The sequence below is a fragment of the Magnolia sinica genome, chromosome 2 (assembly GCF_029962835.1).
Source record: "Magnolia sinica isolate HGM2019 chromosome 2, MsV1, whole genome shotgun sequence".
Taxonomy (NCBI): Eukaryota; Viridiplantae; Streptophyta; class Magnoliopsida; order Magnoliales; family Magnoliaceae; genus Magnolia; species Magnolia sinica.
This window is the reverse complement of record NC_080574.1, coordinates 69,760,862-69,832,950: the sequence shown is the minus strand read 5'-3', so window position 1 is coordinate 69,832,950 and position 72,089 is coordinate 69,760,862. Positions and strand designations below refer to the sequence as shown.

Genomic DNA, 72,089 nt, shown 5'->3' with positions numbered 1-72,089 from the left:
AATTTAAAACTCAAGTGTGTCTCACCACACAAAACAGCAAGTTTTGAACATACACCATTGAAACATTTGTTGGGCCACAACAGTTTTGAATTGGGCTAATATTTTTTTGTGTTTTCAATTCATTCTAAGTAGGAATGATCTTATGAATGGCATATAAACATAGGTTTCAACGGTAGGCATTTCCTACCTACTATTTTCTTGTGATGCAACCCACTTAAAATTTTGATATGCTTCATTTTTTCTTAATCTCATGTCCTATAATGATTGGAGAAATGGATGGACGTGACGGATTACTCACAAACATCACTTTGGGCCCAACCTAGCTTAACCATAACATGACATCTATGTTGTTACCATGTGGATGTACAACAAAGTTCTATGGGCCTCACCATGATGTATGTATTAGATCTATACTGTTCACACATTTTGTCATATTATTTTAGGTCATAAGCTAAAGTGGACCACACCACAAAAATCAGAAACTTCTTGGGCGCCACAAAGGTTCTGGATCAAGTTTGCATTTGTGTTTTCCCTTCATCTAGGTTTATGTGACCTTATGAGCATGTTAGATGGCAAGAAAACATCATGGCAGGCCCTAGGAGTGTTTCAATGGTAGGCGTCATTATTCCCACAACTTTTTGTGGTGTGGTCCACCTGGGCTTTGGGTCTGCCTCATTTTTTGGCTCATGCTCTAAAATAATGTGGCAAAATGGATGGACATAGTGGATATAACACATATCACATGATGGCCCAAAGAACTTTGCCATGTCCACACAAAAACTATGCAATTATTTCTAAAAGCTTTCAGGGAGAGTTAATTACTTTGAAAAGGATATAATTGTTATTTAGAAAAAATGTTTTAACTTAAAATCACTTACTGCATTATGTCAAAATTACTGGGGGTCTTCGTCAAGGAGATCCCCTCTCCTCTTTCCTCTTCCCAATCGTGGGAGAAGCTTTCTCCAAAATGCTTCATAAAGGAATCGATACTGGCTTAATAGGGTCCTTACTCTTGCTCCAATGGTAGACTCTTAGAAGTTTCAACACCGGGTCAAGGGTTGGAGTACCCATAAGTGGTGAAATCCCACCAAGGCGTGAGTGTGTGGAGGTGTGTGTGCGTGTTCAAAAAAAGAAAAAAGAAAAAAGAAAAAGGTGGCTGCTCCATTAGAGGCATGTCTCCTATCTCTGAAATTCAATTTGCATATGACACTCTCCTCTTCTGCAAAGCCAATTAGGAAAAGGCGAGCAATCTAAGAACCATCATTCGTTGCTTCGAGACAACATCGGGCCTAAAAGTTAATCTAGTAAAGTCCACCCTCATCGGTGTCAACATGGAAGATGCAACGATCTCCAAGTTCGCCGAGCTCTTCAACTGCCCGATAGGTTCGCTTCCGACCACATTCGTAGGCCTCCCACTGTGTGTGGGTAAGCCTCGAAAATTTCTATAGGAAAAAGTTATAGACAGTTTTGAAAGGCACCTTGCCTCTTGGAAATGCAAATATCTTTCTATAGGGGGACGTCTTACAATGATAAAAGCGGTTCTCTCGAGCCTCCCATTATACTTTATGTCTCTATTCAAATGCCCTCAAGCAGTGCTGGACAAACTTGAAAGACTAAGACAGGACTTCCTCTGGTATGGCAAGGGGGATAAGAAAAATCTCCACCTAGTTAAATGGAATCAGGTGTGCCAACACATTCGCGGTGGCGGAGCAGGCGTTAGAAACCTCAAAATCATGAACTGCGCTCTTCTCGGCAAATGGATTTGGAGACTCACGACAGAATTCCGAACTCTATGGAACACCCTGGTAAAATGCAAATATGGTCAATCAGCTGGAGGTTGGTGGACCAGAGAATCCATTGCCTATAAAGCTTCATCCTTATGGAAAGGAGTGCTCGAGACAAAACAGGAAGTTCTAAAGGGTATTCGCTTCGCTGCAGGTAACGGCAACAAGATTCTCTTCTGGGAGAATCTATGGTTGGGAGAATCTTCTTTAAAAGAAGCTTTCCCAAACATATTTCGGCTGGCCCCCAATCGCCTCACCTTGGTAGCTGAAAGCTTCTCTCTCATTGGTACGGAGATTGTTTGGAATATCCCATGTAGAAGAAATCTTCTTGATAATGAAATCAATGAGCTCACGAGCCTCCTATCAGTCCTCACAAACAGTATTCAAGACCATCAGGTCAACGACAGACCCACATGGAGATTCGAGAAAAAAGGTCTCTTCTCAGCCAAGCCATTTTGTAACTGTATCTACAAAAACCCCTATGTTTTAGAAGATCCTACATCAGAAAAGGTTAGGAAATACAGGGTTCCTCCAAAGATCGTTGTATTCAGGTGGTTGGTCAGTATTAGGAAAGTCCTGGCAGTTGATAACTTAAGGAAAAGAGGTATGTGCATCACTATCATATGCTTATGCTGTATGGCGAAGGCAGAAACTGTGGACCACCTCTTTGTCCACTGCCCCTTTATCAGTTAGATTTGGCCAGTCATTTTTTCTTGGTTCAAAATCCTTTGGGTCCACCCGAATTCTCCAGGTAGTCTTCTCAAATCCTGGCATGGAGCAGATCTCAGAAATCATAAGAATCAAATCTGGAGAATATCTTTACCGGCTATCTGGTGGGCAATATTGGAAGAGAGAAATGGGAGATGTTTCAATGGGGAGTCGCATGAAGTGGGGTTTGTCGTGAGAAGAATCCATTATTTGATAGTGGAATGGGCTTCCTCTTCCCCCTTTTCCTCTGTCTATAATCTTTTTTCATTTTCCTAGGTGCCTTGGGCTGCTACCTCAGCGGGCAAGCTCCTCTTTTGTATTTTTTTATTTTATTTAAAAAAAAAAAATTATATAATCTTCTTGTCTCCTTTCAAAAAAAAAAAATTACTGGGCACATACACCATCCCTGAAATAATTCCATGATTTATTTCCTTCTTTTCTTGTTTTTTGGGGTTAGCTTGTTAGTACACACCCATGTCTGTACACACACTCCATGTTAGCCACCCCCGCTAGGGAATGATTAATTTCCATATAAGATTGTATGAAATCTAATTTTTTAAAGATTTTGTTGACATATTAAGTGATAAACAAATAGCCCCTTAGTAACTTATGTAGATTTCTACTTAATCTGTGAAGTTTGTTTTGGCAAGTACTTTTTTAAAACACCTCACTGAAAAGTCTCAGTATTAGATCGTTGAAACACATCAGTCCGGTAATGCTGTAACCGTGGGGCCTAACTTGATGTATGTGTTGTGTATCCACTCCCTCTATCCGTTTCGCCAGCCCATTTTATGATATTAATATAAAAATGAACTAAATTCGAGACTCCGTTTGGACCACTCTAAATTGAAAACAGTGGTGAATAAATGCCTATCATTAAAAACTTCTCAGCGCCCATTGTAATGTTTATTTGCCATCCAACCTTTTGACAAGGTCACATAGACTGGGATGAAGGGAAATCAAAAATATAAGGTCGATCCAAAATTTTTGTCTGTCCTCGAGAAGTTTTTAATGATGGGTATTCAATCACCATGTTTCCTATGGTGTGGTCCACCTGAGATTTAGATTTGCTTCATTTTCTAAATTTCACCTAAAATAAGCCAAAAAAATAGATGGACGGCATGGATATACATATACTAACGTGGCCCACGGTCACGGCCTAACCGAGCACGTTGTTATCCCAATCAAACGAATCTGCTCCCTCTCCTACAAGTTAGGGATTGCTGGGTGAACCCAACGCCACCCACCTAGCTCTCATCATGATGTTTCTTAGCAATCCACCCCATCCATCCGTTTTACCATATCATTTTAGGAGGTCTACTCAAAATTAAGGCAGATCCAAAACTCAAGTGGGCCACACAATATGGAACATTAGGAAGGACAATGCCTACCATTGAAACCTTCTCTAGAAATGGCCATGTAGGTAGGGCCCACCGTGATGCATGTTGAGAATCCACATAGTCCATCCGTTGTTCCAGCTCATGTTAGTAGATGGGCCCAAAATTGAGGTAGATCCAAAGCTTAAGTAGGCCACATTAAAGGAAATAATGGAGACTGAATGACCACCATTGAAATATTTCTTGGCCCACCGTACTGATTATATACCATCGAAGCTGGTCATAATATCATCTCACCCTGTAAGATCATATGACGAAACCGGTGGACAGGGTGGATTTAATTTTATTTTTTATTTTTTAAACAATGTGGGCTTCATGGCTATTTCAATAGTGGACGTTCAATACTACTGTTTTGAGTAGTGTGACCCACATGGGTGTTGGATCAGCCTCATATTTGGGTCCACAACTGATGCAGGGATGAATGTGATGAGTTCAATCACCGTCTTCCTCAAGGATAACTACTCAGAATCCATTGAACTTCTCTGGACTCTTGACAGAGACTTCTTGAATCCATGAGAAAAGAAAGTAAGAAAATAGAAATAAATTATAATAAATTTGAAATTGATTGATTAATAAAATAAATGAGTTCACAACCCTCTAAATAGGGATACCAAACCATGGGAGAGAAATCAGAATCAAACTATAACTAAAACTTCCTAAAATTCGTAACTTACTATAAATAGTAAATTTACTTTTTATGGTAAGTGTCCTCTGTGGCATAACCACGTTATTCTCCTAATTATTCTAAGCACTTTTTATGTTGGACACAACTCCTAAAGCCCAATGGATGAAGAGTTAAAATCAAACTAAAACTTACTATTTATAGTAAAAACGAAATTAAATATGGAATTCGTCCGTCGATATGTTGGAATCTCGCAAATTCAGCATGGGTAACCTGGCACTGCTAGGTTGGTTGGCTAAAGTAAATCGTCCTACCCCAAAATCATATATGGTACATCCTGTAACTCATTCTGATTTGCAAGATATGCTTGTTTTAAGGTTTTGATGGTCTTGATGACTTCTGCCTCTGATCAGTCCTTCTCTGGTCCATCTTGGACATGAAAATGTCGGCGACCCGCTCTACATCAACAACCCAAAATAAGCTGACAAAAACATATTTTTTAAAATATTTCAAAAGATTAATCATTGACATTGATCAAATGTTGCCCAAGTGAGAGAATGTAAGAATTCTTTAAGGTGGGTCTTATTGATCAACGGTCTGGATTGTCCTAAGGGTTGGATAATGTGATCGGGAATACCAGTGGGCCCCACTAAGTTGTGATACATTCAGAAATTCATGTACGGGGTGGAGTGCTACAACTATGATACACACACAGTATTTCAGAGGAACTAGGATTATCAAATTCGTGTGGAGCCATAGGGAGAGGAGTTTTGATGGGTAACTATAAACTTAGGTTGGGTCTCCAATCCAACACCATTGACTGAAGTTACAGCCCCATCACAGCTTCTCTAAAGGGTATAAGGAGAGGAAGACCTTAGCATCCTATCTTCAGCAATGACATCCCAACAAGGTACGCCCTATAGTTTTACAGATCTCCATATCCAATGCACGATAAGGTCCTTTCCATTCCGCATATAGTCTCACAGTTGGTATCAGAGACACTGTGCATCAAGTATGGAGGATTAATTCAGACCATTAGGGATTCCTATTCCCAAACTCAGATATCAGGGACCTTGATTCCAAATTAGTGATTTTTGAATCCCTGAATCCAAAGATTGGGATCTCAGATTTTGAATCCCTGAGTCCAATGATTAGGATTTCAAATTCCCAAAATCATAAGAATTAGGGATTTCAGATTGAAATCCCAAATCCAAACAAATTGGGGATTTCGGATTCCAATCCCCAAATCAGACAGTTAAGTATTTTTTTTTTTTTCGAATTCCCATATCAGGATCAATTGGGGATTTCAAATTCGAATACCAAATCAAGACATTAGGGTTTGAATCCCAAATCAGGTATTAGGGATTTCAATCCTCAAATCAGGAATTAGGATTTTTTTTTCGACTCCCAAATTGGAAATAAAGGGGAAGGATGAATTCGCACCTTAGCCTACTCAAGTCGCGATTTCCTGCCATCCATCTTCTCTTTTTTTTGGTACTGGCATCCAACCGGGATTGTTGCAGCTGTTGTCATCTACCTTTTGGTGGTCAAGACAGACGGCTGGTGCAACATCCGGAGTATAGGGTTTCTTCTGCCTTTGCCTACGTGCAAATCATGGATTCCTCCCGATGCAGCATCACCTTCAATGAATGGGTTCTGCATCAAAGGTGTGCTGACCCTCGATTGGTGAGGTGTGAGACTGCTGTGGTATGTTTCCTCGTATCCCATTGCCGAAATCCATGTCTGCAGCTCCCATGTCCTAAATCGGCGATAGTAACTCTTAGTCTCTCTTCCTCCTTCGTTCTTGGCCAGGACAGCCGCAACAACGCCAATAACCACCCATAGTAATTGCCTGCTCCTTGTTGGGATGGAGATGTTACAAAGAAAGGAGAGGATACTGTTGAGTGTCAAATATTGCATATTTTCCCCATTTATATCTTGATTTTACGAACATGATAAGGCTTCATGGTATATTTTATACATGTTTGTGTTGCAAGGTGAGTTTAAGAGCTTAGATTGAAAAGAATACTAAAAGCATGGATTTAATGCTCAAAAATTACCAAGGCAAAGAATGGATCTTTGGAGACTAAGATTAAAGATTTCAAGACCTCGAGATCCAAGGAAATCAGGTGGAGAAGGAAGGAAGTTCGCAGTGCAAAGTGTAGAAATAGACAACATTGGAACTGATCTTGTCATCGACCGCTGTTCAACGACATCGAAGCCAAAGTTTGATGACATCAAATACAGTTCGATGACATCGAATTTTTACGTGAAAATCAAGTTGGTTGCTGGACACATTAGATGCAATTCTCAAGAACTCAAAGCCTTGCTCGATGACATCAATGAATTTCTCGATGACATTGAAGTATGTTTGATGGCATCAAACTTATTGAAGAATTTTGAAGCAACTTGCTAGATTGTTTTGAACACTTTTTCAATTACTCGAAGACCCTTCGATGCCATCGAAGGAAGGTTTAATGACACAAGAACTAAAGCAGTGCATAAAGGCACGACTTCCGAAATTTAGAGTACGTTCGATGACATCAAAGGTTGTTCGATGTCATCGAACGCATTACGCAGACTTACACGAACTACGTAAATTGAGGCGGTTTTGCGAAACCGACCAGACAAGGCTATAAATATAGGTTTCCTAAACACTTTTTGGGATATCTAAGGTTTTAAGGAGCGGAGCCAAAAAGTGGAGGAGCCTCCTGATTGTTTGCCTCCACGTGCAGAGGTTTGTAAGTAATATCTTATGAATACAGGGTCGATCCCATAGGTAGATGAATTGCAAGAAGGAGAAAATTAAATGCAAAACTAACTAATTAATAAAAACTAAAATGATGATTTGATTTTGAAATTTTTGAATGGACTTAATTCAACTAAATTAAAATAACACCCAAGCTTCAAAGTTCCATAAATAGGTTAATGTTACAAAATCATGATGATTTGAATAACACAACTAGGATCTGAGCACAATGGTTAGCCTAGTCAGAAAATAAAACAATTTAAATATTTTAATAAATGATATAAAAGATTAGAAAATAATGGATTTGCACCATTGATATATATTCTCAAGCGTCAGTGATTTTAAGAATTCAATATCAATGAAAGAATCAAAATCAAAGAAATATAGCAGGTTGAGAACCTCTCCTATCTAGGAAATCTGATTGATTCAGAGTAAGCTTATCCATCAATGTGGATCTCATATGATGGAAACATATGGATCTCACAAGAGGATCAAAAACAAAACCTAAATAATAGATAACATGCATATATCATTCTTCTCATCATTAAAATAATCAATCATCATAACTTAAAGAATTATTAAACCCATGTGCTTCCCTTCTAGCTTAGGCTAGAAGGAACTTAGAAAAACATAATTAAAATAAGAAAAAAATAATAAGAAAAAAAAAATAAATGCAAATAGAAAAGATCTAAAAAAAATAACTTATAGAACTTTAATAAAATTAAAAACTCTTTAAAAACCCTAATTCTTGTTGTGGGATCCCTTGAATGATGCTTAGGAATGCCCTAAGAAGCCCTATTTATAAGTAGGGGACTCTAATTTTCATACAAAGTTGAAAAATCCCTAGAATCTGCCTCAAATATACGCAGTTTTTCAAAATAGACTTCTCGCTGCATAGTTTGGTTAAAATAGATTTTCTGTTGCGCAGTTTTTCAAAATAAACCTTAGAACTTCATAATACACTTTTTCAGGACAATTTCAGGATTCTTCACTTCAAATTTTCAATTTTCTTTATTCTTCACTTGGTTTTCTTTGATCTTTGGTATGTAAATTCTCCAATCTTGGTCTCATAAGATCCATCCCTTACCTTGGTGATTTTTTAGCATCAAATTCATGTTTTTAACACCTTTTTTCAATCCAAGCACTTAAATTCACCTTGCAACACATACATGAGTAAAATAGAATATTAAGCGGATTCATGTTCATAAAACCAAGATATAAATGAGGAAAATTATACAATATTTGAGTCGCAACACACCCCCCAACCAGCATTTTGCTAGTCCCAAGCAAAATAAGTGAAGAAAAATAAAAATAAAAATAAAAATTAATTCTAGAAACATAATTAAAATGAAAACAAAATTCTAACTGCACCACTTTCACAGATAATCTCGATTGCATTACGTATATGCAACAAGCCTTTAAACCCCGAGGTTTCCTCTAGTGGACGAGTTATAGTCTCGTGAGGGTTTCCAGAAATGTTACCCACAAACATTGAAAACATGAAAAATAATTCAACACTCAGAAATTTATACAATTATACCTTTATTCATCATATGAATTTCTAAATAAAATAATACTTACCCTAAGCCTAAAGCTAGTTAGAATTTCAATTTCTTAATCCATTACATCCTTGAGTTCAAAGATCTAATCAAAATTTGGAATAGTTATGATCCAATATACTTCAGTACTCATGACACTAGTCTAACTTTGAGAAATATGTATGTTCCCTATCCTAACTCCTTTCAATCATTCCAAGAATATGAAATCTCTAGTTATCTCATTTTCTTCATGATATTTCTTCTTTTATCATCATATCCTCATTATTATAGACCACCCTTAGATGAAGATTCTCACTAGATTTGCTTCATAACATAAGGTATCGTACTTGTAATGGTAACAGTAATGGATACTTACATATCCTTACTCCGGATTACTGACACGATTGTTATGGTCATTGCATTCATGCTATATAATAAAATTTTCTTTTTCTATCACCCTTTTTTGTCCTTCAATATTCTCTCTTTTAAGCATATATCAATGGTACTAGTTCATTCAACCTTGTTTGAATCAAAAGTTGTTATGCTAGTTCACATATCATACTCCTCACTTGGTTAGCTACGGTGTTTTGTGAATTCATTACATCAAATTACAACTCACTTTAAACTAGTGATTAGATAATTGAACTCAAGTCTATAATTTTCAATTATCATAATTCTAACTACTATCGACCTAGACTAAGTATTAACTTTGCCTTTGGAATTCGCATAATATCATGTTCACATTCTTGTATATATTATTTTGAAAATGTTGAAAAAAAATATCCCCATAAACCAAAAAAAAAAAACTGAAACCTAAAATAAAAAAAAACTGAAACCTAAAAAAAAGAAAAAAAACCCTCACATGGATGACTATACACACCTCCCTACCTAAAATCTACATTGTCTCTAATATAATGATAATGTAATGCAGAGAACAATAAAAATAAAAGAAAGAGTGGATAGTACCTACCATGAAGAACTCACCTACTAGGTGACACTAAAAAAAATTGAATATGATACAAATCCTACACAAATGCTCCGTCAGACTAGGAGCATCAATCTGAATATTCTATCTCATGAAAAGAAAATGACTCCTCTCCCAAATGAAAGTTTTACACATAAGGTTTCAATATCTGACCATTAACCTTATACAAATTGTCATTACATAGATTCTCAATTTCAACAGCCCCATGAGTATAAACATTCTTCACAATGAAGGGACATGTCCATGTTGATCTTAACTTTTTCAGAAAAAACTAGAGACTGAAATTGTACAATAGGACCTTTTGCTGAGGTTCAAAATTCTTCCTCAGGATATTTTTGTCATGAAAAGCTTTGGTCTTTTCGTTGTAGATTTTAGAATTTTCATATGAGTCTCTCTTCAACTCCTCTAATTCATTCAACTCTAATTTTCTTTGTCCACTTGCTTGGTCCATATCAAAGTTTAATTTCTTTATTGCCCAGTAAGCTCTATGTTCTAATTCCACAGGCAAGTGACAAGCCTTCCCATACACCAATCTGTATGGAGACATTCCAATTGTGGTCTTATAAGCAGTCCTATAAGCCCATAAAGCGTCGGATGGTCTAAGGGACCAATCCTTCCTATTTGGCCTTATAGTTTTCTCTAAAATGTGTTTGATTTCCCAATTAGAAATCTCAGCTTGCCCACTTGTTTGTGGGTGGTATGGGGTGCTCACTTTATGCTTGATGCCATATTTTTTCATCAAAGCCTCAAATGTTCTATTGCAAAAGTGAGACCTGTCATCACTAATGATGGCCTTTGGAGTTCTAAATCTAGAAAAAAATATTTTCCTTGAGGAATCATATGACCACTTTGTTATCATTAGTCCTACTTGGAACTGCCTCAATCCACTTTGAAACATAATCCACACCAACCAATATATCAAGAAATCCAAAAGAATATAGAAATGGGCCCATAAATTCAATACCCCAACAATCAAAAATCTCTGATAGTAAAATTGGGGATAAAGGCATCATGTTGCGCCAGGACACTCTTTCTAACCTTTGACATCTATCATAAGCAACACAGAAGCATGGGTGTCTTTAAACATGGTAGGCTAGTAAAAATCACACTACAGGATTTTTACAATGGTTTTCTTAGTAGAAAAATGGCCACCACATGCTTCCATATGGCAAAAAGAAATAGCACTCTGAACTTCATCTTATGGGACACAACGTCTAAAAATTTGATCAGTCCCATATTTATATAAATACAGGTCATCCCAGAAAAAGTTCCTAACCTTGGTTTCAAAACGCTTCCTATCTTGTGACTTCCAATGACATGACATTTTTCCCGTTACAAGATAGTTCACTATATCCGCATACCAAGGCAATTTGGAGATCGCAAATAATTGTTCACTAGAGAAAGTATCCTGGATATGCATCTCCTCAGTGGAATCATTTAACACCAATTTGAAAAGGTGATCGACCACTACATTTTTTACTCATTTCTTATCTTTTATCTCTAAGTCAAATTCTTGGAGTATGAGGATCCATCTCAAAAGTCTCAGCTTTGCATCCTTCTTAGATAACAAATATTTTAAAGCCGAGTGGTCTGTGAAAATGACCACTTTGGATCCCAACAAGTAGGACCTAAACTTATCCAAAGCAAAAACTACTGCAAGTAACTCTTTTTCAGTTGTTGAGTAGTTCACTTGGGCCGAGTTTACAGTTCTACTCGCATATTGAATAACGTAGGGCCGTTTATCTTTTCTTTGGCCCAAAACAACCCCTATGGCATAATCACTTGCATCGCACATTAGTTTAAAAGGAAGTGTCTAATCTGCTGGACGCATAATAGGTGCAGTGGTAAGGGATGATTTAATTTTATTAAAGGCACTTGCATACTCATTTGTCCACTTAAATGGAATATCCTTTTGAAGAAGATTAGTCAAGAGTGCAGTAATGGCATTAAAGTCCTTGATGAATCTTCTATAAAAACCAGCGTACCCTAGAAGTGATCTAATATCTCTAACAGTTCGGGGGATAAGTAGATTAGTAATAATGTCGAGTTTTGAGTGATCTACCTCGATTCTATTTTTGGAGATAACATGACCTAAAACAATTCCCTTTTGAACCATGAAATGATATTTCTCCCAATTTAAGATAAGGTGTTTCTCTTCACACGTAGACAAGACAAGAGATAAATTGTTGAGGCATTCCTCAAAACTACTCCCAAATACAGAGAAGTCATCCATGAAAACCTCAAGAAACTTCTCAACCATATTTGAAAAAATACTTAACATACACTGTTGGAAAGTTGCTTAGGCTTTACACAATCTAAATGGCATCCGTTTGAAAGCAAACGTGCCAAATGGAAAAGTGAACGTGCTTTTCTCTTGGTCTTCCAGAGCTATCTCTATTTGGTTATATCCAGAATATCCATCAAGAAAACTATAGGAGTGACTTGTTACCCACTCTAAAACTTGATCAATGAATGGTAGAGGGAAATGGTCATTCTTTGTGACCTAGTTCAATTTTTTATAATCAATGCAAACACGCCAACCAGTGGTGACACGTGTTGGTATGAGTTCATTATTAGAATTCTGTGCAATAGTTATTCCAAATTGATTTGAGACTACTTGAATTGGACTCACCCAAATACTATCGAATATTGGGTAGATAATTCCCACATCTAATAATTTGATCACCTCATTTTTTACAACTTCCATCATATTTGGATCGAGACGCCATTGAAGTTGTCTAATTGGTTTGGCATCCTCATCAAGGTGGATCCGATGAGTGCATATGGAAGGGCTTATACCCTTGATGTCAGAAATGGTCCAGCCCAAGGCTCCTTTATGGTCCCTTAGAACATTCAACAATTTAATCTCTTGATCCTTATCTAAAAATGAAGAGATCACCACGGGATAAGTTTTATTTTCACCTAAGTATACATACTTAAACTCATTTGGTAGTGGTTTTAAATCAAGCTTTAGAACATTGGTTGGTGATAACATAGGTCGTGACTCCTCAATTGATAGGATTTGAGTGCGCGATCTCCATTGGTACATACCAATGTCCAAGGTGGTAGTGCTCTCATTATCATCACAAATTTCAGCAAGCACTTTTTTGAAATCAGAATTTTTTAAGTCCCCAAAGACTTGAATCAATTCCTTAGTCAAACTAAGTTCCAATTCCTCTTCTTTTATCAAGCAGTCCATGAAATTCAGCTCATGGATTTCATTATTATCAATGGGCTGCTTACATATATTGAAAATATTTAGCTCCAGAGTCATATTACCAAAAGACAAGTTCATCATTCCATTCCTGCAATTTATGATTGATTTGAAGTTGTTGAGAATAGGCAGCCTAAAATGATGGGAACTTGAGCGCTAGCGTTTACACATGGCTCGGTGTCTAGTACAATAAAATCCATGAGGAAGTAGAATTTCTTCATTTAGACTAGCACGTCCTCTAAAATTCCCCTTGGTACCTTAATGGAGCGGTCAGCGAGTTGGAGTGTAATTGTGGTTGGTTTAAACTGGTCTAACCCCATTTGTTTATAAATCGAATAAGGTACTAAGTTGACACTTGCACCCAAATCTAGCAAAGCATGCTCAATTTGAAAATTTTCAATAATATAAGGAATAGTGGGACTTCCCGGGTTTTTATATTTGGGTACGGCTCTTTGTTGAATGATAGCATTCACTTTCTCAGTAAGGAAGGCCTTTTGTGCACATTTAATTTCCTCTTTACAGTGCACAAGTCCTTGAGATATTTAACATATGATGAAATTTGTCTAATGGCATCAAGCAAAGGAATATTGACAGTAACCTTTTGGAGCACATCCAACACCTCTTGATATTTCATGGGGACAGTCGGATTTCGAAGTCTACATGGGAACGGAACTGGAGGCTCATATGACTTAGTCTCTTTATCCTTTTGCTGTTGCGGCTCTAGAACCATAACCAGTTCATCATTTTCTTGAGACAGTGGCTCATCCTCCGATATTTCTACCGATTACATTATCTTGTTATCGACCTCTTTTCCACTTCTCAAGGTAATGATGGCCTTAACTTGTTCATGATGTAGCTCACTTGGATTTGAGTCTCCAATGAAATGTGTGTTTTTAGGGTTTGGCACAGGTTGAGAAGGAAGGGTGCCTTTTTCCCTATCATTTAGTTGAGTCTCAATCCTAGCCACAACTGTCTTTATTTCTTAATTTGATTGGATTAGAGACTGATTCATTTGAGCTTGAGAGTTCATGAATGCGGTCAATGCATCCTCCACAGATGATCGCTTTGGTGGGGGCACATATGGTGCATTGTTAGATGCCCCAAAGAAGTTATTTTGTGGAGGCATTTGAGGTGCAGTGGGCACATTAATTTGTGGTCGATTCCTCCAACTAAGATTAAGATGGTTACGCCAACTTGGATTATACGTGTTTTCCATTGTTGCATAACTGACCTTTGGTAATTATTTATAGCATTTGCTTGACCATGCTCATGCGTGATATTTTGTACAACTGAGATTATTAGACAATCCTTTGTGTCATAATCTGTACCAGCACAAATGCTACAAAAATTACCTAAGGAAGTGTTTGCTTTAACCATATCAACCTTTCTAATTTTCAAGGCTTCAACCTTTCTAGCCAATGCAGCGAATTTTGTATTAAGGTCGTCTTTCTCTCTTAGGACATACATCCCCGCTTTCTCTCTAGGAATGGGTCTAGTTTGGTCTGATTTAGCAGAGACATCTCATGTCTGCGTATTCTCTGCTAACATATCTAGAAAATCCTAAGCCTCATTATGATCTTTGTCAAGAAAGGTTCCACCACACATCATCTCTATGAACTGACGGGTATCCAAGGTGAGCCCTTTCGGAACGCATCAATCACATGTCATGGTTCATAACCATGATGTGGACAAGTAATTAGAAGGTCTTTAAAGTGCTCCCAAGCTTGAAAAAAATAGTCCATTCCCCTTTTGGGAGAATGACATGATTTCTTATTTTGTGCTCGGGAAAGAACTTTTTCAAAAATTCTCTACTTAAGGCTTGTCATGTAGTAATGATATTAGGTCTTAGAGAGTTGAGTCATGCTTTGACCTGATCCTTTAGAGAAAATAAGAATAACCTAAGCTTAAGTACATCCCTATTGCCATTGTTTACTTGTAATATTTCAATTACTTCTTCAAAGTCCTTGAGGTGCAAGTAGGGGCTTTCAGAATCTAAGCCATGAAATTTAGGAATCAATTGAATCAAACCTGGTTTAAAATTAATATTCCCTGTGTGAGCAGGGAACACTATACAAGATGGTAAAGTTGATCTCTTAGAGTGTAGATGTTTACGTAAAGTCCGTGGTTAGTTTAACACATTCCTATGAACTTCATTTTCATCCTCAAGAGGAGGATTGGGTTGATTTTCTCTGTTTTGATTTATAGTTGGATCTGGCATATTTGGATTTGGATTATCAACTAGGTCTGCTATGGAATTCAATTGATGTTGAGTGCCTCTTCTAAGTGAATGATCAAGGCCTAGAATTAGTCCACCTTCGGAAGAGAGTTGGTTATTTTGATCCCTACTCCAACAGGACATAAATCATCCACATCACACAACAAATACCACTAATTCAAATAGCAAGTATGATACTTAAAATAAAAATAAAAACTTAACCAATAACCCAGACGGCAGGGCCGACCATGAGGGTTCAGTCCACAAAGTAAAATAAATCAACAACCCAGGCGACAGGGCCGACCATGAGGGTTCAGTCCACAAAGCAAAATAAATTAACAACCCAAGCGGCAGGGCAGACCAAGAGGGTTCAATCCACAAAGCGAAAATAAAAAATAAATCAATAAAAGTAAAACTAATGCAGAAATTAAATTATACTAATCTGAAAAATAGATTCAGCGAATGATCTTTGTGATCAAACAGCAACTGTAGGACAACCATAGCACTTATTTGATAAAATCTCAAGTAGGGTAACTTTATGTCATAGTTAGTGCTTGAAAGACCTAACTAAATTTACTTTCAAAGAAAAAAAAATCTACAAAAAATTTAGAGGGTCTAGAAGAGAACTTACCTTAGAAAAGAATTTACCTTAGCTATCTTGTACAAATCTAATTTATCTCAGTCTCTCCCCAACAACGACGCCAAAAACTTGATTGCTTGCCTCCAAGTGCAGAGGTTCGTAAGTAATATCCTATGAATACAGGGTCAATCCCATAAGGAGATGAATTGCGAGAAGGAGAAAATCAAATGCAAAACTTAAGTAATAAAAACTAAACTGATGATTTGATTTTGGGATTTTTTAATGAATGTAATTCAAATGAATTAAAATAACACCTAAGGAGAATACAGGGTCGATTCCATAAGGAGATGAATGTAGTTCCATACATAGGTTAATGTTCTAAAATCATGATGACTTGAATAACACAACTAGGATCTGAGCACTATGGTCAACCTAGTCGAAAAATAAAACAGTTTAAATATTTTAATAAATGATATAAAAGATTAGAAAATAATGGATTTGCACCATTGATATATATTCTCAAGTGTTAGTGATTTTAAGAATTCAATATCAATGAGATAATGAAAATCAAAGAAATATAACAGGTTGAGAACTTCTCCTATCTAGGAAATCTGATTGATTCAGTGTAAGCCTATCCATCAATGTGGATCTCATATGATGGAAACATATGGATCTCACAAGAGGATCAAAAACAAAACCTAAATAATAGATAACATACATATATCGTTCTTCTTATCATTAAAACAATCAATCATCGTATATAACTTAAAGAATTATTAAACCCATGTGCTTCCCTTCTGGCTTGGGCTAGAAGGAACTTAGAAAAATATAACTAAAATAAGAAAGAAAAAACAAGAACAAAGAAATAAATGCAAATAGAAAAGATCTTTTAAAAAAACAACTTATAGAACTTTAATAAAATTAAAAACTCTTTAAAAATCTTAATTCTTGCTTTGAGATACCTTGAATAATACTTAAGAATGCCCTAGGAAGCACTATTTATAAGTAAGGAACTCCAATTTTCATACAAAGTTGAAAAAACCTAAAAACTGCCTCAAATATATGTAGTTTTTCAAAATAGACTTCTCTCTGCACAATTTGTTTAAAATAGATTTCCTGCTGCGTAGTTTTCCAAAATAGACCTCAGAGCTTTAGAATACACTTTTTCAGGACGATTTCAGGATTCTTCACTTCAAATCTTCGATTTTATACATTCTTCACTTGGTTTTCTTGGATCTTTGGCATGTAAATTCTCCAATCTTGGTCTCATAAGATCCATCCCTTGCTTTGGTGATTTTTGAGCATCAAATTCATGCTTTTAACAATATTTTTCAATCTAAGCATTTAAATTCACCTTGCAACGCATACGTAAGTAAAATAGAATGTTAAGCGGATTCATGTTCATAAAACTAAGATATAAATGGGGAAAATTATGCAATATTTGAGACCCAACACCTCCCAAGAGTTTTTCTTCTTTCCTAGTTTGTTTTTAATGCTTTCTTCTAAGGTTTTAGATTCAATCATGTCTATAGTTGGCTAAATCTCTTAGCTAGGGCTAAGAGGTGAAGCTTGTAGCGTGTTGGGATGTTTTTCTTACTTTGATTATTGTTCTTGTTGAACTTCTTTGATTATAATTTGATATTTAATGAATACTTTCAGTTTTTAATGGTTGTTGTGACTCAAATTACAATGAATCTGTAATAGCTTTGAGTATCTTCTTTTTTTATTTGAGATTGTGGTATTGGTAAATCCTATTGTTCTCCATCATCTCAGGGGCATGGTAAGGTTATTGTGAGACCCGACCCGAGTTCGCATGTGTGCATGTGTGTGTGTGAGTATGCATTCCGTCCATCTTGATCCCGCGGTCCTACCGGTCGAATCCCGGCGACCCGTGACCCTTGGATAGTGTTTGCGGTCATCCGTGAGCCCAGTCATGAAGACCCGACTCGGATCGAGTTGAGACCTATACCATTGTGACCGCATCGTCGTTGCGATTCCAACGACGCGTCTTGTGCATTCATCCGACTTATAGATCAAAAGTTGTGAGCATTTCATCATGTGGCCCACTTTTTGTACAAAAGCATATGGACCACTCTCAGGCACAAGTTCCCATGCACACCACCCACACACACTACAATTCCCATGGAATAAACACTACCCACACCTAACCTACCCTAGCAAGCATTGTTTGTATCACCATAGGTTATGATTTCTTTCTCTAACCAAGGAGGGAGAGTAATGATGACTCCCCTACAACCTTTCCTTTCTCTCTCTCCTCCTTCATTCTCTCATTTTCCTCTTTCATGGAAGAATTTCCAGCCCTCCCTCTCCCAATTTCCAGCAACTTTCCCTTCCTTTCTTCCTCCATCTAGCCATCACAAACTCATCTTGACCATTGAACCTTTAAGCTTGGAGCTTGGAGTACCTAGTGTTGGTGGTAGCTTGAAGATTCAAGGTGGGTGATTATAATTGTTGATCTTATTTTCTAACCTTTGATCTTTTTCTTTCTAGATGGATCATATGGGACCCACCAATCCATGGTGGGGATCCCATTTGATCCCATGGATGTGGCCCTTTGGCCCATCCTACATGCATGTCATGATCCATGATGGGGCCATTCTCCATGGACCCCATCATGATGTATTTTATAATCCACTCCATCTTAAGGTCATCTAGACCTAAGGATCATGTTGGGATGGCATCCCAACCATCCATAACAATTATATATCATGCATGTAGTGATTTTTTGTTGCATGTAAAATCAATGTAGTTGTATGGGTATGATTCACTCTTGGGAGGGCCCACTAGTGGCGGGGCCCTACCCCCATGGCCGGATTACTCTATTTCCTTCTTCTCTTTTCTCTGATGTATGGATGATAGTGTGTGTGTGGCCCATTTATAGTGGGCCTTGGATGTCCCAAAATAAATAAAAATAAAAATCCAGCAAGGTGGGATGCTCTTATCACCTAACTCCATGATCATCGGACACCTTAATCAAATGCATGCAAGTGTCCTAGTTCTAGTATGTGATTTGGACTTATGTGGGGCCCACTGAGGAAGGCCACACACCCTTTTTATGGCTGAGATTATTGAGATATAGGCTGATGTGTCCAGCCATGTATTGCTGTCCAAAAACTTGGACTGTTGCATGGATTGTCATGTTCAATCTTTGGCATGGATTTTTGGATCATGATTGTCATCATTTTCTTTATAAGTATGGAGTGTAATGAGAAGGTGTGGACCCCACCATGAGGTGTGATGGGTCATACCTCAGATGGTCCATGATATGGTACCCAAAAGGAGGCCCATAGGGGTGGGCGGTCCACCTTGTTGGGCTGTCCAACCCACATGTATGGAGGAAAACATACACTTGAGCTTGGTTTCTCTGAAGGATGGGCCACTTTTATGGACCCCACCTTACCTTATTTTATGAAGAAAATACTAAACCTCCATTTTTCCCCTCTTGGATGAAGGTTGGGCCCACCTTATTGGGTAAACAATGCATGGACAGCAACATCCCTTCCTGGACAGATTGAAATTCTTAATTTAATTAAAATATTTATGAGTATCCAAAAATCATAAAATTTTACAGAGAGGTGGTTCACTTATGGTAGGACCCACCTACAAAATTTTGGGGCCAATGGACACCTGTACACACCATGGTGGTGGCTGGACTGGCCCATTACAATACGGTGTCCAGATCAGTCCGATTTTTAGGACAGATTGATTTCTTTAAATAAATTAAAATATTTATATATGTCTAAAAATTTTGAAATTTTGTGGAGATATGTTCCACCCATTCTAGGACCCACTTACCAAATTTCAGGGCCAATGGACCTCTGTGTACACCATGGCAAGGGCCGGACTGGCCCACCACGTTGGGACGTCCAGGTCAGTCCGATTTTCTGGACAGTCTATTTTATTTAAATAAATTAAAATATTTTCAAGTGTCCAAAAATCTTGAAATTTTGTGGGGGTGTAGGTCACCTATGGAAGTATCACTCTGTAAAATTTCAGATCCAAAATACATTTGAGTTGCCCGTGGTGTGGCTGGAAGTGGTCTGCTAGGCAAGGACGCCCAGGCTGGGGCATCTAGCCTGCTTCGTGGGCCCACCTCGATGTGTTGAATGTCCCACCACCCATCCATGTAGGGTCCTTAGGGGATTGATCATACTTGCCCCCTTTTTATTCAATTAGAACACATTAGGTGGATTTTTGGGCCATATACCCCAGGCCCATAGGACTGCCTACACATGGGACATCCCTGCCTTAGGCTACTACTGGGCTTGCATTCTAACAGTCTGGCCCATTTCATATATGTATTGTATATCCTCTCTCATCTGGTGGGGCCCACAGTGATGTGTGTGAGCCATCCAGAATTAATTATACTAAGAAATACTTCTAATACTGAACTCCAACCAACCCAGAAATTTGGGTGGGCTGGAATTTGGCATTGAGCCCAATAATTGTTGCCTATAGATGTTCTTTGGGGCAATATGGCTCACTAGATTTGAGGAGGATTTATGTCAGTATCTTATCATCTTAATTTTTATTTTTGGGCTTAATTAGTGTATGATTAAAGGCCCATCCCAAATAGGATTCTTCTTGGGCTAGTCTCTTAGTCAAGTAAGGGCCTTATAGCCTTGGTTGGGCTAGAACTTTTGATAGGCCCATTGAACCCTTGGGTCCTATATTTACCATGTCATTGTGATGGGCCTTATGGGCCAAATACTCAAGTAGTTGGGCCCTTGTTTGCCCACTATAATAAATTCATACTTGGGCCGAGATGTGAGGCCCAACTTACATGTGTTAAAAATTTAAGAATTTCCCATATGTTGGGATAATGGGCTGCCCATTAGGCCTACTACAATGAATGAACCTATGACCCTTATGGTTGGGCCCTAACCTTGCTTAAGGGCCCACTAGGTTGCCTTTGTTTTTGGGCTTAGTGTATGGCCCACTAGGCCATGGGTTGATTGTGCCTTGGACCTTTCTTTACATATATAGTAGGCTACCTTTTGGGACCCAGTTGAGGTTGGATGTCCTCCTTGGTGGCCCTAAGGTAGGCCCATAGAGGCCCTTATAGGTGGTTAAAGGCCCACCTTGGGCCTGGCTAGGACCATTCCTCCTTAGGATTTTGACTCTCTTAGTTTGTGGGTCATCCCAAAGTACTGGGCTCCCACTAGAGGGCTTCTCTTCTTCTTAGAATACCTGTCGATGTGCCTAGATCTTGACCCTCTTGGGACAGACGATTTCATATTCCTCAGGTAGCACACTTACATCATTGCGACCCATATGCATCATCTGTATGAATTGATTGCATTGTATAGTGGTCATTCAGGGATGGAGTTTCTCCCCTTTTGCACATTGAGTGCCTGAAACTTGTGCATGATTTGTGTGTGCGACTCATGCATTGGCATTGCATTTCATGAGGATACCGCCCTTGCTTCATCAGGGGCCTTGCCTCCAAAGGGACATTTATGGATGGCCGCATGTGTGGACACCGGAAATATTACTTGAGCATACGGGTGCGTAGGATGCCCATGGGTGAGATTCCCAAAACTTCCATGGTACCAAGGATCTGCTCCAACGCCGTGACCGGTGGAATACATGAGCGCACGAGGGCCTTATACCGTTAGGCCGCGACTCCCATCGTGTAGTCGGTTGGATAGGGGTGTGGCCTTACACTGGTGTGAGGAGGCATTGCTAGGTTGATCTGACCGGCTCGTAAATGGGTCCGCTACCTTCGAGCCTTGTTGGTGATTAGTTGTCCACAGCGGGTAGTGAGGTCTCTTACGCTCGTTTGGTGTGCGGGATCTGCAGAGCGGCAATCATTTGGAGTGTAATGGACCCGGTGATTTCCTTATGATTGAAAATGTACTTGACTTATGGTTATGAGCATTGACATCACTTACATCGCATTAGCATTGGCAAGCCCCCCTTTCATACATTGCCTTGGTAAGACACTCATTACTTATTGCATCGCATTCATGGTAAGCCTTGGTAAGACTAGTGATATGTTCATTGATTATGCTTCTCTCCTTATACCTCCTACTATTCTTACGTGCACCATTGTCACACACTTACACCACCCTCTAAGCTTCTATAAGCTTATGCACGATTGATACGTGCAGGAGACTCTAGGTAGGCGCCGTAGCAGAGCATGGAGTAGAGTTGAGCAGTGAGGACTCCAGTGTTGTTGATTTCTCTCTCTTTTCCTTTTATTCTCATGTATGTCCTTTTGGACCTTTTGGATGATTGTAAAAGTTTAAATTTTTAGTGGATTTTGTGATGTGTGCCTTTGTTATTCTCAGGATGTACTTGCTGTGATCTTGAGTATGCTCGCATTGGAAGTGATTATATTGTTATGAAAATCCTCCTTGTAGGATCCCAGGATCGGAACCTACCTCAGGAGCCGAGAATGGGGTACTACGGAGGCTGTTGCGGCCAGAACCGGCCATCGGGTTCCTTGTGAGTCCGGATACCGAGTCTGGGGCGTGACAGGAGTTGGTATCAGAGCATAGCAGGTAATTCTGGAAAGACTAAGGATGACATCGCAGGTCTGCTAAGAACATGGGACAAGTAGTGTCCCGAGATCCTTCATTTCGCTCCGTATTGAGCCTGTAATTGTCTTGATTCCTTGAGTCATCATTATTTTGTAGACGATGCCGCGTGGACGTGGCTCCCGTGGTCGTGGCACCCGTGGTCGTGGTGCACGTGGACGAGGTGCCCGAGTTACCCCTTCTACTCGAGCACATCCGGCTCCGTTGTTGAGGATCCGATTCATGAGGTCCCGATCGGCCTGTTCCTCCAATTGAGCCCGTAGCGCCCATACCTCCGATTGCTCGGTTCCCCACCTATTCCCCTACTCACTGCTATTCCGATTCGAGGCTCTGCTCCGTCGGCCACCCCGTGCCTCCACGAGGCGAGTGCCCCCTGCCTTTCGAGCGGTACCTATAGGAGCCGAGCATTTCCAGCATTGATGCAACTTGTTGCCACCGCATTGCAGACTCGTCACAGGTTTCCGAGCAGTCTGACTTACCGCGTGCTAGTGCGATAGCTCGAGAGTTCCGACATGATCCCCAGGGTTTAGTGGTGACCCCGACCCTTCTGCTGCCGAGGCTTGGCGCCGAGGTTGCGAGGATTTTTGACACTATTCGGTGTCCTGCGGTCAAAGAGTATCCCTTGCGACATATCTTCTTCGAGGTGAGGCCCGTCACGGTGGTCATCCGTATCTAGGATGGTCGGGCCTCGGTTGCTTGGACATGGGAGGAGTTCGTGGTCCGTTTCGACCAGAAATTCTTCTCCGAGCATGTTTAAATTTAGAAGGTGATTGAGTTTGAGACCCTAATATAGGGTGATATGTCGGTACCTCAGTATGAGGCCCGTTTCTTAACCTTGTATAGATTTTCTCCTCATCTCACCAGTGATGAGAAGATGAGGGCTTGTCGTTTTGTGGCTGGTTTACGTCCTGCCCTTCGCAATCGTGTGGTAGGGCATTGTTTAGAGACGTTTGACCGGGTCGTTCATCGAACCTTTGGTTTATGAGGAGGAGGCTATGACCCGGAGGTCGAGAGCGAGTTCGGTGGAGGACTGGAAGAGGAGGGCACCAGCCAGCAACTCCAGGCAGCTCCGTCAGTAGAGGCGAATGGGAAGATCAGGGTTTCGGTAGCATGTGGCTCAAATAATAGCTCCATCATCATCAGCAGCACCACCAACCGCTCCATCTTCTGGCCCCTTTTTCGATGTTTGCTTCGGTTATGGACAGGTCGGGCATTGGAGGCGTGAGTGCCCTCTCCCCATACAGCAGCAGAGGTCACCGCAGTTGCTTCCTCGTTGTCCTCCTTAGCAGCAGCAGTGAGCGTAGCTTCCAGCCACTACTCCTAGGGCTCCTCCTCGGCGCGAGCGGCCGAGCGAACCTCCTCGGCGGCGGCAGCAAACAGCAGCGAGACGGCGGCGCAGCACCAGCGAGAGGATATCCGCATGTCCGGTCCACAGGTCAGTATGTATCGCGGCCAGCACGGACTCGGGACCCTCGGTCTTAGGTTGCTTCCCCTACCGGCTCGGGGCCGCTTCCGGGCGTACCGCGATCATCGACCGGTGGAGTTGTCGAGGGTATTCTTCTTGTCTCTTCCTGCATTGCTCATGTTTTATTTGATTTTGGTGCCTCCCATTCTTTTATGGATGAGCAGTTTTGTCGATTGACCGATATTCCATCGGAGTCCATGTCTGAGGCTTTGACCGTTTCGATTCCCATGGGGAAGTCTATTATGTTGACCCATCGTTGTCCTTCTTGCCCGGTGTTAGTAGGCGAGATATTCCTTCTTGCCGATCTGTTCGTGATGCCGATGTCAGGTTTTGATGTTATTTTGGGTATGGATTGGCTTGCGGAGTATCGTTTAGACTGTGCCGCGAGGAAGGTTACGTTTCACATTCCGAGCTTGCTAGTATTCAGTTCGTCGCCGAGCCCGGAGAAGAGCCATTATCTAGTTTCTTGGGCTCGGTCATTGAGGATTCTGTGGCAGAGAATTTTGAGCATTGTTTATGAGTACCGGATGTGTTTCAGAGATCGGGTTTACCGCGCGTCGGCGGTGGAGTTCAGTTGATTTGGTGCCGTCTGCGCCCATCTCGAAGGCCCCCTACCGAATGGCACCATTGGAGTTGAGGAAACTGCAGGAGCAGTTGGATGAGCTTCAGGAGTTAGGTTTCATTCGTCTAGTAGTTCACCTTGGGGAGCCCGGTATTGTTTGTGAAGAAGAAGGATGGTTCGTTGCGACTCTGTGTAGATTATCGTGAGCTCAATAGAGTCACCATTAAGAACCGAAACCCGCATCCACGGATTGAAGACAAGTTCGAACAGTTGCAGGGTGCACAGAATTTTTCTAAGATAGACTTGCGTTCTGGTTACCATCAGATTCGGGTCCGAGAGGAGGACATTCCGAAGACGGCTTTCCGGACACGTTATGGTCACTTCGAGTTCCTGGTCATGTCATTTGGACTGACCAATGCGCCCGCTATCTTCATGCAGCTGTTGAACGAGGTCTTCCAACCGTTCCTCGATCAGTTCATGGTGTTATTCATTAATGATATTCTTGTATATTTGAGGACCCGAGAGGACCATGCTGAGCACCTACATATTGTGCTTAAGACCCTCTGTGCCCACCAGCTATATGCGAAGCTGGAGAAGTACGAGTTTTAGCAGGAGGAGATGAAGTTCCTGGGTCACGTGGTAATGAGGGAGGGTGTCGCTATGGACCCCTCGAAGGTTGATGCAGTGCATCAGTGGTGCCAGCCCACGAACACGTCCGAGATCCGTAGCTTCCTTAGTCTAACGGGATATTATTGACGGTTTATCGAGGGTTTCTCCTGTATTTCTGCACCGCTGACTTGGTTGACGCGGAAGGGCGTCGAGTTCATCTGTAGTGACGCTTGCGAGAAGGCATTTGCCGGAGTTGAAGGACCGCCTCACGTCCGCTCTTGTTCTCACTATTTCTGATGGGAGTGAGGGTTTTGTTGTTTTTACCGATGCCTCCGAGTTGGCTTGGGTCTTGTGATGCGGCATGGGAAGCCGTGGCGTATGCCTCGCGCCACTCAAGGTCCATGAGTGAACTACCCCACTCATGATTTGGAGCTCGCGGCAGTCGTTTCGCACCGAAGGTGTGGAGGCATTATCTATATGGGTCAAGTTCGAGCTCTTTACGGATCATAAGAGCTTGAAGTATCTATTTTCACGGTCTGAGTTGAACTTGCTTGAGAGGTTGGATGGAGCTTTGAAAGATTATGATTTTGACCTTGAGTACACCCGGGCAAGGCAAATGTGGTGGCGGACGCGCTCGGCCGTCAGCCACGAGGCACTGGTGGCACAGATGATGGTGCGTGAGTGGCGGATGCTCGAGGATGTATTAGAGTTTGACTTTGAGTTCGGTCTGCGGTCTTCCATTGTTCAGCTTTCGAGCTTGTCGATTCAACCCTCTTTAGTGGCTAGGGTGATCGAGGCTCGTGAGAGACGAGTCACTTCGGGAGTATCGGCGAAGCCACATCCGTGGAGCGATCGGTGGCGATTGGTTCCGATGGTGGATTACGCTTTAGAGGCGGTTGTGTGTCCCGGATGTGCGAGTTGCGTCATGATTTGATGGCCGAGGCACACCGATCGAGACTTACTATCCACCGGGCTCCACGAAGATGTATCGTGATATGAGGAGCTAATTAGGCGGGGATGAAACGCCAGATTGCTAGTTTTGTGGCCGAGTGTGACACATGCCAACGTGTCGAGGCCGATCATCGAGACCCCCTGGTCCCTTGCGGTCGTTGCGTTCCACAGTGGAAGTGGGAGCATGTATCGATGGACTTCATCGCAGTTTGCTGAGGACTCAGCGCGGTCACGATACCATCCGGGTTATCGTCGATCGTCTCGAAGTCGGCTCATTTCATTCGAGTGCGGCTTCCTGGTCTATGGACCGGTTAGCGAGGATATTCATTGAGGAGATAGTGAGGCGCACGGCATCCCGGTTTCGATCGTTTGACGAGACTCGGATTTACGTCTCGATTTTGGAGGAGTTTCCAACAGGCATTGGGGGTCACTTTGCATCTCGGCACCGCTTATCATCCGCAGACAGATGGGCGAGACCGAAAGGGTCAACCAAATCCTTGAGGATATGCTCGGGGCTTGTGTGATCGACTTTGCGGGCGGTTGGGACGAGCATATGCGCCTTGCCGAGTTCGCATACAATAACGGCTATCGGCGACTATTGGCATGGCTCCTTTTGAAGCACTTTATGGCAGACCTGCAGATCTCCTAGTTGTTGGACCGAGGTTGGAGAGCGTCGTCTTGTAGGTCCCGAGCTTGTGCTGCAGACGTCAGAGGTTATTGATGTTATCAGGCACAGGTTAGAGCCGGCAGAAGAGTTTTGCTGATCGTCGGCGTCGACCCCTCGAGTTCGCAGTCAGGGACATGGTGTATCTCAAGGTCTCGCCTATGAAGGGCGTGGTTCGCTTTGGTGTGAAGGGCAAGCTTGCCCCAAGATTCATCGGACCTTTTGAGATTACCGAGCGCGTGGGCGCTGTGGCCTATAGGCTTGCCTTACCTCCTGAGTTGTCTGCAATCCACGACGTGTTTCATGTTTCTATGTTGCGGAGATGTGGGTCGGACACTATTCCTGTGATTGATTGGCAACCACTTGAGGTCTGTGAGGATGCTTCTTATATTGAGCAGCCGATTCGTATCCTTGATCGGAAGGAGCAGGTCCTCAGGACCAAGGTCATTCCCTTAGTGAAGGTGCAATGGGGTCATCATTCTGAGGCCGAGGCGTCTTGGGAACGTGAGGCAGAGATTAGAGAGCGTTATCCCCATTTGTTTGATGATTGATTGATATATGATTGTTTGTATTGCCTTCCTTATATGATGATTGCTATATGATGGTGGTGTTTTGTCTTTTATTTTTTCTAAGATTGTTTAATTTCGAGGACGAAATTTCTTTGTTGGTGGGGAGGGTTGTGAGACCCGACCCGAGTTCGCATGTGTGCATGTGTGTGTGTGAGTATGCATTCCGTCCATCTTGATCCCGCGGTCCTACCGGTCGAATCCCGGCGACCCGTGACCCTTGGATAGTGTTTGCGGTCATCCGTGAGCCCAGTCATGAAGACCCGACTCGGATCGAGTTGAGACCTATACCATTGTGACCGCATCGTCGTTGCGATTCCAACGACGCGTCTTGTGCATTCATCCGACTTATAGATCAAAAGTTGTGAGCATTTCATCATGTGGCCCACTTTTTGTACAAAAGCATATGGACCACTCTCAGGCACAAGTTCCCATGCACACCACCCACACACACTACAATTCCCATGGAATAAACACTACCCACACCTAACCTACCCTAGCAAGCATTGTTTGTATCACCATAGGTTATGATTTCTTTCTCTAACCAAGGAGGGAGAGTAATGATGACTCCCCTACAACCTTTCCTTTCTCTCTCTCCTCCTTCATTCTCTCATTTTCCTCTTTCATGGAAGAATTTCCAGCCCTCCCTCTCCCAATTTCCAGCAACTTTCCCTTCCTTTCTTCCTCCATCTAGCCATCACAAACTCATCTTGACCATTGAACCTTTAAGCTTGGAGCTTGGAGTACCTAGTGTTGGTGGTAGCTTGAAGATTCAAGGTGGGTGATTATAATTGTTGATCTTATTTTCTAACCTTTGATCTTTTTTCTTTCTAGATGGATCATATGGGACCCACCAATCCATGGTGGGGATCCCATTTGATCCCATGGATGTGGCCCTTTGGCCCATCCTACATGCATGTCATGATCCATGATGGGGCCATTCTCCATGGACCCCATCATGATGTATTTTATAATCCACTCCATCTTAAGGTCATCTAGACCCTAAGGATCATGTTGGGATGGCATCCCAACCATCCATAACAATTATATATCATGCATGTAGTGATTTTTTTGTTGCATGTAAAATCAATGTAGTTGTATGGGTATGATTCACTCTTGGGAGGGCCCACTAGTGGCGGGGCCCTACCCCCATGGCCGGATTACTCTATTTCCTTCTTCTCTTTTCTCTGATGTATGGATGATAGTGTGTGTGTGGCCCATTTATAGTGGGCCTTGGATGTCCCAAAATAAATAAAAATAAAAATCCAGCAAGGTGGGATGCTCTTATCACCTAACTCCATGATCATCGGACACCTTAATCAAATGCATGCAAGTGTCCTAGTTCTAGTATGTGATTTGGACTTATGTGGGGCCCACTGAGGAAGGCCACACACCCTTTTTATGGCTGAGATTATTGAGATATAGGCTGATGTGTCCAGCCATGTATTGCTGTCCAAAAACTTGGACTGTTGCATGGATTGTCATGTTCAATCTTTGGCATGGATTTTTGGATCATGATTGTCATCATTTTCTTTATAAGTATGGAGTGTAATGAGAAGGTGTGGACCCCACCATGAGGTGTGATGGGTCATACCTCAGATGGTCCATGATATGGTACCCAAAAAGGAGGCCCATAGGGGTGGGCGGTCCACCTTGTTGGGCTGTCCAACCCACATGTATGGAGGAAAACATACACTTGAGCTTGGTTTCTCTGAAGGATGGGCCACTTTTATGGACCCCACCTTACCTTATTTTATGAAGAAAATACTAAACCTCCATTTTCCCCTCTTGGATGAAGGTTGGGCCCACCTTATTGGGTAAACAATGCATGGACAGCAACATCCCTTCCTGGACAGATTGAAATTCTTAATTTAATTAAAATATTTATGAGTATCCAAAAATCATAAAATTTTACAGAGAGGTGGTTCACTTATGGTAGGACCCACCTACAAAATTTTGGGGCCAATGGACACCTGTACACACCATGGTGGTGGCTGGACTGGCCCATTACAATACGGTGTCCAGATCAGTCCGATTTTTAGGACAGATTGATTTCTTTAAATAAATTAAAATATTTATATATGTCTAAAAATTTTGAAATTTTGTGGAGATATGTTCCACCCATTCTAGGACCCACTTACCAAATTTCAGGGCCAATGGACCTCTGTGTACACCATGGCAAGGGCCGGACTGGCCCACCACGTTGGGACGTCCAGGTCAGTCCGATTTTCTGGACAGTCTATTTTATTTAAATAAATTAAAATATTTTCAAGTGTCCAAAAATCTTGAAATTTTGTGGGGGTGTAGGTCACCTATGGAAGTATCACTCTGTAAAATTTCAGATCCAAAATACATTTGAGTTGCCCGTGGTGTGGCTGGAAGTGGTCTGCTAGGCAGGACGCCCAGGCTGGGGCATCTAGCCTGCTTCGTGGGCCCACCTCGATGTGTTGAATGTCCCACCACCCATCCATGTAGGGTCCTTAGGGGATTGATCATACTTGCCCCCTTTTTATTCAATTAGAACACATTAGGTGGATTTTTGGGCCATATACCCCAGGCCCATAGGACTGCCTACACATGGGACATCCCTGCCTTAGGCTACTGCTGGGCTTGCATTCTAACAGTCTGGCCCATTTCATATATGTATTGTATATCCTCTCTCATCTGGTGGGGCCCACAGTGATGTGTGTGAGCCATCCAGAATTAATTATACTAAGAAATACTTCTAATGCTGAACTCCAACCAACCCAGAAATTTGGGTGGGCTGGAATTTGGCATTGAGCCCAATAATTGTTGCCTATAGATGTTCTTTGGGGCAATATGGCTCACTAGATTTGAGGAGGATTTATGTCAGTATCTTATCATCTTAATTTTTATTTTTGGGCTTAATTAGTGTATGATTAAAGGCCCATCCCAAATGGGATTCTTCTTGGGCTAGTCTCTTAGTTAAGTATGGGCCTTATAGCCTTGGTTGGGCTAGAACTTTTGATAGGCCCGTTGAACCCTTGGGTCTTATATTTACCATGCCATTGTGATGAGTCTTATGGGCTAAATACTCAAGTGGTTGGGCCCTTGTTTGCGCACTATAATAAATTCATACTTGGGCCGAGATGTGAGGCCTAACTTACTTGTGTTAAAAATATAAGAATTTCCCATATGTTGGGATAATGGGCTACCCATTAGGCCCACCACAATGAGTGAATCCATGACCTTTATGGTTGGGCCCTAACCTTTCTTAAGGGCCCACTAGGTTGCCTTTGTTTTGGGCTTAGTGTATGGCCCCTAGGCCATGGATTGATTGTGCCTTGGACTTTTCTTTGCATACGTAGTAGGCTATCTTTTGGGACCCAGTTGAAGTTAGATGTCCTCTTTGGTGGCCCTAAGGTAGGCCCATAGAGGCCCTTATAGGTGGTTGAAGGCCCACCTTGGGCCTGGCTAGGACTGTTCCTCCTTAGGATTTTGACTCTCTTAGTTTGTGGGTCATCCCAAAGTACTGGGCTCCCACTAGAGGGCTTCTCTTCTTCTTAGAATACCTGTCGATGTGCCTAGATCTTGACCCTCTTGGGACAGACGATTTCATATTCCTCAGGTAGCACACTTACATCATTGCGACCCATATGCATCATCTGTATGAATTGATTGCATTGTATAGTGGTCATTCAGGGATGGAGTTTCTCCCCTTTTGCACATTGAGTGCCTGAAACTTGTGCATGATCTGTGTGTGCGACTCATGCATTGGCATTGCATTTCATGAGGATACTGCCCTTGCTTCATCAGGGCCTTGCCTCCAAAGGGACATTTATGGATGGCCGCATGTGTGGACACCGGAAATATTACTTGAGCATACTGGGTGCGTAGGATGCCCATGGGTGAGATTCCCAAAACTTCCATGGTACCAAGGATCTGCTCCAACGCCGTGACCGGGTGGAATACATGAGCGCACGAGGGCCTTATACCGTTAGGCCGCGACTCCCACCATCGTGTAGTCGGTTGAATAGGGGTGTGGCCTTACCTGCCTGGTGTGAGGAGGCATTGCTAGGCTGAGTCTGACCAGCTCGTAAATGGGTCCGCTACCTTCAGGCCTTGTTGGTGATTAGTTGTCCACAGGCGGGTAGTGAGGTCTCTTACGCTCGTTTGACTGTGCGGGATCTGCAGAGCGGCAGTCATTCAGCAGTGTAATGGACCCCGGTGATTTCCCTATGATTGAAAATGTACTTGACTTATGGTTATGAGCATTGACATCACTTACATCGCATTAGCATTGGCTGTACAAGCCCCCCTTTCATACATTGCCTTGGTATGACACTCATTACTTATTGCATCGCATTCATGGTAAGCCTTGGTAAGACTAGTGATATGTTCATTGATTATGCTTCTCTCCTTATACCTCCTACTATTCTTCTGTGCACCATTGTCACACACTTACACCACCCTCTAAGCTTCTATAAGCTTATGCACGATTGATACGTGCAGGAGACTCTAGGTCGGCGCCGTAGCAGCAGAGCATGGAGTAGAGTTGAGCAGTGAGGACTCCAGTGTTGCTGATTTCTCTCTCTTTTCCTTTTATTCTCATGTATGTCCTTTTGGACCTTTTGGATGATTGTAAAAGTTTAAATTTTTAGTGGATTTTGTGATGTGTGCCTTTGTTATTCTCAGATGTACTTGCTGTGATCTTGAGTATGCTCGCATTGGAAGTGATTATATTGTTATGAAAATCCTCCTTGTAGGATCCCAGGATCGGAACCTACCTCAGGAGCCGAGAATGGGGTACTACGGAGGCTGTTGCGGCCAGAACCGGCCATCGGGTTCCTTGTGAGTCCGGATACCGAGTCTGGGGCGTGACAGTTATGGAATCCCTTCTAACCTTCACAATTCTCCCCCATTGAGAATTAGGTCAATGACAGTTCAAATTTGATCTTATTGATATATAGTCCAATTAAATATGATAAGACTCCAATTCCAATTGTGTTACTTAAATCAAATAAGGAAACATCCTGATAGCTATAAGTGGATCCTTGGCACCCTAATTCCCACTTTTAAATTCATCAGTTTTAATCACAATATTCACAATTACCCCTTCCTATTATTCAGATTTAGATTTGCATCTTCTTCTAGTTCTACTTCTAGTTACTTTCAGAAACGTACAAGTTCAGTCCCTGTGGATTCGACCTCAATCTCACCAAGATTATTACTACTTCACGACCCTACACTTGGGGTTGTGAAGGGATACTTTGCAGCCGATCATTGATTTTGGGGTAGAGTTCTCGTAATCATTGGATAGGGTTAGGGTTTCAGCCCTCTACCTTATTCAATTGCTCTTCCACCACCTATGTGTTATTTTAGTTTTAACTGAGGATGGGATATTGTGTGATTTATTTTTTTTTATCATGGGCCTTTCACGATTTAGTAGTGTGCCCTGTTAGCTGGCCCGCCGAATGAGCCTGGTACCACTCTAGATTTTTATGGTCCATCCATGTGGGCCGAGTGATCCAGTGGGACATCCTTGCGGGCCACAAATTGGCTTTGATATTACTGCGTTAATTATGAATGAGCCAACGCCTAATAGTGTTAGCCATCCAGCGAACCCACTGGCCATAGGCCATGTGTTTGAGGCATTGGTTGGGCCTATCTTTTGGGACTGATTTGGTTCACATTCATTTGATATTTTATGGACACACTGTAGTTAATTTTGGGCACAATTAAGGCCTGGTGGTTGACCAAATGAAGCTTTTATTCTAGACCCATTTGAATGCACATTTAATGTTTGTGCCTTCCCTTTAGGACTAATTTTGGGATCCGTTTCTTAGATCTAAGCCATCCATTTAGTTTAAAATGAGCATATAATCTGGATCATTCACTAGATGGACAATAAATCATATGGACCTTTCATCATGTGGATCTTAATTATTGGATCTAATCTGTCCATCTTTTGGACACTAATGTAAGGATCTAACCATCCATCTGAATCGTTCCATACCAACCGTCTCTCCTGTGAGTGTTAAAGGCTAGACTTGCAATACTCATTGATGATAACAAGATCATACAGAGTCTTGATTTGGACCTATTGCAAGCCCATTACCCATCCTCTAGGAGTTGATATAGACCGTTGGAATAAGGAAGGTGACCTACCCGTCTGTTTTTCTTTAAGGCTCCTTATTTTCCTAAAGATCAATATCAACCGCTTTGTGGGCCAAATCAGATTGATTTACATAGTTAATCCATTGAGGGTAGGATTAAAAATTACAATCCTAGGTCAAATTTTGTGGGATTGAATCCGGTTGTGTTAGCCACCACAGTGACCTCAATCGAGGAAAATTTTCACGAATTAGGACTTGTGATATTGGGAATTCAGTTAAAGGATTGCATTCAGTTGTGTTTATGTCTAATGCAAATGGTAACGAAAACACAGACGATTACCATTTGCCAGGGGCATGAACGAGATGGAGTAAATGGTGCTGATAATGTAAAGCTGAAAGTCTCTTCCTACCCACAGGTGTTAAGTGTCTTAGATTTACATAATTGGCATCGCTTAGCTTCAGGTTCAAGAGAGTCATTACATGTTATGATTACCTCCCACAGGAAGAGTGATAATGATGTAACCGATTCTCGCCAAGATCGAATGTTTCAGCCCATATTCATCCTGGATAATTCAATTGAAAGTCTCAATCAATTGAATTAATTGTTTTATAATATGCTAACGTGAGTATATTTTGCAACCAATTAAATTTTCAACTCAAACACATCAAGTTCTCATCTTAACCGGGTCCTATTATATTCAACAGATAGAGTCCATACAGACAGTCCTGGGATGGTTACATTTAGACATTACTCCAGAAAAATTTAAACCTTCAAAATCCTTTGAAAATAGTTAGAATATTAATCTTGTGACCTCAAGACATGTACCTGGACATAATGGAAATAGAAAAAGAAAACATGATTCTAACGAGGGATCCTCAAGACCTAACGGTCCTCCGAGTTCTCCAGTTGAAAACTGACCTAGGAATGGATCGAGCAGCAAGCGAGCTAAACATAATAATTGCTTCTTTTGCAAGAAGTTGGGCCATCAAATGAAAGACTGCGTAAAGTATAGGCAACGGCTCGTGAAGAAGGGTAATAATTCTGTTCTAGTCTATTTTAAATCTAATCTAACTGATGTGTCGGTGAATTCTTGGTGGATAGATTCGAGAACCATTATTCACATATGTACTTTTATACAAGACTTACTACAGACCAGGCTACTAACTGATGCAGAGCGCCTAGTATACATAGGCAATGGTGTTAAATTCGACGTAGAGGCAAATGGAGTCTATAGGCTTGGGTTAGAATCTGGTTATTTATTGGATTAGGTAGATACATTTTATATGCCTTCTATAAGGTGCAATTAATCTCTATTTCTTGTTTGGATAAATTGGGATATTCATTCCAATTTGAGAATAAAGGATTCAATATTTACCTTAATTCGATTAAAGTTGGCACTGGCTCTATGGCGAATAACCCATACCAGACAGACTTGATTGCTTCACACGTCTATAATGTTAATGGCTTGTATGAAAATAAAACAGGATCTAAACGTAGACTAGACTATGAAAATTTCTCCATGTTGTGGCACATGCAATTATGTCATATATCTCGTGAGATATTGGACAAGCTTGTGCGATAATGAATTCTTCATTCTCTAGACTTTTCCGACTATAAAGTATGCATTGATTGCATAAAAGGAAAACAGACCAAAACCAGCAAGAAAGGTGCAACAATGACTGTAGGATTCTTAGAGGCGATGCATACGGACATTTGTGGACCATTCCCTACGGCATCCTAAAGTGGACACAAATATTTTATTACCTTCATAGATGATTATTCTCGTTTTGGGCACATTTATCTTATCAGTGAAAAATCAGATGCCCTGGATGCTTTTAAAATCTATAAGGCTGAAGTTGAAAATCAACTTGACAAAAGGATTAAAGTTGTCAGATCTAATTGTGGTAGTGAATACTATGGTAGATATGACGAATTAGGTCACAATCAAGGGTCATTCGCTAGATGCCTACAAGATTGTGGCATTGTCGCCCAGTAACTATGCCTGGTACTCCAGAGTAGAATGGTATGGCTGAAAGGCGTAATCGCACCCTTATGGATATGGTGCGAAGCATGGTTAGCAATTCAACATTGCCAAAATCTATGTGTGGTGATGCAATCAAAATCGAAGTTCATATCCTTAACAGGGTCCCTAGCAAGGTTATAAGTAAAATCCCTTTTTTGAGTTGTGGAATGGGAGAAAGCCAAGTCTCCAATATCTGCATGCTTGGGATGTCCTGCTGAAGCTAAAGTTTATAACCCGCATGATAGAAAGCTTGATCCCAGAACCATAAGTTGTTTCTTTATACAATACTCAAAAAAGTCTAAAGACTATCGATTCTACTGTCCTTCCCACTCTATCAGGATCATTGGGACTAGGGAATGTCAGATTCATTGAGGACACTGAAAATAGTGGGAGCACGAAACTGTGACTCCGGTCATAGTCACTCAAGATCATGATGATATAAATGCTGCAAGCGACCAGTCATTGCAAAACACCACGTTAAACCTCATGTACAACCCACTGATGAGGAACATCTAAACCATACCCAACAAGCTGAACCATTGAAAAGATCTGAAAGAGAAAGAAGACCTGTAAATCAAGATGATTATATCGTATACTTATACTTACAGGAGTACGAGTTTGACATTAAAATGAAAAAGGATCCTGAATCCTTTGCACTAGTCCAAAAAAGTACTGATCCTTCTCATTGGTTTAATATCACGAAAGATGAGTTGAAATCCATGAGAGATATTAAAGTATGGGATCATGTTGAGTTACTCTCTGGAATAAGGCTAATTGGTTGTAAATGGATATTTAAAACCAAGCGGGACTCCAAGAGTAATGTCCAAATATATAAAACCAGACTTGTTCCCAAGGGTTTTAATTAGCGTGAGGGCATTGTTTTTATGGAGACTTTCTCACCAATATCTAAAAAAGACTAATTCAAGATCATAATGGCTCTTGTAGCTCATATAGATTTAGAGTTATATCAGATGGATGTAAAGATAGCATTTCTCAATGGGGATCTGAATGAGAATGTATATATGTTACAACCCAAAGGTTTTGTAGCCCATAGTTCAGAACATTTGGTTTGTAAACTACAGAAATTCATCTATAGGTTGAAACAGGCATCACGATAGTGGTATCTAAAGTTTCATAAAGTAATTTCCTCATATGGCTTTGTAGAAAACATTGCAGATGAATGTATCTACATTAAAATCAGTGGGAGTAAGTTCATTATGATGATTTTATATGTTGATAACATTTTATTAGATAGCAGTGAGCGACACTAAGAAATTCTTATCTCAAAGATTTAAAATGAAGGACCTTAGTGACACATCTTATATCATTGGCATTAAGATTTGTCGTGACAGATCTTGTGGACTGCTCAGCTTATCACAGAGAGCCCACATTATTAGAATACTCGAAAGGTATGACATGTAAAATTGTGCTCCTGTACAGTCACCCATTATAAATGGTGATAAATTCGGCCAATTTCAGTGTCCTAAGAATGATTTGGAAAAGAATCGAATGAAGGAATTTCAGTACGCATCAATGGCAGGAAGCATCATGTATGCTCAAGTCTGCACGAGACCGGATATTGCATTTGTTGTTGGAATGTTGGGCAGATATCTATCTAATCCATGACTGCAACATTGGATAGCTGCAAAGATAGTGTTGCAGTATCTATAGAGAACAAAGAACTTCGGACTCATGTACAAGATATTTGATCATTTGGAGTTGATTAGATACTCAGACGCAAATTTTGCAGGATGTGTTGACACTTATAAGTCCATCTCAGGCTACATATTCATGATGGTTGGAGGAATTGTCTTAGAAAAGCGTGAAACAGTCTAGCACAACCTCATCCATCATGGAAGCTGAATTCATTGCCTGTCACAAGGCATCAAATTAGGCGCTATGATTACAACGTTTCTTCTCAGCTTTGCGAGTACTAGAGCATATGCCGAAATCATTAAGAATATTTTGCGATAATTCAGCTACAATTTCCTTCTCTGGTAACAACAAGCATTTATCAAGATCGACGCATATCGACATCAAGTATCTTGTTGTAAATGAAAGAATTCAAAATCATCAAGTGTCTGTGGAATTCATCTGTACTAAGCAGATGATTGTAAATTCGCTCACTAAAGGGCTCCTTATCACTCCATTTCAGGAGCATGTACATCCATGGGAATCATTGATCCCATAGATGTTTTCAATTAGTGGGAGTTGAGCGTATTTTAATTTCACAGACACTGAAGAGATCTCATTTGATAAAGTTATTTGATGATTCTGATATAAAGTTTATTTTTACTTCTCTCTAAATATACGTAATCTATTTTAAGTAAGTAGAACTATAGTCATGTCTCATTGGAGACATTTGAAAACTTCAGGACCTCCTAAGGATAAATATACATCATCACATTACATATGTAATCCTTATATCACACTTCCTAATTCCAGATCTATGTCATTAAGACTATTAGTATTTGTAACTGCGCTTAGCCTCACTTCGCTTAGATTAAATGTTGTAATGACTACCGCGATTCGATACTGACAGTCTTAATAGACCAGATTGACATAGTACTACCCGTATTATCCAACAATGTAATCGGTTAACCATTTAGATGTTTCTTCAAATCAAAACATGTTTTTCAAAATATTTCAAAAGATTAATCATTGACATTGATCAAATGTGGCCCAAGTGGGAGAATGTAAGAAGTCTATAAGGTGGGCCTTATTAATCAACGGTCTGGATTGTCCTAAGGGTTGGATAATGTGATCGGGTATACCAGTGGGCCCCACTAAGTTGCGATACATTCAGAAATTTGTGTAAGGGGTTGAGTGCTACAACTGTGATACACATAGAGTGTTTTAGAGGAACTAGGATTATCAAATTTGTGTGGAGCCATAGGAAGAGGAGTTTTGATGGGTTTCAAACTCCTCTGCCCTCTGTAACTATAAAATTAGGCTAGGTCCCCAATCCAACACCATTGACTGAAGTTAAAACCCCATCACAGCTTCTCTAAAGGGCATAAGGAGAGGAAGACCTCAGTATCCTATCTTCAGCAATGGCGTCCCAATAACGTACGCCCTATAGTTCTACAGATCTCCATATCCGATGCACAGCAAGGTCCTTTCCATTCTGCATATTGTCTCACATTAATCACATAATTTCAAGTTGTGTGGCTCACTTGTGTTTTAAATTTTAGTTATATTTGAGCGTATTGATTAAATGAGTTGGAAAAAATGGTGGAAGGGGTGAATATCTTAGAAATATCATGGTGGCCACCCAACAATCAGTGTTGAAACAATATGGATTTAACACCACTTCGTATGCCCCACTTGTGTGGTGGACCTACCTCATATTTGGGGTCATCACCTAAAACATGCCACAAATAAAGATCCCATTCATTTATAACATAGAGGCTTCGCGTTACATTGGAGCCTACCCTGAGCTCGTTTAAGTTACTTTCGAAAGCTGAAAAGAAAAATAAATATAAGGAAGTTACTTTATCTAATAAGTTATTTATTTAAGTTTAATAACCAAACTAATTAAATTAAGAAAACTAGCTTATTAACTAATTAGTAGTACTTATTGTGGTGAAAACCCACTATAGTGTTAGTGTGTGGGGGTGTGAACGCACGTGTAAAAAAAAATTTAAAATTAAAATTAAAATAGGAAAAAAGATATAAAAATCAGCTTATAAAAAATTCATGTGGGTCACATCACTTTAACTTAGAAGTTTTAGAAGCAATTGTAAATATATCATTGGTATTAATGAGGCTAAGGATTTTTATTGGGATGATCTTTTGAATGCAGGGTGAGCATAATGCTTCTCACCCAATGGACTGAGTGGATTCCACGTATACAACATATGGCCCACAGAGCTTGAGTGTGTAAAAAAGGTTCTGTAGACAATTCCAGTCCCAAATGAACTCACATCGAAGCTTTAATCATGGCTTGAACCTCTACTTAAAAGGAAGTAAATCCATCACCTACCTTCTATTTCAATTCAGCAATAGCCTCAGGTGTTCGGAAACTATGTGGGGCCCACATAGATGTACGTGAAAAATCCACTATGTCCATCAGTTTCTAAAGGCCACAATAGGACAGTAGTAAAAAAAAAATCAGGAAAATCTAAAATCAAGTGGGCCACATTTAAGCCTTATCTTTAAAACATTTGCAATAGAATTCATCTATGAAGGGCCTGTTCATTGAACGTTTCTGTTCTGCAACCATGAGGTTGCGGTTTCAATCCTAACTTACATAGCAAAAAGATAAAATAGAAGAAAATAACATATGGTTAAAAATCTGCAACAATGACAAAACCTGTTATCTTGGTGAATTTTTCTTGCTAAATTGATCTAAAAATATTTTGTATTAATACCAAAAAATTCCTACCATTTGAGAATGCCCTGCAATGTTGAGGACCAAATGTCTTATTTGTTCAAGACATTGCCCGAAGAGTGATTTGAAGAATTAACTGGGTCGTTCCTGTTCAATTAAATAAAAATATAAAATCATCTGGGTTTTTGTCTCATGCTCTTTCCACATTCCCTAACTCAAAGTTATTTTAAATGATGTTAGTGTTGACAAAAGGTTAAAAATTGATTTTGGTGAACCGTATCTGTTACCCCAGAAATCGGGTCATATCTGTCCATTTCTGGCCAATACAGCCACATGAGTGATGGGTGACCGGTCCATATCTGGCAATATGCATCATGTAGAATTCAAATCATCATCATCATCGTCATCGTCGTCATCATCATCATCATCATCCCAATTAATTGGGTCGGCTACATGAATCATATTCTGCCATCCCACTCTATCAAGGGCTAGACTTTTAGTTAGACCACAAGTTGTCAAGTCTTTTCTTAATACCTCTATCCACGTCCTTTTGAGGCCTTCCCTTGCCCTTTAGAGCCTTCAACTTGTACCAACTCATTCCTAACTGGTGCAATTCTTGGTCTTTATTGCACACGACCAAACCATCTAAGTCTACTTTCCTTCATCTTATTACCTATTGGTACAACTCTTAAGTTTCCTTGAATGCATTCATTTCTAACTCGATCCTTCCTCATCTTGTTACTCATCCATCTGCTGATTTCAGCTACACTCATCCTATGAACATGTTTTTCTTTAATTACCAACATTCTCTCCCATAAAGCAATGATGGTCTTATAGCTATCCTACAAAATTCCCCTTTTAGTTTGAATGGTAAACAATGATCACATAAAACTCTAGAGGCACATCTCCTTTTCTTCCACCTAGCTTGAATTCTATGGGCAACATCCTTTTCAATCACTCCACTCCTAAATTATTGACCCAAGGTATCAGAAGTGGTCATTTTGGGAACTTCTTAGTCAACAATCTTAACTAATTCCTTGTTTTCGCTCTTATTATTACTAAAATTGCACTCTGTATACTCTGTTTTAGTCCAAGTAATTTTAAAGCATCATTCCATAAATCTAGCTTTGTGTTTATGCCCTCCCACGTCTTGGCAATTAGAACTATGTCATTTGCAAACAACATACACCTTTAGATCTTAACTTCTTAGTCAACAATCTTAAACAATTCCTCATTTTCACTCCTATTATTACAAAATTGCACTCCATATACTCTGAGAAATTTTAAATCCTTTAGATTCTAAAGTGTCATTTCATAAATCTAGCTTTGTGTTTATGCCCCCCTTCTCTTGTCAATCATAACTATGTCATTTCCAAACAACATACACCTTGAGATCTCTTCCTGCAAATGTCTCGTTAACTTGTTCATAACCAATGTGAAAAGTCATGGGCTCAATACCAACCCTTGGTGCAAGCCTACACTAATTGGGAGCTCACTTGTCTCTCCACTAGTGGTCCTCACAAGGGTTAGTTGTTTACACTAATACCACAAAACCTTCTTGATTTCATTATTTTCAAATCTTCTTTCAACTCCTTGTACCATCTTCAAAGTAAGATGCTTGGAACAAAGACCATCGTTGCCGGTCTCACTTTCCTTTCCTTCGGAATATATTGTTATAGAGGTCTACTATCGTGCTTCCGACTTGGTGCTCCTGACTTGGTCCGGATTCTAAGCAAACATGTCTTTAATGCGCATAATTTCTTATTAATATGTATGATCAATAGACTCACGTATAGATCCATATTTTGCAACACTTTAATCCTGTCCAATGGATGGAATGAACTAGAGAAAAGTAAAAAAAGAAGAAGATCCAAATGATATGTGAACTAGAGAAAAGGAAAAAAAAAAAAAGTATAACTTTGCTGAAAGGGCCATGGCATCACATTACTCTTCTCGATACAATTTGTACTTGTTGGATTGACAAGGGATTCCCTGCACTCAACTGTATATAATCAATGGTTTTCAATATCGTCCAACGGCTGAGTCGACTTGATCTAAGTAAAGAATGAAATGAGGAATTGACTGTCACACTCGAACCAGACCGGGCCAGAATGATTTGGAGAGTCATACTATTTTCGGTCTCTGGACCATGTGTGTGTGTGGAGCTGGGTTAACATACCATTTAAACAACTCCAACTTAGCAGTTATTTTCTACTTTTTCTTCAAGGAAACTACGGTGAGCACATGTAGAAGCATCCACAAATTTCAAAGCTGCACAACTCCATTGGCTAGGAGGTTCATGTGTACCCCTTTCATATTTGTTTTGGATTTTAAGCTTCCTGCTTGATGTTTTTCCTTAATGTGTTGATCTGCTCATGTCTAGTGACTCTAGATGGGGTGCATCTTGTTTTAACTAATCTTGCCCTCCTGCAACTCTAGCTGAGCATATTTATGTGTTATTAGTTGCTCTTACCCTCCCATTTTTAGATTCATGTAAGTACTCTCTCATATATATGGTTAATGTCAAAGCACCTTCTTGCACCTTAGCAGGTGGAATCTAGCGCCATCTAAAAGCTATCGAATATGCCTATATTCTTTGCTTCTAGTTTGATCTGTTCTATCTTTACCTGAAGTGCATTGCTGACCATATGTTTCTCACTGCAGTGGAGCTTCAATTGTATTCTCCTAGACAGCCAGTTGTGGATTTCTCTGAGATATTCTTGTGGCTGATGGCCGATGGCCGATGGGACCATTGCTTGCGCTTCCCTTTGGGGTGACTTTATTGCGTGTGAGCAGACTGATGAGTGTTATAATCAATTGGTGAGAAACGTTTATTCCATAGATTTACCGTTACTCATCATATCAAAGTCCATGTAGACTTAGATAATTTCTTACACGCGATTCACTATATCCAAGCTTGCTATTACATCACAATCTAGACATTCGCTAGCTGCAAGAGCAATTGATTACTTTATAGGAATATCCTTCACATGGACGTTTAAAAGATGCATGTCCTGATCACTTAATCCAATCTGTTCTTGTGCTAAGGAGACAATTACCAACATTCTCTGATTGACACCTCATTCTTCGTCATACCTTTTCATAGGTCCCAACTGTACATGATAATTACTGTAAGAGGTTTGCTCAACTACATCCCGACATATTGGGATATGTTACATTTGAACTTTAGCCATCAGAATTATGTTCCTTTCAATGACCCAAACCGTTTATGTGAGAGGGCTTCTCATGGGTGGGGGATGCCCTCAAAATCTCTTAGATTGAATATTGCAACCCATCAATTATACAAAGGCCATGGTGCTAGTTTTTGCATTTCTAGTGGGACCTGGACCTTATGATCTCTGTTAACCTCGCCATGATGCTTCAATACCCCCATTAACCATTGTCATTGTTGCATTGTATGTTATGATTGCATGGCTAAATGTGGAACCCTCTCTTCACAGGTTTCTACTAGGAGTTGTTTCTATGCTGGTTTTGCTGCTCAAAGGAATTTTGCGGAGGTGAAAACAGGGTTCCTTAAAGTCGTGGTCCCAAACCTGTATAGGTCTCTCATTATAGAGTGGAAAAATAGGCTTGTAGCATCATCTTTTATATTGTGCTTGTCTTTGATTTTCAAGTTGCATGATTCATGTTGTTCATGTCGATACTACCAAGTTTCAGTTTCAAGTTCAGTTTTCTTCTCCTCCTCTATTTATTTATTTATTATTATTATTTTTGCCTCTAAATTTTATGGCAGGTAATTGCAAATGGCGAAGCTCAAGGAATGGTGAGCAAGTCTCTTGGCATTATGCTTGGGATAGCCTTCACTAACTACATTGGATTCTCCACGACTTCAGCTCTTGGCACTTTCACTGTAGTTACTGGCATCCACATGTTTTGCAATTTGAAGTCATATCTATCCATGCAACTAAGGATTCTAAATCCATATTGTGCGAGTAAATTTCTTCTCCCTCATCATCTTTATCTATGGATTCCTGTGAGTAACAGTTGTTTCTTAATAACTAATATTCTAAAGCAGCTTGTTGTATGCATAAAGCATTGTCTGTTATGAATGACACAGCTAAATTCATATAGGCTCATCTCCTGGTCCACCTTTGACCATCTCCATACAATAATTTATATATATATATATATATATATATATATATATATATATATAAACTTTGTCATTATAAAAAATATTTTAGATCTAATTGTGGGTTTAGTTTGAGTTTTATACAAGACTTCCAGGGGAAACTAGAAATGTCATTTTATTTTACTGGTGAATTTATTCAAGAAAAGCTAAAACAAGAAGTGTGGGTGAAAGATACCTTGAAAGATGAGTGAAAGATACCTCGTTTCAACACTGAGGTCTTGGTATGGATCCCTATTAGGGGTGGCTAACAGTGAAGTGTGAACTGACAGTGAGGTGTACTAACAAACAAAAAAAAAAAAAAAAAAAAGTTTGTTAGTTAAAGGGTGATGCTAAATCATAGTTCAAGTGGAACCCAAGCCAAATACCTTGAAAATATTTGATTATCACCCTGACAGACAAATACCTTGGACCTAGGAAATCACCCATCTTTGCTCTTTCAAAAATGTCACCTGAAGATTATGTTTATTTCTAAAAGTTGTGTTATTCCTTCCATATAGACCAAAGGACGCCCAATATGTGCATATGACAGAATTGTCTCCCTTTTGCCTCCTTTTGCCCGTAGACAGTGATCAATGCATCCATAGTATTTATTAGTGTCACACCCTCTATTAGCAATATGTCGTTCTATACAGAATTTTGAAAAAATACACAAGAAATTGCTAAAGCATATAAATAAATTTTATTTTTTTTTTTAAAGTGTGTTCCTCAAAATATCGGGAAAAAAATGCATCTTTTATTCATCCGACTAAACACAATTAAAATGGCATGTGATTAAAACATTGAAAAAAGAGGGGGGGCCTATTAAAAATCACAATTTATAAAATGTAATCCCGAATATAAGCATACTGACTCTTCAAATACTTGGGAAAATCCTCTTCCAACCAAGGACGAGCTCCTCTCTTGAATCCATTCCACTAATTGTCAGAAGCACCTCTTCTACCTCCTATGGAGATGCTTCTCTCTCTCTCTCTCATTTTTTGGGAAGATAAGAGCAATTTTATTAATCCCAAATACACTTGACGCCAGAAGAGGAGTCTGAATTTATTGCTCTGTCAAACAATCTCTCAGGTGTAGAAGGAAAGGGATGGGATGAGATGGACTCTGGATAAATCTGGTTCATTCACAGTGAGAACTTTCTACGAATCCAGTCCCGGCGCATTCCTAATTCGTTTGGTCATGTGGGGTTCCAAGGAAATTTGCAGCTTTTGTGTATTTGGAAGGCTGGAAGAAGATTCTTACCATTGATAACCTTTGTAAGCGAGGGTTAACTTTAGTGTTTTCTTCTTCTTCTTCTTCTTTTTTTTTTTTTTTTTTTTTATAAAGTTTAACTTTAGTTAATGCTTGCCCCCTTTTCTGGTTAGACAGTGAAAGAGTCGATCATTTATTTTTGCATTCCCCTTTTGCTAGGGGACTTTGGGATTAATTTTTTCCTCTTATTTGGGGGTTTCTTGGGTGCTCCTAAAATCCATTTCCCATAACTATTGAGCATGGTTAGGAGTTGGTAAAACTGAGAAGAAAGTCTGATGACTATTTCTACTTGCGGGTCTATGGTCAATATGGTTAGAGAGAAATTCTCACTGCCTTAACAACAAATTTGGTTCTGTAGCTGGGTTTTTTGCTAAGGCGAAATACTTGGTCATTGGATGGACTTCTGTATGTCTTGAAATGGAGGATTCTCATTTTGCTTCAGAGTGCTTGGATAAATGTAACTTTGATATTAGTTTAGCCCTGTAGGGAGTTGTATGTACTGGCTAGCTCTTGGTTTATGTTTTTGTTTTCTCTGTTTCTGCTGGCTGTTTTAGCCTTTTCAATAAAGTTGTTTTTATCTCTTAATTTTTTTAAATTAATCCCAAAAGGCCAATAATCCAAAAATACATAGCCAAAAGTTGGAAAGAACCCACACCTCAGGCCAGGGACAAAAGAAAAGGCAAAAGAAATTTTTATTTTATTTTATTTTTATTTTTTTAAGAAGAAGAAGAAGAAGAACCCACATCCCGAGCCAAGAAAAAGAGCCTCCATCACGGGTAGAACTAGTGCAAGATCCCACACCTTGAGCCAGGGAATAGGCAAGAAGCCTACACTAGTAAAAAACGCCCACTCATACTAGCAAAGGGCACTCACAAGTAGATGAGAGGTGAGCTCCACAAAAGATCTGGGACGAGGGAGCCGGCCATAGGGAAGACCAACTAGCCTAGCAGTAGGGGCTCTACACTATGCAAGAAGTTATTCCCATGCCTGTGGCCCACCCTAGGCTCGGAATTTCATCATTTTGGGCCAAAGTATATATTTCAATTGGCTTATTACAATCATTTTGTCAAATATCACATATGTATGGTAATTTAGGATATTAAAGTTTTTAGTAATCAACTTCCTGTAAATATATTATGGAATTTCAATGCATTCCTTTTTTTATATAGTGCATTCCAATTACAATCTGTCAAACACAACTGAGGATTCGGAATCACCTTGATTTGTGATTTGGATTATAATGCATTCCGAATACAAGCTCCCAAGCAAGCCATAGGAGGCAGATGTTGCCTTTTTTACTTTCTTCCTAACAAAAGATGGCACAACAAGAGATTACCCAAGATGTTGCCTACTTGTGCTGTGTGCTGTGAAATCTATACAAGAAAAAGAAGTAGACTCGGATGTTTCATGTTAAACTCTCTTCCCAATAAAAGGTCTAAGAATTTTCATGTTAAACTCTCTTCCCAAACATCTCTTGGGTGTTGATGTTTTCCGTGGGAATGTTGCTGTATATTTCCAATATTATGCAATGATTTCCCAAGGGTCTGTCTTTACAGAAAAGTGGGTGGTCATCAGCACGTTGAACAAAACCTTCTCTAAGTAATGTGGTTCAGAAGCTAGCCAGAAAACTAAGCTATGTGGCCATCTCATATATAATTTTTTGCAACATCAAACTGAGTTATGTGACCTACTCAATAGTTTTCTGCAAAAACATCTTCATGATGGCAAGAACATTGTTTAGAATCTGGAATAATATGATGCATATTGTCTCATCTTCTATTAGGCTGGAGATGGATACGACTATTGTTCAATTTGGACTTGGGCCAATCTGTACCTGTGAATATTACAGATTTGTTCATCTCGGGCACTACAAACATCTCATGGTTGGGTTGCATATAAACACAACACAAACTCAAACTTCATTACATAATTCTCAAAATGCTAGACTCTTGGCAATCTTATTGGTCAATTACTCAACTTCCATTACTACCAAAGTACCATTCAGGTTATATACATGTACTAAGCTTTGTCTGCACATGCATTACTTAGAAATTTGTGCTCATGTTTCTCCTTCCTGTCCATGGACTGCCAGTGTTTGTTAGATGTGTACTGTTTGCTTTGTTGATTTACATACCATCATTCACTAAGTTGCAATGTTCTGATTTTTTTTCTTGATAATGTTTTTGCTCAAGACGGATGTAATGTATACGATATAAATATCAGGCCATGCATATCTAGAATTTAGCTATTTGATCTAGGATCAGGCACCAATAAGAAATATGTGCTATTTTCACTTCCATGATTGAGTAAAGAAACACCATATGTGCATCCATTTGACATCATTGTTGTTTATGTCTTCTTGCAAATCTATGGCTTTTAATTTGCCTCTGCATTTGTGGTTATTCTAAATTACCCTTTTTTAGCTTTACACTGATTATATAATATCAATTGTAATCTATACTTTGTTTTATTGCAGTCTTTTGCAACATATTGATGTTAATTGCATGCATTCGTAGCATCTAAAGAAAGAAGTTATGATCATCTATGCTTTGTGCAGTAACTGTTTTTCAATTGATCTTTGGCTATAATCTCATCCTTTTCATTTAATCTGTAGTGGTAGCAATGATCACACAACAAAATTTTGGTGTAGAAACAGGCCAGGTGATCCTTGTGATAAATACAACATCAGCTACAATCAAGGTACCTCTTGTTTCCTTCCTGAAGATGCTTTAGAGAAGAATGATACTAATGCAAGACCGATGCATGAAATAAGTAACATGTGAGATCAAATAACCGAATTAAGATATTTAACAAAAAAACACAAACATCACTATATTCATCACAAATATCATGAAAATCAAAAGAAAATCATGCATAATCATAACCTAAGCTACCAACGTCATAACACATGATCATTAAATAAAAAGAAACTAGGATCTAATGGATGTAGGGACATTTAATTAGCATAGAGTATAATCTATTTCAAAATAGGAAACCTAATACAACCTAGGATGAAAATTAGGGTTTGGGTAATTTGGGAGAGCAGGAAAATTGAGAATTTTAGGTTTAGGGTTAGGGTTTGGATTGTCGATGGGTATGGGAAGGTTCGGTTTGGGAGAAGATGAAGATCTATAATGGGGAATGAAGAACCTAAGCAAAATACCTGGATGGGAGAAAAAATGGTGTGGGGATATATGGAGACCTCGCACCTCCGTTGATGAAGATTAGCCCCACACCAATCTCCCTTCTAAATTGCATGGAAGTATCTTCAAATCGCATGAAGATGGGAGAAAAAAGCAAGAGCTTTTCTCCTCTTTTTTTAATCACGAAATTCAATGAAGGTACTTTCTTATTGATGTTTAATTCCAAGTTTTAAAAGTCTTGATTTAAATATATGTGAGCATTGTACATATGGTAAACAATCTAGGTTATCTTTTAAATCTGGAAAAAATGTATGTAAAGGAGTGCTTAATTATGTGCATTCTAATGTATGGGGGTCGTCGCCCATGGTTTTCGCTGGAGGGTCGTCGTAGTTTGTCACATTCATTAACGACTACTCCCAGAAAGTTTAGATTTATTTCATGAAACATAAATCTAAGGTTTTCACATATTTTAAACAATGAAATGTCATGTTTGAAAAACAGACAGGGCGAAAGGTGAAAGTTTTAAGGACTAACAATAGTGGTGAATTTACTTCTACTGAATTTAATCAATTTTGTAAGGATAAATAGATCATTGGGCACAACATAGTGTGCCACACACCCGAGCAAAACTGTGTGAATTGGTCCCCTTCTACAGCTATTGAATGTAAAATTCCAGAGGAAATATAGAGTGATTAGAAATTAGACACTCAGGATTGCATATATGTATTTGGTTGTGAAGTTTACTCTCATATACTGTCAGTTGAAAGAGATAAGTTAGAATAAAGAACTAAAAAGTATATCTTTATTTGCTATGGTGGTGGTGTGAAGATCTATAAGTTGTATGACAAGGTCACACGTAAAATCATCATTAACCGTGACGTCAGATTCAACGAAGATTCCTTATTCCATAAGAATGAGTATGATGGGTATAAAGAACCGAAAAGGTTGGTCGTAGACGTTCAAGTTGACATAGGGGATACTCAGGCTGAGACAGACAGCAGATAGAGGTACATGAGCAGGTGGAGTAGCCACCTGTGAGAAGAAATTCGCCTCGAGATCGCAGGCTACTGGCGAGATACATAGACGACTCTAATATTGCATATGCCCTCATTACAGATGATGGGGATCATTCTACTCTTTAGAAAGCTCTTAATGAGCCTGATGTAGAAAAGTAGAATGCGGCAATGGACGATGAGATGAACTCCTTATACAAGAACGAGACATGGGAGCTGGTGGAGCTTGTAATGGGCCGAAAAGTGATAGGGTACAAGTGAATCTTTAAGAAAAAACATGATAGATACAAAGTAAGGTTGGTAGCAAAGGGTTATGCTTAAAGAGAATGTGTAGACTTCATAGAGATATTTCCTCCAGTAGTAAAGCAAGTGTCTATCAGATTCGTGTTGGTGTTGGTTGTCCAATACGATCTCAAGCTGGAACAGATGAACGTGAATATTGTATTCCTGCACGGGGAATTGGAAGAGCAGATCTACATGAAGCAACCAAAGGGTTACAAAATTAAAGGGGTAGAGAATAAAGTTTATAGGTTAAAGGGCTCGCTATACGGCCTGAAACAGTTGCCTAGGCAGTGGTATAAAAAGTTTGATTCTTTCATGTTGAGTCAGCAATTTAGTATGAGTGAGTATGATCATTGTCTATACTTCAAGACACCGAGCGATGGTAAGTTCATCACCTAGTATTGTATGTTGATGACACGTTGATTGCCAGTCATAACATATCTGAAATCGATGTACTGAAGGCTCAGTTATCAGAGACATTCGAGATGAAAGATTTGGGGGTTGCAAAGAGTGTTCTTGGCATAGATATTCATAGAGATATGAAGAGGAGCAGGCTTTAGTTATCACCCGCAGAATACCTTGAAAAGGTATTGATCAAGTATGGGATGGATAAGGCAAAGCCGGTTAGTGTTCCCCACGCGGCTCACTTCAAGCTTTCTTTAGAACAATATCCTAAATCAAATAAGGAATAGCAGGATATGTCTTGTATGCCTGATTCGAATGTTGTGAGCAGTTTAATGTATACCATGGTCTGTACGAGACTAGATATTTCACAAGCAGTTAATGTTATGAGTAAATACGTATCAAGCCCTGGTAAGTAACATTAGGAAGCGATGAAATGGCTACTTCGATACATTTAAAATACGAAAGATTACGTCTTAACTTTTGAGAAGACAGTGGCCAAGTTAGTCAGGTATATGGATTCAGATTACGCAAGCAGTACGGATTCCAAAAAGTCGACTTCGAGTTACTCGTTTGTACTAGCGGGTGGAGCAATCAGTAGGATGTCGATGCTTCAGTTTGTGGTGACTACTCTTTCCACAACTGAAACTGAGTATATGGTGGTGACAAAGGCTTTCAAAAAAGGTGCTTGGTTGAGAGGCATGATAAATCAGTTTGGGCTTCAGCAAGAGGCTGTGCCAGTTAATTGTGACTGCGAGAACACTATCAATTTTGCTAAAAACTCATTTTATAATTCGCATACTAAACACATTGATGTTCGTCACCATTTTATCCAACAGGTGCTTGAGGAAGGAGGCGTGACTCTGGAGAAGATTCACACTAGTGTGAATCCAACAAACATGCTCACCAAGGTGGTTCCTATAGAGAAGTTCAAATTTTATGCGACTTCTCTAGGCTTGGCGATGGCATAAAAGGAGGACGGAGTATGCACAAGAAGCAATGATGGAGCTATAATGCAAGGCAGGATTAGAGAATGAGAAAAAGAAGCTATGAAGGACAATGATTGAAGGCATCGTAATTCACAAATCTGCGCGGAATTGTTTGGAATAAATCGATTTGGTTGCTGGACACTTTGGTGGCCTTTACGATGCCATCGAAGACCGTTCAATGTCATCGAAGGTTGTTTGATGCCATCAAAGGCCTTGTCAATGTCATCGGTAATATCCGAATTTTCATGTTTGGTCGCTGGAACATTTTGGTATTTTTTTTAATGCCATTAAAGTGGCTTCGATGTCATCGAAGGTTAAGTTTCGATGATGTCGAAGTGTGTTCGATGTCATCGAACAATTCCGCACAGATTTGCGAAATTGTGGGATTTGTTTCCGATTTTGATTAGGATTATCCTAGAGGTTATATATTTTAGTGTAATTTGGATTGAGAGGTATATAAGGCTTTTTAATTCATTCCTAAGGTTTCAAGGGCTTGCAAAGGGAGATTCGAGGCTTGTTCGAATTGGGTATTCTCTCTAACTCTTGTAATTTCTGCTTATATAGTGCTTCCTATTGCTTTGTGCCATGGTTTTTTACCCGTAGGGGTTTTTTCCACGTTAAATTCAGAGTGTTTGCGTTGTTCTTACTTGGTGTGATTGGATTACTGCACTTGATTCATCTTTGTGTGCTTTCGTAATCCCCCCAACACATTTAATGACAACCGCCCATTATTTAAGGCCCATCTTAATGTGGCTATCCATCATGTGGGGCCCAACATCAATGTTAAGGGCGTGTTTGGCGCATGGAATTAGATGGTATTAAGTGGGATAAAACTTTAAATCCCTTAGTTTAAAAATTCATCCCTGTTTGGTTCATCATAAGTTTTCAACATTGGATCTTATGCAATGAGTAGGGAGGGCTATGGAGGGCTTTCCGCAATTCAACTAGTATTAGTGAAATCCATTCGGTTCAGGTCGATTCGGGTCTAACCGAGTCGGACGAGTCGAGTCGTCCCTTGCCCAGGTCTATCTTTAATGGCTTCTTTAATAGTTGTTTTTGTCTCCTATGTCGGGCAGTATGTCGGCATGTTGGAAATCTTTAAGACACCTCAAGTAGTACCTCCGGGTAAATTCCAACCCTCAGACTCTCTCTCTCTCTCTCAATTTCTCTCTCTCTCTCTCTCAATTTCTCTCTTTGTTTTCTCCCTCTCTGGCTTACTTCCCTTGATCCTATATCTTTGTGTCTATATGTTTTCCTCCATCCCTCGGATCCCTTATATAAGTGTTGGTAGCCGAATTCTACTGCTAACTGATGTAATTCCTCGGGTTACGTTGTGAGCAGCTGTAGTTTAAAACGTAAGGTATAATATATAATATTATATATATATATATAAGTTAAAAAATAATGATTACTTTTATATAAAATAATAATTTTATATATATATTAATATATAATAATAAAATAAATTAATTTATATATATATAAGTTATATATATATATATATATATATATATATATATATAACGTAATGATTAATTTTTATTTTTTCTGCAAATTGTTTGAATACTTGTATCTTGTTCATTATTTGTCCATTTTTGGTAATCTTAGTCTCATTGGAAAGATAATCAGATAAGCTTCTTAATAAGACTAGAATCACTTCGATTGGACCGCATTTAACCTACAGAAAGTAAGACCGTCCAAAATATCAAATCGATTGTCTGTAATTTGACCGATGGTCTGTTTTAGATGATCTTAGGATCATTGGAAATGTCGCCTGATAAGATTTTTTAATACAATTGAAATCACTTCAATCGAATCATGTTTGACTAGTTAAAAGTGCATACAGAATTTCTACGGCTGTAGTCACTCGGCAACGCATGGTTTTAATAAACAGGCCGGATCTTCCTCATCATAACTTGAATTGGAGGAAACTTAATTTTGTTAGGAAGATCATTTGACTACATTTCCAATTAATCATAAATCATCTTGATCAGTCAGAATTTGCTCTCAATAATACCATGGCTACTTTGTGGATAAGGACGACTGTATTTTCCTCAATCTTGAAGATATGACCTTTCATGCCTCGACAAAACATTATTCAGGAAGTCTAAGTAATATAAAGAGTGATCCATGGGTAGAAAGAGTTCATTTTATCCTCTTTCGCACATCGATTTTTACATACAGAGAGTTTACGAGGTTTTAGAGTTTGGATGCACGGCCGTAACCGAATCGCTATTGGATTTGGTGTTAACAGATCGGATCCGTTAGTTGTCTCCGGCACATGTTGCGACCCATTTAGATTTTCAATGATTTTTAGGTCAATGGGAGATAATTTATTGAAGTCAAGCTGAAGCGCAAATAGTGGCGTGTCCTCGTTTTAGGTGGGGTGTATACAGTTGGTAATTGTCTCAATGGAGAGATCCATCCTCGGACTGAACCAAACTCGAGCTGAGCTCGCCTAAGGCAAAGCTTGGCATCAAGAACCATTCTCCTTGGATGAGCAGGTCGACCACCAGGGCGGGGTGAGGATCTCAAAGAATATTCTATCCCGAATCAAGAGAAAATATTGTGTAATATCTTGAGATATTTGGAGATCATGTTGACCGAGTTGGGTTCGACAATAAATTCGGATGGAGATTTATATTCAAATAAGATTTCCCTGTGTATCTTAAGAATCCTGCAAGATACGGGACATCAACATTACTCAATGAACCCTATAAGTATTCCCACTACAGTTGAAGAGAGGTAAGTAACAAAAACCATACTCAAGTATTCCTTCAACATTAAGTCTTCCTGCCTAACTTAGCCATTAGAGGGTTGGCCATGATCGATATCCCGCTGTCCTCTACACATTATCTGTGCACGTATATTCAACATGCCCACTTCCGTGGGTGACTACACCTGATGCACCTCACCACTTTGAACATAAATTTTGAGATAAACCATTCTAGAACTCGGGCAAGGCCACACCACTTGAACTTAGAGATTTCAATGATATTTTTACATTATTCCTATGGCGTGGCCCACCTGAGTTTTGGATCGGATTTTTTTCTAGGACTTAAACGTACACCCCCACAACTGGTGGATTGAAATTATTCCAGTAATTTAAGGCCAACAACTATGATATAATTCCTCACATGTATAAGGATAGAAAAAGGATAAGGCGCGACAGATGCATGTTTATCTAGACTGTCAAAGTTATGACCTGGTAGTAGATGGGTCATGGTCTAAAATCACACACCCATAGGCTCCTGAGGGCTAACCATAATGATTTTATCCATCCGACCATTCATTAGGTGAAGATGCATTCCAAAAATCGGCCTGATCCCCTGATCCAAACGAGCAGACCACATCAATTGTAACTTGGAGGTTGCAACCGTAATTTTACACGTTACACATGGTGTGGTCCATCTGATTTAGATCGCCCTTATTCTTGGGATGTAAGGTGAACGACTATGATGAAATTCCTCACATGATGTCTATGGCTAGAACTTGCGGATTACGTTCTAACCCTGCCATGACCAAAACTTCTTGGGGGCCACAGAAGTTTTTAATCAATCTGATATGTTTTTTTTAGTCTAGATCCTCTGTTATTTGGTAAACGGGGATTCCCTAATTGCCCAGTCCTGATTGGTCCACGTCACCACTCACTTTTTAAAAAAAAAACTAAAAGAAAGGTACAGACTCCAAACCATTATTTTAAAAAATAAATAAATAAAAAGGGAAGGGAGGGCTCTTTCCAAAGACCCACTTCCAGTCATTACTGTGAGTTAACCAGCATTTTCCAAACAAACCATTAGAAGCATCCAAACGACCCCTCAGGAAAGAGGAATCCCCCATTAGAACAATACCCATCATATCAACGGTCTCGATTACCAAACCACGAGTCCAGACTATCAAGAAGTAACGGTCGAGGACACTACACATATCCTCGGTTTGAGGTTGATATAGTTTCAAGGAGGAGCGACGCGACTACCCTTTTACAAGTGAGACAAAGGGCGCGGCAGAGGGATTGAGCTTGCAAAAGCAAGAAAGAAGCATCCGAAGGTATATATGCATGCATGCATGCAATGTGTTCATGCATCTATACCATGCATGCATGCATGTATATATCTGTATTTTATTCTTTCATCTATGTATTGTACTATATGTATTCATCATATTCTTTGAAGGTGAGGCAGACTCTTGACTGTCGCGCAGTGAACCAGACATGGTTATACGTTTGGTGATACTGGACCATCCATGAAGTGGTCCCTCTGAGGGGATGACTTAGTGGTAAAGAAAGCCTCAAAAGTCAATGCTCTTGATTCAAAAAAAAAGGGAATATTCTATTCATTAGCTGTTGGTATTTTTCAAGATTCACCGATCATCCGTAGTAGGGCCCGCCAATTAGACGGTCCAGATTCACCTATCGTAGCAGCGGGCCAACTGCAACTGGTTGGCTGAAAGATGAAGTGAGCTCACATTTAATCGTGCATCTGGATTCCCAAATTGTGATGGATTTTTTTAATGCATTGATTTTCTATTTTTTACCCAGCACCCAAGCTCTGTATGCGGCCACCGTGTTTTTTTTTGTAAATCCACATCATACATCAAGTGAGAAATCTTATTTTAATTAAAATACACAAGATCCTCCTGATAAAAAGCTATGACAGACCATTCCAATGGGAACAATGTGAAATTGCTCCCAAAAATCTAGGCTGAGATGGTGTGGCCCACTTGATTTTTTTTTTCATCATGGTGTTTTTGTATTTAACTTCATTCCAGTGAATTACACCTGATCAATGGATTTGATGAAAGTTTTACACCAGTGCAACCCCACAAACAAACCCATACTTGGTATACCATCCCCAATTGTCTCCTGTTGTGTGGCCCATATAAGTCACGTATCCAGTTGATATTTTCTCCAACGGCCTAGAATATATCATAGAACCTAGTGGACGGAGTGGATTTTTCATATATAATATGTAAGGCCCGTATCCTAGTCCGTACCGTTCCGTTGGCTTCTGCAGTCCTTCCGGTCGAATTCCGACAATCCTCGACCCATATCTGATGTTTGCACACGATCCTAAGTCGGGTCTCGCATACCGAAGTCAGCTCGAACCAGAACTTGTATCATAGCGACCGCGCCATCGCCGCGGTTCCAACGCCGCAACTCACGCACCGAACCGATGCCCAGGCCAGAAGACGTGGGCCAACGTTCGTTCCGAAGAAACACTGCGCGTTGCGAATTTCGAGGGAATCTCTACGTCATGTCCCATCAATCAATCAATCAATCAATGTTAAGTACAACCATACCTCAAGTACAAGTAACCCATCCCTCTTTCCCCACAAGTCAAAACTCTCTCTCCACCTCACCATTCCCCTTTACAAATTTTCAAACTCACCCATACCTCTTTTATAAATATTTCAAACTAAACCATACCCTCCCATCCCCTTCCTTACATCATCTCATCCATATCATTCCCATCACCTCACTCTCTCTCTCATTTCTCAAATCTCCCAAGCAACCCAAAAATTTTCATACGTCCAAACACTCTCTCCCAAGCCAAGTGTGGCCCACCCTCTCATCTCTCATCCCCACCATCAAACTCCCATCAACCTCCATCAAACTTGAAGGCAGGGAGCTTACAAGCCTTAAGGAGAAAGGAGAAGGCCTAGAGGTGGGTGATCTACCGTTGTTTTCGATTTTAAGGGCCACTTGTTGTGGGACCCACATGATGTATGCATTATACAAGGGAGGGCCCATTAGTGGAGGGGTCCCTCCCCCTTCACGTCTCTCTCTCTCTCTCTCTCTCTCTCTCTCTCTCTCTCTCTCTCTCTCTCTCTCTCTCTCTCTCTCTCTCTCTCTTTTGTATGATGTGTTGTGGCCACCACGATACAAGACGATCTTGACCATCCGATTGTGAGGCCCACCTTGCAACGGATCCATTGGATGGCCAAGATGAAGGAAAAACACAAGTATCAGATCGATCCAAACCAGGTGGGCCACGTTCATGTGGGACCCACCTTGACAAAAATGTGGGCCACGTACATGTGGGGCCCACCATGATGCTAAGTATATTGATGTCGTCCAGCGTCTCTGGACACTAGACGTGAGGCAGGGGTGGCTAACATGGAGTGCGTGTACTAACTTGGGTGAGTACTAACAAGCTAACAAAAATAATAATATAATATTTAAATTACACTTTTGGGGTGGGCTACCCATGTAGGCTCCACCTTAATGTATGGGGCCAATCCATGTCGGCCATTCCATTCTCTAGCTCATTTTAGGCGTTGAGCCGAAAAATGAAGCTGATCCCATTTTCTGGCGGGCCATACCATAAGAAATAGCAGTATTACCATTGAAACCCACTTTGATTCTTCTATTCACCAAAAACACGTTGCATATTGGTCTCATTTGGTCGAATATGGGCCATAAAATCCAATGGCTGGGTCAAATCGATCTGATGTGGGCCCTACCACAGAAAAACCGTAGAAAAATCAATTTCAAAAAAAAAAATCACAACAACAGCAGCAGCGTCTACTGCTGCCATCCTGAGGATGGCGTCCTCTACGCGCACGGGCGAGGAGGCAAGGACCCACGGTCCCAGGTGTGGGCCCCACCGTGATGGGTGTTGCCATCAACACTGTGCATTAGGTGGGCCCCTTAGGGCAGTGGGCCCCCTCCCAAAATTAGCCGTATACAGAACGTTAGGTGGCCCACACGGCTGGAAGCAGTGAGGATTAAACGTCTGCCATTGAACCCTCTTGGGTCAGAGAAGTTTTGAATCAAGATGATATTTGTTTTTCCTCTTCATACGAGTCAGTTTGACCTCATCAACAGGTTGGATGGAAAATAAACATTATAGTGGGCTCAGGTCCGTGTGACCTTACCCACTGATTGGGTGGAAAACAAACATTATGGTGGGCCCCAGGACCACGTGAGCTCATCAACAGGTTGGGAGGAAAATAAACATTACAGTGGGCCTATGTTTCTGTGACCTTGTCAACGGGCCGGGTGGAAAATAAACGTCATGGTGGGCCCCACATGGGACCCATTGATGCATGTATGTATTGTGATCCACACCTTCCATTAGTGTGGGCCCTACCATGAGGTATGTACCTCATATATGCCGTCCATCCTTCCCATCCATATGGGATCCACCATGATGCATGTGTTGCATCCAAACCATTCAACCATTTTTGAAAAATAATTTTAAGGCTTGAGACAAAAATAAGACAGATTTATTCATCAAGTGGACCACACTGTACGGTGAGGATTGAACGGCTACCATTGACATCCTTTGGGACCTTATGATCAGATTGGATGGGAAATAAATGTTATGGCGAGCCTTAGGAATTTTAATAGTGGAAATTATTATCACCACTTATATTTGAGTGTGGCCCATTTGATATACGTGTGGCCTATATGGTGTGGCCCACATGCCATATGAGGGTCCATTGTGATGTATTCAAGGCCCACTAGTGCGGCCCACTTGACAAATATAAGGCCCATGTGATTAGGCCCATCTTGATATATACAAGACCCATGTACATGAGGCCCATTGATGTATTGGAGGCCCATTATAACGTGATTCCACCATGGTGTATGTATTGTATCCAGCCTTTGATGCCCACATTGTAAGGATAATGTTGGTTAAATGTCCGCATGATGACTTTCCCTAGGGCGTTATGAACAGAAATCATCACCACATAACTTGTTTAGTATAGATCCATGATTCATGATCATACGCATATGTATGCTTGATATGTTGCATGTCTGATAGCATGATTCATGCACTTGCAAGCGTGCCATAGAGCCGGATTGGATACCGAAAATATTGTCACTAAGCATTAGGGCGCCATAGATGTCCCTGGGTGAAAATCTCTAAATCTGATGGTACCAAAGGATGACTCCAACGTCAAGACCGAGTGGATATATAAGCACACGAGGGCCGAATGCCAGGAGGTCGCATCTCTCACTGTGTCGTGGTCGGTTGGAATGGGTGTGGCCTTACTCGCCCGAGAGTAGGGGGCAATACTAGGCTGAGTTTGACCAGCTCGTAAATGGGTCCACTATTGACGTGCCGGATAGGTATTGGCCATGCGGATAGTGAGGTTTCTTACGCTCACTTGGACTGTGCGGTTAGGAGAGCGGCAGTGCCATTTGGAGTGTACTGGGTAATTATCCAGAATGAGAACTATACTGATACATGATGAGGATTAGCATGCTTGAGCTGCATCTCGCATCGCATGGTCTTGACATGGCTGATAGCATTCATATCTTGCACCGCATAGCCTTGGTACAATTGATTGCATTCATGTACTCATCAGCATGATTCCACATTTCTCTGATCTTGCATTCTGAGCACGCTTATATTGCGCACACACTTACACCACCCCCTAAGCTTTTTATAAGCTTATACACGATTGATGCGTGCAGGTGATGCCAAAAGGCAGCCATAGTCTCACCGCAGTTGGAGCGTGCAGCCGAGCTTCTGGAGTTTTTGTTACTTTCACTATATTGTATTTCCCTTTCATATGCATTGTACTCAAAATTTTTTGATCATAGTGAATTTTGTGATGGTGTTCTTGTGGTTATTGTTCGTGGGTTATGTTTATGGTTATGCTTATACTGAATCAAATCATGCTTGTGCTATTCTTTGATGGAGGAAGATGAAAAATGGATGGTTGAGATGAGAGATGAAGGGGTGGGAAAGGTGGACCTCACAAATGAAGTTTTCTCACCATGGGGGACTCATACGTATGGTGCTCTCTCTTGGATTGGATTTTTATCTTACGCACTTATGTCAAACAGGTGTTGCGAACGGAAGTATATTGGGGTGACCCAACACCATGTGTTCTTGGGTGTTGTGTGGCCCACTGTGATGTATTTGTTTTATCCATAGTTGTCCATCCATAGCCAGATGAAATAGATCAAAAGCTCAAGTAGCCCATAGGAAACAATGATGATTGAGGATCCTTATTAAAAACTTCATAAGGTCATTTTCCCTTCTCCAAGTCATGTGACCTTATCAACAAGTTGGATAATAAATAAACAGTGGGTGTGGTCCACTCGAGCTTGGGCTTATTTATTTATTTTTTTGGCTCATGCCCTATAAAGCTAGCAAAATGAATAGAGGGCTAGAATATAAAACACATATATTAGGGTGGTCCCACATTGCCCAATACACTACTTGGGTGGTGCTGAAGTCACTATCTAATCCGTCCTGAGTCCGGATCCTCTGTTATTTGGTAAACAAGGATTCCCTGATTGCCTAATTCTCATTGGTCCACGTCACCACTCACTTTGAAAAAAAAACACTAAAAGAAAACTTTGGACTCCAAACCAGCTCTGGCCGTGTGACCAGCACTACCATGCAGCCAGCCCACTTTTTTAATGTCATTTCCTCCAGCGGTAGCAACTGCTGACGTTATTCAACAATTCAAATCTTCTCCCACTAGATCTCATCCACAAATACACACTTTGATGAGAAAAGTATTAAAAAAAAAATCACATCTATGTTGATAGTCTGTCTAATTTCATCCTCAAGTTCTGCACAACACAAGCTAAACAACGCAGACCACTCCTTTCATATTTGTAATTCTTTATGGTTGTATAGCAGCGACATTGTAAATTTAGTGAGAAGGAAACAAAGATATGCAAATACTTCCAATATTGTTAGAAATTGAAGTAAACCCACTCAGAAAGTGGTTATATCAATTTATTGTAATCTTCTCTTCATTAGCTACATTTTGTAAGTTGTAATCTTCAAGAAGTTAGAAACTGTGGAACATCCCAATAGCTAGGTTCTGGTGTACTTATACAAGTTTTAACACTTATTGGATAATTTCTATTACTTACGGGCGCGTTTATCTACAAACCATTTAAATGCTTAAATGCTTCACATAGTAAATAATATACATAGGAATCCATTTACATATGTAAGCAATTTACTACATTTGTGATTTTAATCCCCCCCCCCCCTTAGAAACAAATGTGAATGGCCAACTGTGACTTCTTAATATGGCTCAACGTGTAAGAATTGGTCACATGATGGGCCCACTATCCGACAACATCAATGCACATGGGGCATAACAATTGTCTCAATCAAAGTATCCCCGATATTATCCATATCTCTAGCTCGGCGATACCGATAACACTAATAGTATCAAAAATTCTATGTATCGGCGATATATCACTACATATCACCAATGTATCGCCAATATTTTCAGCGGTGTAAATTCCAAGTCTCTTGTATTGCCAATATTTTCGACTATGTAAATTGTAAATTCTAGGTGTTGCTTGTATCGCTAGTGTATCAGCAATATTTCAATAATATTGCAAATATGTCGATGTCACCAAAAATATGTTTATATATGTATCAGAGTAATTTTTTTCTTATGTTATCATCTAGTTTTCTCTCATCATTTATTTGTCTTATAAACAGGATTATATTCTCATACTATGACATCATATTGAAGTGGTTTTTGGTATTCATGGTGAGTTATTTTACCCTCTCTTTCAGATAATATCAATCAAATTTAGAACGATTTAATATGCAATATTAAAAAGGTATATGATGAACTCATTATGATTATTTCTTATTAAATGTAAGAGAACGTTCACTCACAAAATGTCAATTATACTACTAGATGTGCGCCGTCAAAGTTTTATAATTTTATATAGAAAGTGAATTTGAAGGATGAACATATTAAAGTAATAGAAAATACTTCATTTAAAGGATTTATGCATTTTTCCTAGTTTATACTTCAACGTATATTTCTAAATACTCTTCTTACTAGATAGGATGACGAACATAATTGTTTCCTCCTTGGAGGAAACAGGATCTTTCTTAAACCCCAAGACATTGCCATTATATTGTGATTGAGTATAAATGGAGAACATATGGATTTGAGAAGGGAATTAAGTGCGAGTGAGAAAAAACCAAAGAAAAAATATTTTGCAAATTTTCTTCTCAAGAGAGTTAATAGAGGAGAATATTAAGAATTTGTTAGAAGAAAGTTCGAAAGAATCTATATCTGATTTTGTGAAATTATTCATCCTGTATTTATTTAATACAATTCTTTTTCCAATCGCCAGTGAGATAACTCCTATATTTTTGTTACACTATGTGAATGAGTTGGAAAATTTGCATAGTTATGCATGGGCCACTATCATTTGGGCATTTCTAGTTAGGAGCATTTCTGAAAGCGTGAGGAAGAAGAAAAAGTACGTGAATGGATGTGTCATGGTTTTGGAAGTAAGTATTACTTCTTATATTAATGAGGTTGTTTTCAATATATATATATATATATATATATATATATATATGTTTTGCATATCTTTCTCATCAATGATATTGTTTTTAACATCCATGGTTACACAAGCATATTATTCTTCCGTCATGGTTATCAACGAAGATGGTGTATCCACGTATTTTAAGATGGGTCGATAGCAGCTATCGATAGACGGGCACACATAAAAAATTCTTAAACAATCTTATCTGCACACAGGTATATACATTTGTTAAAGAATTATTTGTTTAAACATTCATCACTATTATATCCAAGTGTACATTTATATTGATATATTTATCTCCATCAAATTATTGAAGATATAACCCCTACAAATGAAGAGAGTCACCTTTTACCTCTCACTGTAAGTACTTTATATTTATGTTTTTGCTCATTATGTAATTACCTCATGGTTGCACACTTGAGATATATAAGTCTTTATTGTTATTAGCATATAGGAGATATCAAATTCAATCAAAGAGATACGTCAGTGGTTAAAACCATGTCTTGTGAAGATTGAAGAGAAAATAATTAATATTCCTCATATAGTGATTATTTTGTTTATATCATAGATTCTTGGTAATATAAATGATCTCACACTTGATCATATAAGTAATGGTTGTGATATTCATATAGGACGCCTCAATCTCGAATAGAGAAATACGTCAATGATTGGAACCCATACTTCTGAAGATTTATAAGAAAATTGTAAGTAAAATTTTATATATTTTTTATACATATTTTTAGAGTATATAACTAATTTCACATTGCTTTATATAAGATGACCTCAAATACAAATAAAGAAATTCGTCAGTGGTTGGAACCCATACTTATGAGGATCGAAGAGAAAATCGTAAGTACTTTCACATAATGATTATTTCATTTATATACATGCACATATTTCTAATTAGAAAATCATTTTGAAATACTTTATTTTTATTACGGTTTATTTCAACTTGTATTGAATTTTATGCTATTGAAATAGGACCAGTCTATGACCTAGAATAGGAATCACGAAGAGAGCTTACATTACAAAGAAATGTTGAATGAACGTAAATAATTATTGGAGGGGTTAAAAGGAATGCAAGATAAGCTAGATACGCAAGCAGCACTCATCACAGTGATATTTGATAAATTGACAAAGTTAGAGACGAAATGCAATTATGTAAGTCCAATGTATAAGACAATGGAGGATAATTGGATGGCAGCATGTAGTCCATAACTTTCCTCTCCTATAAATGTAATATCGGATACACCATTAGTTGCAAATGAGCCACATATTTTCTCTCCTATGAATGCGATGGCCACCAAGCATGATTTTATACTTGTAAGTCCGAGTTCCATAGTGAAGCGTGTGAAAGAGAATGGTAGGATTAGAAATGCTTCAAAAGTCTTACAATCACCGTACATGATAACATATCATAAACGTAATACTAAAAGCAAAGTAAAATCACCTGATAATGATTCAACAATAGAAGAGAGGGCGGCTGAGCTTATGTTGTCTCAAGAAGAGGATGTTACAATTAAAAGTTTCGTTCACATGACTAATTGCAAGTATGACACATAAATTAATTAGTTTGTCATTATTCACTTACTTTCATTGTGGTAATTCCTCACACTAATACCCTATGCATGTCTTTAAGGAGGATTCTTGTATACCACTTTATGTCTTTCGAAGTTCATTAAACTTATTGATTGATCCTAGAGGATGGCTTGATAATAAGGTATATCCACACATACTTTTTTCATTCTCTTACTACCTCATGTAGCAGCATATATTAATTTAATATTAATGAATGCAAAGAGTATAATCATTTGACATATTATATATATATATATATATATATATATATATATATATATATATATATATATTATGTTTCATATATATACAAATATATATATATATTATATAATATTATATAATAGAGATAGACAGGATTTATTAAAATGTCATTTTTTTAATACCTGGTTTCATATAACCTTTTTATATAAATGCGCAATGTTCATACAATATTGATGTGTTTAACAAACATTTTAATTTTTTCATAATTAAACTATTTCAACAATTTATATGTTCAACGAGAAATGATAAGGCAAAAAGAAAGAAAAGTGAAGACACTGATAATAGTTTTAGTCATCAAATTTCATTAAGATATAATTCAAATCAAAGTTCAAATTGAATAACAACTACTTTTTTAATTATTAAAATACCTAAGTTTACAAAATATATATACATACATTTTCATTTTACAAAATTAAATCATATCAGCTTTCCTTAAATATTATTCATTACCTAGAGTAATTGAGTAAAATTGAAATTATCAAGCATATGAAAATTTGAATCAACTTCATGCTGAATATATGGATGTGATTGATCCATGGAAGGAAACAGCTGTGATTGACACCAAGAAGGAGAGAGTTGTGGTTGAATCTGTGCTTCCGGTATATAGTACGTGGTCATGGGGAGTGGCCCGACATTATTGTATCCCTAACATTATGTACAAGTAAATATTAAGTTCATCGAAAAATTTCAATTTCACTATGAAATAAATATTCATTATTCTAAGGGTAATCAAAATGCTACTTGAGCAAATGAATATTGAACATTAGAGCGTACTAATGTGGGCTGTTTATTGGGATGGACTGGATTTTGTATAACTCTCTGCTCTTTCTGTCGACATCTCTTTGATTTTCTTTTCTCCAAGCTACTCTTAATTATACGTCTACCACGACAATTCTCTTTTCTTTTAATTTCAAGAGTTTTTTCTTTTACTTCAATGATTTCAATGTTTTTTCTTTTGATATAATAACTTTCCATTGCTTTCTCAGGAGCTTCTTTTTTAATTTTAATGATTTCACTTCTTTGCTGCACATCATCATCTTCAAATTTTACCCAATAAGCTTGAACGTTTTTTTCATTACTCAGGCTTTCAACATGTGATAAGGGTTCTTTTTCATTCTCTTTTTCTTTTGAAATCTTTTTCAAATCTTGCAAAATTTATTCTAAATGCTTAGAAGCACATTCAAATGCTTCTTCACTTTCACAACCCATTATTGTCAATTTTATAAAATTGCGAAGTAAACTATTGTAAAGCTGGGATTGTGATTTCTTACTTTTGTCATTGGAGTCACATCCACTACTTAATGAGGAGAATGAAATTGAAGCAACTTCTCGAGTCCACCTTTTAAAGATGTACTTAGATAGATATTTGTGAGGGTATGATACGTAGCTTTTAATGCATATGAACACAAAATACCCATAAATTCAAACTTTCTACAGCTGCAAGTGATGGACTCGTCCATTGAGTCAATGGTAACAATGTGAAGACTCTGATTTCTTATATTCAAAATTTGATATTTTCTTACTATACCGGATTCATCTACTTTTTTCACTATTTGATCAAGGCTATCACCAAATTCTACTTAAAATAATTTGAAAATAGTTGGTGTATAGACACTAGTTGCGCGCTTCAGGATACTAACAGGAAAAGTCACAATTGGTGAACTTTGGGCCATTATGAAATTGACTTCTAATTATACATTTCGTCTATCATCCACCAAGCGTTCAAAATGTTAAAAAAAATCTGATATATTTTGGTCAGGATACAAGTATTTCTTCAAATCCTTATTTAAACTTTCACAACGATGCGTGTTTTTCATATCTGTACAAAAACTGTTCCTTCCATATACTAATGCTCACTTCTCTTTTTCATTGAATAACTGTTATAACCATATATTATCTGTGAGATTATATTTCATGATCATTTTTTCCCATGCTTCAAGAAATTCATGTTCCTCATCAAAATCATATACACATCTATTAAAATCATTGCCAAATGACTTGGAAGAACAAAATAAATGACTTAGATGTTTGCAAGCGTTCAGAAACATATGTCATACACAAATACGGTGAACCATTCTAGGTAACTCTGTCTTGATGGCATTTAACATAGCCTTATCCTGATCTGTGAGAATGGTTTGTGGTTTTTTTTTACACATTGCATCACAGAATGGTCTAAACAACCATCTGAAAGAATTGATTGTTTCATCGTAGAGGAGTGTTGCCCCAAAGATAACTGTCTGTTTATGATGATTAACACCAATGAATGGTGCAAATGGCCGTCCATACTCGTTTATTTTATACATTATGTCAAAGCAAATCACATCTCCAAAACGTTCATAATCTAAAATCATTCTTCCATCTGCCCAAAAAAATTTTGGTGATATAATCTTCAACATCAAATTGAATATAATAAAAGAACATTGAATCTTCAGCCTGCTTTCTTTTAAAAAATATCAAAAGACCTTCGTCATCAAATTTCTTCATTGCTTTCACCCTTCTCGTCCGTAAATAATCTTGTAATCTACCAAATTATATCCAACATTCTGTCGATCACCAGCTCGTTTAGTCATGAAATCATATGTCGCTTTTGGCTTTATACCTACATTATCACAATTATCGGCAACTATTTTTTGAGTAAATTTTCATTGTAATCTTAACAAATGAGCTTCTTCAGGAGATGCAAGAATATGATTATAATCAATCTTAATATCAGTAACACGATATTTTTCGTCAACTCCCAATCTAATTTTTATATGTGCCTCACAACGTGCTCTTGTTACATCCCGATGATGCTTCACATTAACATCAGGTTTATCAAATGAACGTTTACCTTCTTTGGAACAAACAAAATCTCTCATTTTCAAAACACCCGTCTTTTTGTCTTTATTTATACTATGCTTTCGAATACTGAAACCGACTTTTCTTCCAAAACTATTGTAGAAATCGTATGCATCTTTCTCTAATTTAAACTCTATACCAATTTCTGGATTCAGTACCTTCTCATCCATGTCTAGATCATCCATACCAACTTTCACTTCTAACTCGATGTCTATATCATGTCATGAATGAGGCATCGAATCCACTAGGCATGGTGTGCAAAAAGTCATAAGATCTCTATTTTCCATTGACCTATAATGTCAAGAAAAATTTAACTTGAGGACTATAATTAAAATTTTAAAAAAAAATGTTATATATATAATCCGTCATTTAACATAAAACACTTCAAATAAATTTAAAAACTCTTTAAATAAATCTATGGAGTCACCATTAAGAGCAATCAACGAAAATTATCCCCAAATCCTATATAATCTGTGGGCCACTAGAGTTTTGAATGGCCCAATGAATGCCCTAGAATGATTAATCAAAGTGGGCTTGTGAACATTTTAAGAGGAGACATCCTTCCTTTGCAGCATGGTTTAAGTTGCAAATGATTTATAAGTGCTTGTCCTGTTTGGCTTTAAGTAGTAAATGATTTATATGTAAATGATTGTGTGTGTTTGAATAGCCTGTAAAAAATATTAAGTCCTATAAATGGAGAACCAATCGAGCCTGTAAATGAAATCCAAACTTTTTGCCTATAAATGTTGTAAATCATTTACAGTCTATAAAATGATTCACGGGCAAAAAAGGCCATCCAAAAGCAAGGAGATTAGGCAATCAGGGAATCCCTATTTACCAAATAGTAAAGGATCTAGATTCAAAAAAAAAAAAAAAAATTTATTATTATTATACTCGTATTGAATGTGGACAATCTATCTGCTTTATTCCCAACCATTTATGCCGCGAATTAAAGAAGGATTCAGATATATTCCATCGGGGAGACTTGGGGGATCCACCATCCATGGCGAGGCCCATCATTCCAACTGTAGGGATTTCAATCAATGGGCCTTATTTACACAAAAAAAGCCTTAGCGATAGTATGCAAATCCTTGGTCGTAGGACCATCATACAGAGTAACTGATGACTTACAGCCGTAAGGACGCTGCTTTTTCCTGGCCACGGGAAATCCGTAACGTTAAAAATGGTAGGCCACAGCAAGAAAATCAGCTTACACAAAAATCTGGCTGGCCCTCTAATAAGATGGGTCACATTGATGGAATCAATGAACGATCTACGGTTTGACTCGGAGCCTGATTTTTGTGCAATGTGATCTTTATGGTAGGGTGGTGAAATGACAAAGAAGAATCCAACAGCTTGCCAACGGAAGCAGCCGTCACTTTTCTCTAAAGCAGTTAATCTTTTTAAAGAATGTGGAGTCCAAATTCAAAGGAAAACCCAACTAAAATATATGAAAATTAAAATACAAACTTGGAAATCTTCTGTAATTTCTATAACTCTCGCCTTTTAGCCAGAAAGGAAAACGACCCAACAGGGGAGAGAGAGAGAGAGAGAGAGAGAGAGAGAGAGAGAGAGAGATGAGACTCTCCCCCTTTGCTTCCTTTTCTTTTCCCTCCCTTCCCGTTTTCTTTTTCTGGTTTTTGTTTTTTTCCTTTGTTTTTTTTTTTTTAATTGTTTGGAATCCATAGTTTTCTTTTAGTTTTTTTTTTTTTAAGTGGTGACATGGACCAACCAGGACTGAGCAATCAAATATTCCCTGTTTACCAAATAATAGAAGATCCAGACTCTCTTTTTTTTATTTCCTTCTTTCATCAGATCTTTGTGACTTTGTGAACAGCTGCGATGGCAAATAAACATCACGGTGGTGTCATTATCGGACACGGATTAGCTACTGACAAGTTGAGTAGCAATATTGAGACTAGCTACTGAAGTGACGTCACCAAGTTCTGTGGCCCCCATCATGATGTATGTTTTGTATTTGTTCATCTATTTGGAGAGATCATATTAGCGCATGATCCAAAGAATGAGTCAGATTCAAAGGTCGAGTGGACCCCACCATAGAAAACAGTGGGGAGAGTGACACCCACCATTAAAAAGTTCTAAGGGCTACAAAAGTTTTTGATCAATCCGATATTTGTGTTTTTATTTCTTTAATGTCTACGTTAGTGTATATGAGCAGTTTGGATCTCAAATAAGCATCATGATGGACCTTAGGAAGGTTTCAACAATGGGCGTCACTCTCCCCTCTGTTTTCTGTGGTGGGATCCACTCCAGCCTTGAATCTTCCTCATTCTTTGGATCATGCCCTAAAATGATCTCTCCAAATGTATGGACGGTATGGATACAACACATACATCATGATGGGCCCCACAAAACTTGGTGACGTGACTTCAGTAGCTAATCCGCGTCGGCCATTATCCCCATTGCTTCTTGTGGTGTGGCCCACTTGAGCCTGATATGCCTTTGAGCTCGTGCCTTAAAATGATCCGTTAAAATGGATGGAGGTGGACCCCACAGAGCCACTGCCAGGACCGAGTTTATCCTCTCAATGGTGGGACGCAGACACATAGTCCAAACTATGGGTCTTATTCTAGATGGATAATGGTTCTAAAAATCACACCGTCCATCAGTCCTCACCATCTGAGGAATGCCATCAAACATGCAGAATCAGATGTTCATTATCATCTTTACCGGCACGACTTTTGGACCATAATCCACCGTCAATGGGCCAACGGCATGCATGTGTTACCACCGTCGATGCCTCTTCACATCTGACTAACTTGTGGCAAACAAACATAGGAAAAACCTAACTCGGGACAGGCGTGGGTAGTGCGGAAACGGATTGGCTAATCATTTTAGGGTTTCATCCTAAGAATGAGAGGGATATAAATCTCTAGTGGACCACACCATAGGAAAATAACAGTGATTGGATATCCACCATTAAAATCCTCCTAAGGCCCACTGTAATGTTTATTTGACATTCAATCTGTTGATTAGGTCATACAGACCCAGATGAAAGGAAAAAGTTTTGAATGGTCTACCTTCATTCAACACTTTTTCTTGTAATGAGGTCCACTTGAGAATTGGATATAATTCATTTTTTGTCTCACATAATAAAATGATCTATAAAAATTAGATGGACGGCATGGATGAGGAGGGTCCCACAGCTCACCGACGGGGAGTAGCCAATCTGTTTCCCGGTAGGGCCTAATCCGCGTCCCATAATAATATAATATCTGACGAGTAATTGCCGTACGACGACTCTCCCATTATCAGCCGCTAAAAAAACAAAACAGCGCATTTCTAATTGTAGAAATGAACACATGCAACGGCTGTATACCAACTTTTCCTTACCCTTTCCACCAATACACTATATATCTAGAAAATCCAATCCGTAAAAAAGGTGGACCACACCTTGATGTTTACCTAAAATGAAAGTAATTCCCTATTCATCCACTATATATGCCAAAACAGTACACAAACTCAGACCAACAGCTGTTCGTTGATTTTAATAGTGGATCCCGGTCAATAAATTGACCAGCCTGATTTTCATACCAGATGATCATAAAGATGTGGGCCACCTTTTTCAGAAATCAAATATCATCCACGTAAGATATGATGGTGGGAAAGATACGGGTGTATATGAAAGCTCACGTACACCAAATGCATACAAACGTTTCTGTACAAAAACTCGTTTAACCCACGAGAAGTCCGCCATTGTGCGGACGTCCCACGAGCTTCTCGCTAAGAAAGTGTATATATTATCAGTAACTAAAAAGCTAACCATATATAGTGGCTGTTGTGATTTGTAGTAGCTAGGATTGTAAAAAAGATTGAGAGGAGATGGCCGATCATTCCTTGCATGATCCACTTCTTGATGATGTGGCCGATATTCAAGAGATCACAAGCTGCCGCGTGTTAGTTAAGGAGGTGATCTCAGAGAACAAGAAGCTATGGTACCTGGCGGGGCCCGCAATCTTCACAGCAATTGCCCAGTATTCACTGGGAGCATTCACGCAGGTATTTGCTGGGCATCTCACAACACTCGAGCTGGATGCGGTGTCAACGGAGAACATGGTCATCGCCGGCCTCGCTTTTGGCATCATGGTATGACTCATTTACTTTTGTTTAGGGAATTTAAGTAGTTGAATTTTAACATTTGGGGTGGCGCCGAAATTGAAAACTGGATGGACAGGTTATCAATTCTCCACCTTCCCACTCTCAAAATATTAAACTTGTGAATGTTTAAGCAGCACATTGACTGATCTGATTGAATTCTGATATTTAATTCATGTGGAATTTATTAGAAAAATAAAATAAAAACTAGAAAAGTTGGTGTGTGTGTGTGTGTATTGGGCATTTTTTTCATTTTTTTTAACCATCTAGTGAATTTTCATAGTTGTTTAATAAATAGAAAAATAAGCTTTGAAAACTAATTAATGTAAATTGAATATGAAATTGCAAGGATTGTGTTATGCATCAAATATGGAGATCAGAAGAACTATAAGGTATATCTTGTTGAGACGCCATTGTTGTAAACAGATACTACAGTCTTCCTCTCCTTACACTTTTAGAGAAATTTCGATGATAATTCTAACTTCAGTTGATATGTTTGATGGGGACCTAGTCTAATTTAATAATCTCGATTCAACTAAAACACTGTATGTATGTCACAGTTCTAACATTCCATCCCTTACACGATTTTAGATGTATCATAATTGAGTGAGCTAGGTCCATTGGTACACTCGATCACATTATTCAAATCTTAGGACAATCTAAACCATTGATTAATAAAGCCCACCTTATAGAATACATACAATTAATTGTTGAAAAATTATATTGCTAAATTATAATTTTAAAAAATATTTTAATGAAAAGTGAAAAGAAATTATAAATCACCGCCATTTTCAATATCCAACCTTCAGCGTTGAGTAAAGAAAGGTGAGCTGATAAAACGACTAATGTTCAATAATTAAAAAAATTAAAAATAAAAAATTTGATTTAATGACTTGATAAGTTGAATTTGTGCTGAAAATATCAAAATTCAATTATGAGTGCTGAAAATAAGTTTTAATAAATGACCCTTGAGTGTAATTTTGGTTTAGGATATATTTAAATTAAGAATTATAACTTACACAGTTAAATTCGACCTATATGCTAAGTATAAATATCTTCCATCATTCCATTCTGACAGAGCAACAATGTCCCTATTTCGTTTTTGAAAATGTGTATCCCATATTCATGGGTCTCAAACCATCATCCTCTACCAATGTATCAATATCAAATATC

At 39.2% G+C, this 72,089-nt stretch overlaps 1 protein-coding gene across 1 annotated transcript in view; it reads left to right on the top strand.

Annotated features, from left to right (window-relative positions):
- Positions 1-70,589: 70,589 nt before the first annotated feature.
- Positions 70,590-72,089, top strand: part of LOC131237187 (protein DETOXIFICATION 33-like) — a 5,870-nt gene continuing 4,370 nt past the window's right edge. The window contains exon 1 of the mRNA XM_058234858.1: positions 70,590-70,907. Coding sequence (XP_058090841.1) covers positions 70,644-70,907 — 264 coding nt within the window. The 5' untranslated portion in view covers positions 70,590-70,643. The remainder of the gene's footprint in view (positions 70,908-72,089) is intronic.